Source organism: Labeo rohita, unplaced genomic scaffold (assembly GCF_022985175.1).
Source record: "Labeo rohita strain BAU-BD-2019 unplaced genomic scaffold, IGBB_LRoh.1.0 scaffold_284, whole genome shotgun sequence".
NCBI classification, from domain to species: Eukaryota; Metazoa; Chordata; class Actinopteri; order Cypriniformes; family Cyprinidae; genus Labeo; species Labeo rohita.
In genome coordinates, this window is record NW_026129144.1 from 1 (window position 1) to 72089 (window position 72089).

At 37.3% G+C, this 72089-nt stretch overlaps 3 protein-coding genes and 2 long non-coding RNA genes across 11 annotated transcripts; 3 read left to right on the forward strand and 2 right to left on the reverse strand.

The window, feature by feature from the left end:
- Positions 1-6774: 6774 nt before the first annotated feature.
- On the reverse strand, positions 6775-30364 carry LOC127160056 (SLAM family member 9-like). Of its 6 annotated transcripts, XR_007826635.1 has the most exons (8): positions 30269-30364; positions 29694-30008; positions 29232-29546; positions 26983-29158; positions 26363-26695; positions 25977-26273; positions 25475-25807; positions 24858-25254 (listed from the first exon to the last, which is right to left on the reverse strand). XR_007826635.1 is itself a non-coding variant. In XM_051102733.1 (6 exons), the coding sequence occupies exons 1-5, from the start codon at positions 27023-27025 to the stop codon at positions 13442-13444; spliced, it is 1053 nt and encodes a 350-aa protein (XP_050958690.1). In that variant the 5' UTR covers positions 27026-27142; the 3' UTR covers positions 6775-6799; positions 13440-13441. The 6 variants fall into 6 exon arrangements, 3 of the variants coding, with proteins under 3 accessions (XP_050958690.1, XP_050958689.1, XP_050958691.1); XM_051102733.1 differs by lacking the exons at positions 24858-25254; positions 25475-25807; positions 29232-29546; positions 29694-30008; positions 30269-30364 and adding exons at positions 6775-6799; positions 13440-13537; positions 13681-13964 and having other exon boundaries at positions 26983-27142; XR_007826637.1 differs by lacking the exons at positions 25977-26273; positions 26363-26695.
- On the forward strand, positions 9581-12613 carry LOC127160060 (uncharacterized). The gene is made up of 3 exons (XR_007826639.1): positions 9581-9875; positions 10265-10431; positions 12475-12613. It is a non-coding gene; the product is annotated as an uncharacterized LOC127160060 (long non-coding RNA).
- Positions 29184-39197, forward strand: LOC127160058 (uncharacterized). Its single transcript, XR_007826638.1, has 3 exons — positions 29184-29319; positions 29423-29589; positions 39082-39197. It is a non-coding gene; the product is annotated as an uncharacterized LOC127160058 (long non-coding RNA).
- LOC127160057 (natural killer cell receptor 2B4-like) lies at positions 39032-40619 on the reverse strand. 2 transcript variants are annotated; one of them, XM_051102736.1, is made up of 5 exons: positions 40205-40619; positions 39803-40126; positions 39531-39619; positions 39332-39434; positions 39032-39192 (listed from the first exon to the last, which is right to left on the reverse strand). In XM_051102736.1, exons 1-5 carry the CDS (start codon positions 40245-40247, stop codon positions 39041-39043), a joined length of 711 nt encoding a protein of 236 aa, XP_050958693.1. In that variant the 5' UTR covers positions 40248-40619; the 3' UTR covers positions 39032-39040. The 2 variants fall into 2 exon arrangements, with proteins under 2 accessions (XP_050958693.1, XP_050958692.1); XM_051102735.1 differs by having other exon boundaries at positions 39332-39619.
- A 24420-nt stretch (positions 40620-65039) lies between these two features.
- Positions 65040-68736, forward strand: LOC127160055 (CD48 antigen-like). The gene is made up of 4 exons (XM_051102730.1): positions 65040-65168; positions 65247-65570; positions 67869-68156; positions 68293-68736. The coding sequence occupies exons 1-4, from the start codon at positions 65126-65128 to the stop codon at positions 68442-68444; spliced, it is 807 nt and encodes a 268-aa protein (XP_050958687.1). The 5' UTR covers positions 65040-65125; the 3' UTR covers positions 68445-68736.
- Positions 68737-72089: the final 3353 nt, after the last annotated feature.

Genomic DNA, 72089 nt, shown 5'->3' on the forward strand with positions numbered 1-72089 from the left:
AGGATTCTCCTATTAGTTTTTATTGCGTTGCGATGGGACCGGAAGTGGGGATACACTGCTTCGCTTACCGGATATAGGAAGTGAGATAAAGGTCCATTGGGCTACTTTAAGACTGTTGCCGTGGTTTTAAGCAACCCCAACGAATGCGAATTCTACCAGAGATTTTATCCCAGAATGCAATTTTTTTTTTTTTTTGCCGGGGAACCCCGCCAAAACACGATTTGGCTAGTTTTGAGTAGCAATTGGGTGGGTTTGGTTGTGAAAACCTGGCAACCCTATATAGGGTTTTTGTCATTACATTAGCTGTGTTTGTGAGGCAGAATAAAACTGAAGTGCTCACCGTATGCGCTAACAATAAAAATCTTGTTGGATACTTTGCTGGCACGGGCGATGGTTAGTTCATACAATCCGTGATGTGCCGTTGTGATGTTTGTGATGGTCAGAGACCCGGTTTTATAGTCCATCTTGAGTCTGTCTCTGAATATCTCTCTACCATCAGGAAAAGTGATGACCTGCATGAACATTTCAGCTATGCAGATGTTTGAACTGTTGAGCCTAAGAATCCACAGTATGTGATCATCTGGCAGTGTTTCAGTTTGTCCAGTGTGTAGAGTGACTGAATCTCCCTCCATCACTGATATTGTCTCCGTTCCACCTGTCTGAGAACCAAACACACCTGGAGAACATACAAGAAATGATGATTCCAGTTATTAGTTAGTCCAGTTACTTTAGTCAAAGTTGTGCTAATCAAATGCTGCTTTTTGTTACTTCTTGACACTGATATGCAGAACTGATTTTTAATTGTTTTATTTCTGCTTTTTCACTTAGTAATAACTCGGTGACCATTAAACTACAACATTAAAAGCGCCAAGTTGTTTTGTTATTACGAAATAAAACAGTGAGAATTAAAAACTTACCCACTAACAGCCAAATGTTTAAGATAAAAACATATATGTAAGCCATACTCTTCTGCAGTTGGATGACCAATGTTTTTGTCGTTTTCTATGAAAATTATTTGATTTTTGATGCAATAATTGAGGTATAATTGTGCAGAAGTAGAACTGAGCACCACTGCTGTTAAATCTGAATAAAGGAAAAATAAATTGCTGGGGTTTTTCGTGCCCAGTTTATTGCATATGGAGGATAATGCCGTTGTTAACCAATGAAACGTATTGTAACACTACTTTAAAGACTTCTCTTTTCACTTCATCTAGACTATTTCTGTTGGTCTTTCGCCATAATTTCCTCTTTCAACAGAACCACACACAGTGTTACAGTCATAGTCTTTAAGATGGGTCTGAATGACCAAGGTGATCCACCTTGTCAGTTGTGCACATGCATGTGAAACACGGAGTGACGTCTGACCTGTAAATTCATCCATCTGCAGTCTTCACCACTAAACCTTTTGACTCAATCTGCCCCTTAGTGAGCTGGTGATATTTACAAGCAGGATTGCCAGGTTTTCACAACAAAACTTGCCCAATTGCTACTCAAAACTAGCCTAATCAAAATCAAATTACACATCAAATACAACCTGCGGCAAAGTTATACATGTAGATTTTTATCCTCTAAAATCAACATTCAATCAATTTTGGAAGTTTTGAAAGTCCTATAAAGACAAAAATTTAAATGACTAATTTTAAATCTGTATTTTATTACCCTACAAATGGGTTTAAATATATTAGTCAACTTGGTATATACTTCACCTTATTGGTCATTAAGTATTGCACAGCAAGAAAGAAGGATTTTTTGTAAAAATGCCATGCTTGTTGTACACATATTGTTCTTTTTTTTATTTTATCCATTAGTATCCACATGATATACCAAGACTGATTTCAGTTTGGAATTTATTAATGCATTTGTTAGTTGGAGTTTCAAAGTAATTTTGGGCTTTTTCAATTTCTTTTTTTTTTTTTTTTTAAACAACATTTGATTATTTGACTTATTGTGAAAGATTAATTAATATTTTTGAACAGGGATAATGTGACAGCTAAATAAAAGTTATGTATAAGCTTTTCATTTTTATTTTTGCGCATATTATTCAATAAAAACAGAAGAAATATTTAGCATTATACTTGTTTACCAACCAACATCCTGAAATATAACAATAAAACAACCATGTTCATCAATAACTGAATCATCATTTTTGACCCTTTCTGTTAAAAAATGATTATTAAATCATTTTTAATACTCTCTCTGTTGTGATTAATCTCCACAGGAAGGCAGGAGCAGAATGAACACTGAGGATGTTTCATGCCAAAGTTCAAAAAAGGTTGACACTTTTTCACTTCTCATTTCTCAAACTGATGTTTAGTATGTGTGTTAGCAGTTTCTATTCTGTAGTATTCACATTTATGTCTTGTCTTTTTGTGAAATCACACAAACATCATATTTCCAAGCTTCATTATGAGCAAAAGCTAGATACAGACAGATAATTTTATAAATATAACCAATAATCAAACATTTTTAAAACCAATATCCACACATTTTTAAACTTAATTGGTTGGTTGTTGTTTAGCAGCAGTTAGCATTCATACTGCACTGGTCAAGCACAACTGCTGAAATCTGTTTTCTACCCTTTTAATATTGCACAGTTTTAATGGGAAAAAGAGACCAAAAGACCAAATGTTTTCTGTACACTTTTTATATTTTTAGATGAACTTTAGATGAATTTATTTCTATGGTAAATGAACATGATTTTCCAAAAATGCTTTTTTATTAATTGATTTAAATGGGCACAGCCTTGCTAAATAATATGTAATGTCCCTTTCCTTATGTGCTTAAATGCCTTAAGTGCTTGAACCCTGGTAATCGCTGCTTGCAGCTATATTCATATTTAGGGGCCAAGCACCGAAGATGCAATGGCACCTATTGTATCCGTTAGAATTCTTCTTCTTATTATTCCACTTCTTCTTCTTCTTCTTCTTCTTCTTCTTCTTCCGCTCTGGAAGTCTATGGTAGCCCATAGAACCGCTTGCGGGAAAGTTGTGAAATTTGGCACACTGATAGAGGACAGGCTCATCATTAACCATAGCAAAATTGGAGTCTCTAACTCAAACTTTGTAGCGCCACCACTTGTCCAAAATTGCAGTCATTTTATGCTAATTACTTTTGAACCGTAAGGCACAGAAGGAAAATTCTTTTTCCTCAGAAAAATAAAAAATCGTAAGTTAGTTCGTAAAACTTACGTTTTCGAATGGTCCTAGACGGTTTGTCTGATTTTAACCATAATTGGCTCAGATCATCTTCAGTCCATCTTGGCAAAAATTTATGGAATTCAAGTTGATTAGTCAAACCGTATTCGAATAACGCGTGAACGTTTTCTACGAAAAGCCTGCAAAGATGGATGTGAGCCTATATCTGCGCAAGGGTTTGGCGTATTGAGACCAAACTTGGTGTGTGTTATAACAAGCATGACCTAAGGTTACCTGCAGTGTTTCGGCGCAGTGCCACCTAGTGGTCAGGAAATATGAAAAATGGCTTTTTTTGGTTATAACTTCTGAATGGTTTGGCTAAAAATCAGAATTTAAAAAAAAATGGATTCAGTGCATCATGCCAGGTCGAACCATACCCAAGTTTGGGTGTTGGCCATATTGAATTATGTCAAAAAATGCTAAATTTTATGAACACATTGACTTATCATTACGAAACTCAGTATGTGTCTTCGGCACCATGCCTTCTCAGTACTCAAAACGTTTGGTGGCAGTGCCAAAAGTTATAAAGAAATTTACAAAAATGTTAATAATTTCTGCTTACATTAGCATATTGTAATGAAAGTGATCTCAATTCCTTGGGTCAAGCCGAGAACATTGATACCCATTATTGGCCAAACATCCTGTCCCCCATTTTGATTAACGTACAAAACCTACTTTTTCTAACTCCTAGACCATTAGTTTGATTTTCACCATTTTTGATCAGATCATCTTCAGACCTTGCTGGCAAAAAGTTATGGATTTTGTGTCAATATACACGGTTTTCGTTTAACGCATCAATGAATTTACTGGAAAGATGCCAAACTGCATCTGAGGCTGTATCTCTGCAAAGCTTTCACATATTTGCACCAAGTTTTATATGTGCCATTGTCACCTCACTCTAACCACACCACATCAATCTGGTAACAGCACCACCTATTGGTCAGAAGTAATACACCATTCATTAAACATTCATTATGAAATTTCCAAAAATGCTAATAACTTCTGATTCCGTTAGCCCTTTAAAAATGGTCGCAAAATATTCCTTGGGTCACGCCAACAACGTACATACCAATTATACCCCAGTTGGCTAAACTTCCTTTCCGCCATTTTGATTGATGTACAAAACCTTCTTGTTCTGAGTCCTCCTGCCGTTGGTCCGATTTTCACCAAATTTTACTCAAATCATCTTCAGACTGTGCTTAAACAAAGTTATGGATTTCGTGTCAACAGACATCACATCAATTTGAAAACAGCACAACCAATTGATCAAAAGTGATAAGCCATGAAATTATATTTTTATTGGTTGCATTTATGATTTTTCAGCCATTTCAACTGATAACATCCTAAAATGGCCCCGCAATTGCTGCTTGCAGCTATATTTTCATTTTGCTTCCGTTCAGTTCTTCTTGATCTAATATCATAAACCACTATAATAACAGTAGCCACGCCCACCACGATATTTTTTATTTATATATTATATATATATATATATATATATATATATATATATATATATATATATATATATATATATATATATATATATATATATATATATATATAAATATATAAATGATAGTAAATAAAAAAAAAATCGCTGTTGTTTATATCCGACCGTTCAAAAAAACTTACTCAGTTAATACAACGCAATGGCGCCATCTTGCGTGTCACTAGCGATTTTTGTACAAATTACCTCATAACATAATTAACATACTTAACATCTACATTGACTGTACAGTCACAGTCGGCCTGTGTACGGAATAAGATTTAGACAAAATGATATGCAGATTTAGTAGTTGATAGTATAATAGACTGGTTTTTGATCAAAAGAAATTCAGATTTTTTTGTCTCTTAAACAGATAACAGTTTTCAGAAGTTTTTGTCATCACATAGCTCAAAAGAAATATCATTTAAATGTTACAGCCTAGCCTACATTTAAATTTGGCTATGAAACATTTGAAGGTTGACTGTTCTGATCTAGAGAGGAGCGTGACTAAAACTTAAGTGCTTACCGTAAACGTTAACAATAAAACATTTTGTTGAAAACTTTGTTGGCACGGCCGATGTTTACTTCATACATTCCATCATGTGCAGTTGTGATGTTTTTAATGGTTAGAGATCCGGTATTACAGTCCAAATACAGTCTGTCTCTGAATATCTCATTACCACCAGGAAAAGAGACGACTTGCTTAATCATTTCAGCTATACAAATATTCGAACTGTCAGGCCTAAAAGTCCACCACATGCGATCATCTGTCAGCATTTCAGTTCGTTGGGTGTGTAAAGTGACTGAACCTCCCTCAATCACTAATAACGTCTTCGCTCCACCTGTTTGAGGACCAAACACACCTGGAGAACATTCAAGAAACGATGATGCTAGTTATTAAGGTATTTCAGTCAGTGTTGTGCTTAACAAATGCTGCTCTTTATTACTAAAATAATAATTGTCTTTTTTGTTGAGGATCAGTAAATTATGACAAATTCAATTTCATAGGTTAACTGTTCCTGTATGAACTCTTCAAAAAGACCAAATAATCAAATAAAATTACTATTTAAAAAAATACTTAGAAATTAAAACAGCAAAACTTACCCACTAAAAGCCAAATGTTTAAAACAAATGCACATGTGAAAGCCATAGTCTTCAGCAGTTGTATGAGCAATGTTTTGGTAGTTTTCAGCGAAAATGATTTGGTTCTTGATATAATAATGCACGTGAGAGACGCAAATGCGCAAATGCAGAACTGAGCGTCACTGCTTTTAAATCTGAATACAAGAGCTTCGCTGAGGTTTTCTTATTCTGTATAGGGGTTAACCATTGAAATGTGGGTTATAACACTACTTTCAAGACTTCTCATTTCAGACTGAATTTTCACACTGAACTTTTTTTTTCAGTGTGGAAAAAAAAAACCCTTTTTGCTTGACCATCTTTTCCTCTTTCAGCATTTCCAACAGAAATACCTACAATTTTACAAGAAGTTCAGACTGAACATTGATTGATTGAATTTTAATTAAACATTTTGTGGAGCGAGAATTAAAAAGTTCCAAACTTTCAACTCCTTTTCTTGAAACTTCTGTCCATTTATTCAATAGATTTAACTAGTTAAGTTTCAGATTAATGACAGTCATATCAACATTGTAAAAAAGTAATTGACATTTTAATAATGTACATTTAAATTTAATCTTTGCACAATGTTATTGGAAAAAATGTTCAAGAAAACAGAACTTAAGCACATTCGTTTGGAGGAAGAATTAGTTTAGCAAAGCTTTATAAGATTATATATAAAGCTTATATATTACCAAAAGAACAAAGAAAATAATGGAAAATTAAACATGTTCAGATCTTCTGGATCCAATGTCATACACCACTATGATAACAGTAACCACGCCCACCACAACAGAGATGACCAATTGAATCACTGCTTCTGTGAAACCACAACAGTGGACTCGTTCTGAAGATAGAAAAATAAGCCTGCATTTTACAAACATTTATTACTTTTAAAAATTATATCAATATCCACATTGACATACATGCACATGTCTGGCAGAGTTCACTAATGTCCAAATGTTGAGTTTGGTTGCTGATGGGGTTGTTGATCTCACACACACTGTAAAAAAAACTGTTATTTTACTGTTTTATTTTACAATTTTTTCACGTATTTTTGAAATACAGTTGAAAATTGTAAAATGACAGAATTAGACTGTAAATTTAAAAAACGTCAACATTGCCAAAAAAAAATAATTTCCACATAAACAAGAATACAAGAATAACATAGAATATAATAAAACTATAAAAAAAAAAAAATTGAAAAATAGGACATTGCAGTGCAAGTTTTTAACACAAACGAATAAAATTAATACTCCCTGTTCAACTGCAATTTTTTATTTACAAGTCGGCACATTTACATTACATTATTTATAAGTCAGCACAGATTTTTCTTCTGCCAGCTTATTCTAAGCAGTTTCAGTAACTCGTGAAGTAAGCTGACTTAAATAAAAAAATATTTTTTATATAATTATTAATGATATACTATGTTTTGTATGTAAGTAATTGCGTGTTTCCGTAAAAGAAAATCAGTTTTTGAACCGGTTCGTAAAATGTTCGATGCGAAAGAATCAATTCGAGGAAAAGAATCACTTTCATTACTAATGTCACTGACTGACCACATCTTCTTCCGCTTTTCAAAGTAGTTCAACTCCATTTAGTGTTTTGTTACACGTTTATTTCCACAGTGTCGTTTCATGAAGTGATATAATAATATAATTAATACGCTGATATTTAAATTACAAAAATTAAGATTTTAATATTCGAACTAAAGGAATTCTCGCCCTGGCACAAGGATACATTCTCCACTAAGCACGCAGTGGGTTTGCCGCGCGCGCGTAAGGATTATTTATCACTCGACCTTCAGCTTCGATCTTCGATGTGAGGCGAAAATAAGCAGGTAAAGTACATGTTTTATATTTTGGTCATTACTACTACTTCTTTAATATTTGAGTCCTAGCATAAGGAATATTTTTAAATTGTTAAATCAGTGTTTTAAACGTTGGCTCTGATCAGTAATGTTAACGTTAGACATTTAAAATCTTCAAAAAGTTTAAAATTTAGGTTTCATTTGATGGTACAGTGTATTTTTAATTGTTTTTTTTGCTAGATTTTGTCCGAATAGTACTACATAATTTTGTAGTATTAGGTTTCTTTATCAAGTAAAGTTACGTTAGGCTGAATTTATAACGTTAGGCCCTGCGGGAAAAACCCAAACAGGTTCGTTTTGCTGAAAATTAGGTTGTTAACGTTAGCTGGTTGTTTACGTTACTGTTATTCGAAAGACGTGTAATTTGTGTTTTAAGAAGGTTTAGATACGGAGTTATTGATGCGGTAAGTAAAAAAAGTTTGCCAGCTTTACCCATTTTCGACCCATAGTGCAATATTTTTAGTTAGTTTTTATATACATCGTCGTAGGCGTCGTCTACAAGCTAAAAACTGTTTTCCGAGGCAAGGTTGGATGAAACACTGTAAAAAAAAATCCGTAAAATGTACGGTAAAAAAACTGGCAGCTGTGGTTACCAGAGTTTTACTGTAAAAGTTACGGTAGCAACGTTTAACATTTTACGGTTTTCACTTAAATTTACAGGTAAATACTGTAATTTCATTAACTGATATAATGTTAATTTACCAACTTATTGAAGTACTGAAATCTGTTTTGTACCTTTGTAATACACTGATAACCACCAAAAGCAGGTGGTGATGAGAAAGTCGCATGATGAACGAAAGCTCATGGCAAACAGCTTTTAAATATTAGCATACATAGAAGATGCACAGTGTCATTCACACAATCACTAAACACCATCATGGTAACACACATGAAACTGAAATAATGCAATAAACATTAATTTAACAACATTAGATGTAACATACAACCCTATTATACAAAACTAAGTAAAAACTAAGAAGAAAGAGTTATTTCAACAAAAAAACCATCAAAAAAAAAAAAATGTAACACAGGGAATTCTGGGAATGTCAATTTATGGTTATTCACTGTAAATTTTACAGTCTTTTACTGTTAACCATTTAACATGTTTTTACTGTAGCATTTTTACAGTTTTTTACTGTTAAATTCACCAGCATTTTTTACAGTGAAGTTATTAATTCAGAAACAGATTCATTAGGACTAACGCTTAAAGTGACCCAACCCCCTCGTCGGCACCTTTTCCCTCTAACGTTACAAGCACTGGCTATTACGCCTGTATACTGAAATTGGCTTAAACTGGACAGCAAGTTTTACTTTCAGATATAGTCACAATGATGATCTGAACTATCTGCAGTCAACCCTGTTGAAAAAAAAAAAAAACAGCATATGCTGGTTAGGTAGGTTTTGATGCCGGGATGCTGGTCCTTTGCTGGTTTAAACTGGTCCCGGACCAGCACATCACCAGCTAAGGACCAGTATAAACCAGCATTCCAGCATGAAAATATATGCTGGTTAGGTATTGGATGTAAGTCTAGGGGAAAAAGTTTTACAACTTCTGTTTCTTGATAGTTTTAAGTACCCTTCTAAATTAAACACTGCAAAAATGCTTTTCTTACTTAGATTTTTTTGTCTTGTTACTAGCCAAAATATGTAAAAAATTCTTAAATCAAGAAGGATTAGTAAAAATTATCTTCTTTTTTTTTTTTTTTTTTAGAAAAAACAAGTCAAATTTAAGTGAGTTTTTGCTTAGAACAAGCAAAATAATCTCCCACTGGGGTAAGCAAAAAAATCTTATTTCAATCAGAAAACAAGATTATTTTTCTTACCCCTTTGGCAGATTATGTTGATTAAAACAAGCAAAAATCCACTTTATTTTGACATTTTTTTTAACAAGACAATAATTTTTACTCATCTAGAAAATCCTTCTTGATTTGAGAATTTTTATATATTTTGGTAAGTAAGAAAAGCATTTTTTGCAGTGATGCGTGCTGTTATTGAAGCTGGTAGGGATTATTGATAGGGACTCACTGACATGGATTCACAGGTGACACAGATAGGGTTCAGTACTATGGATATAATATATTTCAAAATATATTTCTTTGTATTTTTGTAGATTTCCCAACATGTCATATATTTACATGCCTTTTTTTTTCTTGTTACAGATTCTGTGAGCAGATTCAGTGAGCAACTTCTGTGAGCGTATAAAGTCAAGGTCAGTGTAAAAGGGTGAGAGTTGCACAAAGATGTGTAAAGATGTTCACAGATTATACCTGTAATAGCTGTGGTTTTTCTGTGAAAACTCTAAAAGGTTACATACAACATCAAGGGCTACACAGAAATGAGGCACATTACCTGTTTGCATGTTGCATAGCAGGTTGCAAGTTACGCGTCAGAAATTACAATGCATTCAAAAGTCATGTTTACCGTCATCATCGACAGTTATCTTCTGAGTCACAGTGCGAATCTCTGCAGGGACCCTTTTCATGTCAGGTTACTAACTGTTAAGAACAGTTGATTGACCTTTCAGATCTTTTGGGTCACCTGAAATTTAAGTTTGTCACAGTGTTACTGATCCCTTCTTTTTCTAATGTATAACAACAGGAAGTTCCCTCTTGACAGCAGAGAACTTTGTTTTCTGTGGACCAAGTCGTAGTAAACAGCCACATCACCATCTTCAGTGATGCTCTGAAGCTGATGTTTGCCTCGTACTACTGCTTCAACATTTCATACCCAGGAGACCAAGGAGCAACGCTAGAGTTTGTGCAAAGGTAAAAAAAACAACACACACAGACTCACACACATACACACACACACACACACACACACATTGTGTTTACATGTTTTATGGGGACATTCCATAGGCGTAATGGTTTTCATACTGTACAAACCGTATTTTCTATGGCTCTACACCTACCCTACACCTAAACCTAGCCCTCACAGGAGATTGAGCACACTTTTACTTCCTCAAAAAAACTCATTGTGCATGATTTATAAGCCTGTTTCCTCATGGGGACCTAAAATATGTCCCCACAAAGTCAAAATTTACTGGTATTACTATCCTTGTGGGGACATTTAGTCCCCATAACGTGATAAATACCAGGTACACTATCACACACGCATCCTCACAGTCACACACGCATCTTCACATTCTCACACTCTCACACACCCACACTTACACTCACACTGCCACACCCATACTCACACACTGTCACACACGCATCCTCACACACTCACACATGCATCCTCACACACTCACACTCTCACACACGCATCCTCGCACACACACACACATCCTCACACACTGTCACACGCATCCTCACAGTCACACATGCATCTTCACATTCTCACACACACCCTCACATAGTCACACTCTCACACACTCATACTCATATACTCACACACATCCTCACATACTCACACTCTCTCAAACACACACACACAACCTCACATCCTCACACTCTCACACACACACACACACACACACACACACACACACACACGCATCCTCACATACTCACACTCTCTCAAACACACACACACAACCTCACATCCTCACACTCTCACACACACACACACACACACACACACGCATCCTCACATACTCACACTCTCTCAAGCACACACACACACACACACACACACCCTCACATACTCTCACTCTCACACACATGCATCCTCACACTCTCTCTCACACACACACACACACACACACTCATACTACTCAAAAATTTCAGGTTTTACTATCATTGTGGGGACATTTGGTCCCCACTATGTAGCAAAAACAAGTACACACACACACACACGCATACTCACTGTCACACACGCATCCTCACACACTCACACTCTCTCAAACACACACACACACACCCTCGCATACTCACACTCTCACACACACACGCATCCTCACATACTCACACTCTCACACACACACACACGCATCCTCACATACTCACACTCTCTCAAACACACACACACCCTCACTCTCACACACGCATACTCATATACTCACACATATCCTCACATACTCACACTCACACATGCATACTCACACATATCCTCGCATACTCACACATATCCTCGCATACTCACACATATCCTCACATACTCACACACACGCATCCTCATATACTCACACATATCCTCACATACTCACACTCTCACACATGCATACTCACATACTCACACATATCCTCACATACTCACACTCTCACACATGCATACTCACATACTCACACATATCCTCACATACTCACACATATCCTCACATACTCACAATCTCACACACACTCATCCTCATATACTCACACATATCCTCACATACTCACACTCTCACACATGCATACTCACATACTCACACATATCCTCACATACTCACACATATCCTCACATACTCACAATCTCACACACACGCATCCTCATATACTCACACATATCCTCACATACTCACAATCTCATACACGCATACTCGTATACTCACACACGCATCCTCACATACTCTCACTCTCACACATGCATACTCATATACTCACACACACGCATCCTCACATACTCACACTCTCTCAAACACACACACACACACCCTCACATACTCACTCTCACACACACGCATCCTCACACACATTGACATAACACACTCTCTTACAATATGTCTGTCTCACACATAACATCCTCTCACATACATGTCTTTATAGCAAACATCCTCCACAAGCATGCCCTATGCAAATTCTAATTACTCTGCTTTTATTATTTCTATATTTGGAGCATATGTTACAGTCTATGTTTTATTACTAATGATTTTTTTCATTGAACAGATGCCTTTTTAAGATGAACCCTGAGAAGGGATCAAAAGTGGAGAAGACCACATCAAGAAAGCTAACAGCAGTCAGTCCGAAGGTTCTTTCATTGATTAGCAAGATTGTGGACTATGAATGGATGGACTAAAAACTTTGAGAGTCAAATCATCCTTCATTGCCTAGCAGGCTTAATATAGTTGGCGATCATTTGCTTTCGTGGTTTCATAATTTCTTTTTTTGTCCATGCCTTATGTGTTGTCAAGATGAATTCATCTGTTCCCAGGTCGTTCGGATTTGTTTATCAAATTGTTACATTTTTACAGATTTGAAAAATTCCTTTTATTGTATATTGCTGCAGCTTTGATTTTTTTAAAATAATTTTATACTGTTGCAGTTATAAATTGTGTTGTTGCAGAAATTTTAACTTTTGGAGTAATTTGTATATTTGAATATTGTTGCAGTTATTATATTGTTGTAGTTTTAAACAAAGAATATAACTAAATTGCAGTTATGCTATATTGATATTCTTGCATTTTAGATGTTATACTCTTGCAGATGAATAAATTATTAAAACACTGTTTTATGGCTGATTATTTGAATTAAAGCAGTGTTCAAAATGGATAATTTCATGTTTTTTTACGTAACTTTCCTCAATATTTAAGTAAAGTTCCATGTTGAATATTAAAAGCTCAAGAAAATACAGAAAATCTTGTGTAAAATTACAGAAATTTGAATTGTTTTTTGAATTACGGAAAAATACTGTTATTTAATGTGCCTGTTATTTTACGGTTTTTTTCCGGCACCCCAGCTGCCGGAATTTTACCGTTTTTTTTACGGGATTTTTTTTTTACAGTGCAGCTGTAGGTGTTTTTATCCTGATATTCCACCTCCAGAGGTAGAGAGAGACTGATGCTGAGATCAGACACACTGATGCTGGACAATAAACTGTTTCCTTTGTACCAGGAGAGAGTCACATCACTCACATTTACCACTGAACACAGTAGTGAACATTTCTGGTTTGATGTTCCTGATGATGAAGAACACGTAGAGTATCTGGTGATGACAGGAATGGAAAGATGAGCTGGAAAACACGAGAGGACAATGTGAAATAAATTACTACTTTACTAAATATTCTGTGATAAAATTCATAAATTCAAAAAAGACACATCAAATTCAACTACTCACCATAGACTGTAACATTGAATGATTCTACCGAGAACGTACCGTACATTTGATAAAGTCCAGAGTCTGTGGTTCTGATGTTCTTGATGATCCAGTTTGATTGTTGATCTGTAGTCTGTCTCTGAATATCTCATCATGATAATATCTAATATCACCTGTCCTCACATCGAACTGAATGACTTTAACATTACGAGGATCTTCAGAACTAAACCAACTCCACTCTATATCAATCATATCATAGTTGTAAAAATTAGTATCGTGTTTGCGTATATCAGTGTGTAGAGTGACAGAATCTCCCTTCATTACTGAAACTATCTTCACAGCATCTGTATCAGAACCAAACACACCAAAACAGCAAGATTTAAGAGACAGTTCATTTAGAAATTACAATCCTGTCATCATTTGGCTGCTCACCTTCATTTTGTTTCAAACCCTTCTTCTAAGGAAGACAAAAGATTACGTTTTAAATACTATTTTAACTATTTTTGTCTATACATTGAAAGTCATTTGGGTCCAAAACAACCCAAATATCTTCTTTTGAGTTGCACAGTAGAAAATAAATCAATTTCATAAATCAATAAATCAATAAATGTCAGGAACGACAAAAGTGAGTAAATGATGACAGGATCTCTTGAAACAACTGTTAATATAAGAAGGTAACTGCGCAAAACATTTTCTCAACCTTATGAGATAATGGAGGAAGTGTAATTAAGGAACTCTTCTGTCAGTATGAAGAACTAGGTAACGGTCATTGCGTTTTTGTGGCTAAATATCTGTTACGTTTTTCTAGGTGTACCAGCAAAACAACGTTTATAGTCAGTTATTCAGTACGTGTGAAAATGTGAACACGATTGCTGACAGGGTGAGTAAACAAACAAAAATCGTTTTCAGTTTTTAGTTTTGGCTAGTTAGCATGGTCCGCTTAGCATAAACCGGCTAACTGCTTCATACATCCCTGACTGAATGACAAACTGATTACACGAAGAAAAATCTTTAAAGTTCAATGATGTAATCTCTCTTAAATAACTGATTAAACCTGTTATTTACTTAAGAAACCAGTAGATGGCACTGCAGATCTTGTGCAAGACATATTCTTTTATTTTCATTATTACAGAGATGCATATTAATATAAAATAACCTCAACGAAACAGTGTACTACAGGGATTCAAACGAACAACCTTTAGTTTCTGACTCCGTTCAGTCCTGACTGAACAACAAGTGGATTAAACAGAAGAATCTTCAAAATCATATTTTAGATCCCCTTCGCATCATGCCTAAAAATCCCGCCAGTCGTGACTTATTTACAGCGCGGCTTCTTGCTTATATATTTGTTAGAATTTGAGCGCATATACAAAGCAATATTTTCTATAAGACAAAATAAATCACACTAATTTCTATGCAAATTAACTTCAGCAGCAGCATCTGGGTGCTGACTTTTCTTTGAACATCTTTAAGCAAAATATATATAGTATATTCAAATTTTCACTTGTCTCCAGAGCTCCAGCATGTAGCTGGCCTGTTGTGTTTAAAGACTATTTGTTAAATGTAACAATTAATGTATGTCTGATTGGTCCAGACGCTACATCAGATATGATTACTTTAATAAAATCTTTTGTCTGCACTTCAGTGCATGGGCAGATATTTGGAAACTAACACAACTTGTTCAAGTACTCACCATTGACAGTGATACTGAATAATGCCGTTTTCTGCAAGAAAGGATTATAATATGTGATGTGTTTTTGAAAGTCCAGAGTCTGTGGTTCTGATGTTGCTGATGGTCAGAGAACCAGTCTGACTGTCCATTTGTAATCTGCCTCCAAATTTCTGATCAAAATGATACGTGACTTCAGTAAACCATTCAGCTATACTAGTACATTCAGGTCCAAACCCCCACAATATATAATGCATATTTCTGTGTATATCAGGAACATCAGTGTTTAGAGTGATTGAGTCTCCTTCCATCACGTATACTCTCTTCACTCCATCTGTATCAGAAAAACACATCAAGGTAACAAGAATAAATACCAGTTAATGTAAATCCTCTGACTGTAAAGATTAAGTCACTAATAATTTAACTTACCAACCAGAAGCCACAAACAGAAGAAAATGTATATCCGAAACATTTCTTCAGATGTAGGCTATGAGATAAAAACACTCGACAAATCTGAGAAAAGTCGTTTTAAGTTCTTGACAGTGTGAATAACAAAATGTTGAGTAATGAAGAAAACGCAGTCTGTAAAAGAACTTTTCGCCCACATCACAGCTATTTGTCGTCACTGGACATTGTGGTCAGTTTTTTTTGGCTTCTCATTTCACATTGTGCAATTACCTCAATGTGTGACTCATATTCAGATGAAACTAAAAATTTGTCAGTTTGTCACACTCCTGTGGACTGTTTGTGTTAGTTTCTCCCTCTTGTGCCCATATTTGTTCGTTCTTGTTTCCTGTCCTCGTTCAGTCATTATGAGTTAACCTTGTATCACCTGTGTCTTAATTCAGTTCATTGTTATCACCTGTCTATATAATTTGCATTCAGTTCTGTGTTTGTTGTCCGGTCTCGTCAACATTAATGTGAATGTGTGTACCCTCCTGCTGTGGATTTACCTGTTGCTTGTGGATTATAATATAGACTTTATCTTGGACCTTCGTCTTCATTCGCCCCCTCCTTACATGTTACGTGACAGAAGACATATACTTGAGGATATACTTGAGAGGATATACTTGTTCAGTTCCTTCACGAACAACCAGTGCTGCTCCAAGTCTCACTTAGTATTGATTCCTCAACTTTAACTTGACATAGACTACAAACCAAATTATTGTGTGCAGTTGGCTAGGAATTCTTGGGAATGACTGCTTTTGACGTTGTGATTGGCTCATTCCCAGACAGAACACGTATGTCTGCAAGATGTCTGTTAAAGATTAATAGATCTGGAAAGCATCTGCTGCGTACAAACATCTGATAGACGTCTGTAAGATGTCAGTTTTACATACATTCTAAATCACAAGCATCTTGTCCTTTAAACAAAAGTAAGCGGCGTGTTTCCCAGTGTTTCTGTTTTCCATTTTTGCCAGTTTTTTTTTTTTTTTTTTTTTTTCATGAACGAAAAAAACAGCAGGAGCTGACAGCTCCTGCTGCTGTCCGGAGAGGGTCCTCGGGAGAGCCTCGCCGCCTTTGTGGAGTGGGTGCTGGTGTCCTGCAAATTGCCTATGACCGTGGACTTCGCGGACGACGACACCAGGATGCTGATGAAGGCCCCGCCCACTGCACCTCCGCTGGGGGTGCGCTAAAGCTGGAACTGGGACTAATGCACCTAAAAAGTTTTGAGTAGGATGTATATGCAGACATGCCCCCTCTTATCCCACCATCATCAGAACTGTCAATTATTCCTGAACCCTCTATCTGCTCTGATCTGTTTGCCTGCCTAAATTTCCCACCCTCCCTCTTTTGCATCATCCACTCATCCCTACCTCAGCCACGCTACCTCTGTCTCCTGGTAGCCCTTTTGTTCACCCTCAGCCCACCATCTGTGCGGTGGGCTCCCTGCGGGTCTGCTATTCTCCATCGGCATCGTGGCTGGAGGATCCCTCGTCTCCGCCTCCAGCCTCCAGAGTCCCAGTCTCTGCCTCGGCCCTCCGACCCTGCGGCTCCGCCCCGGCTCGTGGCTCCCTCATCTCCATCGTCGCCCGTCGGCCCACCAGCTCCACCGGGCTCCCTTGTCCCTCCGGCTCCGCCTTGGTCAGTCAGCGTCCCGCCATCGCCTCCGTCCCACTGGCTCCGTTGGGCTCCTCCCTCCTTCCAGCTTCACCTCAGTTCTCTGTCGCTCCGGCTCCGCCACGGACCTCCAGATCTCCACCTCCGCCTCGGTCGCCTGAGCCTTGGACTCTGCCTTGGCCCTCCAGATCCTCAGTGTCACCTGGACTCGTCGGCTCTCTGTCTCCGCCTCGGACTCCACCTCCACCTCCGTCAGCCCTTCCTCCACCATGGCTCCTCCCTTCGTCGGCTCTGCCGTGGGCCACCATTATTGTTGTGGCCTGGGTCTCACCTGGTTCCTCCTGCTCCGGGTCCCTTCTGTCTCCTCCTTGGCTCCTCCCTCCATTGTCACCACCCTGGACTTTGTTTGTTGTCCTCCTCCCGGGAGTCCATCCTCCGTCAAAGCCTCAGTTCTGTGTTTGTCATCTGGTCTCGTTAATGTGAATGTGTGTACCCTCCTACTGTGGATTTACCTGTTACCTGTGGATTATAATAAATAGAAATTCTTAGGAATGACTGCTTTTGACGTTGTGATTGGCTCCTTCCCAGATAGAACACGTATGTCTGCAAGATGTCTGTTAAAGATTAATAGATCTGGAAAGCATCTGCTGCATACAAACATCTGATAGACGTCTGTAAGATGTCAGTTTTACATATATTCTAAATCACAAGCATCTTGTCTATTTGACATCTGATAGGAAACGTCCTATAGACGTATAGCAAATGAGCAAACACTCTAAAAAAAATACGTCTTCCAGATGTAAATGCAGACGTCAAATAGACATCTCCCAGATGTGTGTGTGCTATCAGGGTGGTATACATTTTCTACATCTCAAACATGATGTTAAACCTCTGTCAAAATCATCCTATATCACTGTTTTACCTTTTTTGTAAAGGGTGTTTAATCTTCTTCGCACGTTCACTTTGTAAACACTGGGTCGGTATTCTGCTGCGACGTAGTACAATTTTGAAGTTGGAGGAGAAAATGAGATGGGAGTTTTTCAACCTACCCTAACTGTCATGTACCAAAATACACAGAGTACACGCAGAGATGAGCATTTGAGGTTAAAAAGTATATAAATCGTAATTTTTTTTAGGTCGTTTAGTTATATAAGACCCTTCTTCCTTGACTGGGATCATGTAGAGCCCTTTGAAGCTGCATTTAAACTCGCAGGCACCATAGAAGTCCACTATATGGAGAGAAATCCTGAAATGTTTTCCTCAAAAGACTGAAGAAAGAAAGACATGAACATCTTGGATGACAAGGGGGTGAGTACATTATCTGTAAATTAAAAAAAAAAAAAAAAAAGGAAGTCGACTGATTTAAATTGGTTTGTTTTATTTATTTATTTTTGGTAACGCATAACTAATACAGATTCTTTACATGTAGTTCATGTGTTAGCATTTTAGAAACACTTTAGCAATCTACAAACTTCAAACTCCATCCGGATCTGACTGAGCAACAAGCATATTCAACAAAGAAGAATCTATGAACTCATGCTTTATAGCTTTTAATTGTCTTTGAAGAAGTGAAATATGCAAAGCAATATCTTTTATGTGAAAAAACCCCTATGCTCCTCTATGCATAAGTTGGCTGAGACTTCATTATGGACATCTAGCAGGGTTCCCGTTCTTTTTCGACCAGTAGATTTCCATGACATATAACATTATCTGACTCAAAATATCATTTCATTCATGGCTTATCATCAGCAACTGATTGTGATGTTCTCTGTTTCTTTTCAGCTCTTCTTGATCTGATGTCATAAACCAGTATTGCAACAGCAGCCACAGCCACAACAGCAGAGATGACCAATCGAATCACAGCTTTAGTGAAACTGCAACAGTGAACGGAGTCTGAGGACAGAAAAAAGATACTTGGATTATGACAAAGTTTCTCAACATAAAGATGCACCTTTAATGCATCTAAAAGCACCTTTATTTGTGCTATGGTTTCCATAAATATTTGTTATTATCACCACTGTTCGGAAAGGACACATTAAATTCAAGTACTCACTGTAGACCGTAACATTGAACAATTTTTTAAAGGACTTTATCTGCATTTGATAAAGTCCAGAGTCTGTGGTTCTGATGTTCCTGATGGTCAGAGATCCAGTTTGATTGTCAGTCTGTAGTCTGTCTCTGAATACCTCATTCTCATAATATGAAATCATACATTTCTCCTCATTAATCCAAACAACTCTAACTATACGAGTATCTTCAGGTCCAAGCCACAACTGTACACAAGGTATTTGATGTCTGTGTGTCTCAGTAACATTGGTTTGTAGAGTGACAGAATCTCCTTCCATAACTGACACTATATTTTTTCCATCTGTATCAGAACCAAACATAAATAGATAGCAAGATTAAACACCAGTTCTTGTAAATCCTCTGACTGAACTAAACCTGAAGTCATAAAAAAGTCAACTTACCAACCAGATGCCACAAACATAAGAAAATGAATGCGTAAAACATTTTTCTATACCATTAGATGCAAGCATTCCACAAATACGAACAAAATAACGTAATGTGTCATGTCCTCAAACAAAGTCTGCTGATCATTTCAGTATCTTAAAACTGTGAAGATGGCCAGTATAAAGGAGGAACTTTTCCTTCAGCAACTTCCGCTTCAATTTTCACATCTCTGTCTGTTTCTCACAATCTTACTAGTCATGTTTTTTGTTGTTGTTGTTGTTTTTAGGTCTGTTGTTATCCAGGTTTATTTAAACAAGTTTATTTAAACATTTGCACATCTGCATAATAAATTTCAGTTCTGTTTGGCTACAGAATGATTAGCCAGTTGATTGGCTATAAAACCTGACAGTTACAGTTGAGTTCAAAAGTTTACATTCACCTTGTAGAATCTGCAAAATGTTAATTATTTTACCAAAATAAGTGGGATCATGCAAAATGCATGTTATTTTTTATTTAGTACTGACCTGAATAAAATACTTTACATAAAAGACATTTACATATAGTCCACAAGAGAAAAAAAGTAGCTGAATTTATAAAAAATTACTCAAAATTCTAAAGTTTACATAAGCTTGATTCTTAATACTGTGTTGTTACCTACATGATCCACAGCGTGTTTTTTTTTGTTTTGTTTTGTTTTGTTTTTTGTTTTTTTTTTTTTTTTTTTTTTTGGTTTAGTGATGCTTGTTCATTAGTCCTTTGTTTGTCCTGAACAGTTAAATTACCTGCTATTCTTCAGAAAAATCCTCAAAAATTTTTTTCAGCATTATATATCACAATTCAGTGTTTTCCAACCACATAAAAATAATGTTTCAGACATTTAAATTAATCACTAGCAAAAAAAGACATTTGTTAAATAGCCTACATACTGATGCTTGTGAGTTTGTTAAATGCACTGGTGTGTATGGAAAGAGGCAATAATCACAATAACCCCCAACACCAGAGAATCATACAAGCCCCCCCGGCTCACATGTCTAGGCGTCGGGACTGACTCATATGCAACTGTTACAGAAGGAAGTGTTTCAGGAAGTACTGGGTTGTGGCTAGAAGGGATACAGCTCCGACCGGAAACTAACAATGAAATTATTTTGTTTTAAAGTCTACACCTACCCCAACCCTAAACGTAGACCTTACTATAATTTAAAAAAAAAACAGTTTTATTGTTGTACAGTGTGACAAAAATAATGTTAGACTGATGTGTGCCCAGTAGGTAGAGCTGTATCCGTATCCCTTCTAGCCTTAACCGAAGTTTAAGTACTTTGTGCCCTCTTATATCATTCACTACCTACTGCCCTCTAGTGGTATCAGCAACAATAACAATCACATATTAAATAGTACATCCCTTTCTCTTAAAACAATACATAACCCAAATGGGACTAAATACATATGTCAGTTCAATCATCAATTAGTCATTGAACAATAAATACCATCAAAGTTACACAGAATGAAACAAATGCAACATCACAATACATTCAAGAAAGGCTTCGTTTATCACAGATCAAGTCTATCTGGTTTCTTCACAACGGGACTTGATAGCCACAACACAGGCAAGTCGGATTGTTCATTCTGTGACAATTTAGGTAAAGGTAGTGATAGCAGGGTTCCCACGCTTCTTGAAAGTGCTCGAAAGTACTTGAATATCAGACACATGGATTCAAGGCCTGGAAAGTACTTGAAAACAAATATAGGTCCTTGAAAGTGCTTGAAATAAATTCGAAATAAATTTTGTTTAGTAGAGTGGTGCTATTTCAAAAATGTTCCTATATGCGCAGTCAAAGACTAAATGAAACAGCTTTAATGATTGGGGTGGAGATGGGGTAGTGCGAGAAAAAAATCTTAGCATGCAAGCTGATGCGCAGCCCTTCATGAACCTATGGAGAAGTAGTGCATTTGTGACTGAAAACTACTGCGCGCGACTATTAAAAATATTTAAAGTGCTCCTATTATGCCATTTAAAGGTTGCTAATATTGTTTTATGAAACTCTTAAAACAGGTTTACATCTATGCAAGGTCAAAAAACACTTTAGTTTTCTCCAAAAATAGATTTAATTTTACCTCACTTCTAAATGATTCGTAAACGACTCGTGCGAAGCAGTTCGAAGAGTCGGTCTCTCTAAACCCCTCCTTTCCGTGAGCCCTCACTGCTGTGATTGGTCCGATGGCGCAGTCCTTTATGATTGGTCTACAGCTTCAAAGGTTTCTAATGTACTTACAACGTGTTTTGCAGTGGTGAGCAATGTCACAGACATATGTTGATTCCTTGAACACAGCTACGTTTACATGCACAATTTTTGGTTCAGTCTGACGGAATCAATTCCGATTGATGAATCTGAACGTATTGTTTACATGATCGCTAAATAAAGTGATCGGGTTGATATGCGCGTTTGTCACAAGCTTCAAATTAGAATTGATTTTTTTTGCATGCACACTGGATAAATATTATATATAAACTGCTGTGTCGTGCTGCTTATATTAATCACGCAGTAAAAATGCCCCTCCCGCGCCTATAACCAGTCCTCTGTGGATGAGCTGCATTGATTATAATAAAGAGAGAGAGATATTTATTGATTAAGGGAGTTTGCAAATGATATTGATTTACAACACTTCACTAAACAAATAAGTTAATATTAAGTGACTTGCATTGTCTGAACACTATTACCTGATTTCGTCAACAAAAATTGTTTCAAACAAAGTAACAGCTGAGCTGCTGCGCATCTCCATTCAAACACAGCGTTGTTTCGTTTATGCATGATTGGGCGTTTTTAAACAAATCTGATTCAATTACCCATTCATAAAGACAGTCACTTGCTTTGTTCCTGAATGAATCGAGGAACGAATCAATTCATTGAAGGATTCAGTGATGAAATCAGTGACTTGCCGCCACCTACTGGCAGTTTTACTTTCATTTTAAAGTATCTTTTCTATTATTTAAATCATTTAATATTTCTATATTCAAAATGTTATATATAAAACATGAACCTCAACATGAAGTTATGAATTTCATTGAACTCATGCAACCTCAGAGCCTCATTAAACCATCTGAAAATACACCTACCACTAAGCCACTAAAATACTAAGCCACTTTTGTGTACTTATGTGCGACCTCTGCGACCTCTGACATTTTTTATACTGAGTTTATTTGATTGGTAACTTATTCTTATTCTACTTGTTTTTATTCTGTTTTTTTTTTCATTAGAATTTTTTTTAAAAGCTTATAAATATAATTTTTTGAATTTGACAAAAGATGGCATACTTTTAATAAAGTTAGAAGAATGCCATTACAAAGGTAAAAAACAAAATATATTGTGTATCACTTTAAGGAGTCAAATATCGTCTCATAATGGGAAGGCTAATATTTAATCAGAATTTGATTATTGATTAGAAGGTGCTACTGCACAAGTGCTCCTAAAAAGAAAAGTGCAGAGACCTGTTTAACCATTTTTTATTAATTAAAAAAAATTGAATTTGAATTTCTTTCACATTTAAATCTTTTACAAGAATTACAGCAAAAACAGTTTGATGCAAGAATATATATTTTTACCAACATTTGAGAATTTCAAAATTCCTTTGAACACGACTGCTCAATATTTATGAAACCTACACATTCAAAACCTCATTACTCTGAAATATTTATTGTAAATGTTAAGTGTAAGTAAAATGTTAAGTACTGTAAGAGGTCTTTCATGACGCTACATATGCTGGCGTGTGAATTTGATAGGTGCTTGATATAAAATAAATGGTGCTTTAAAAAATCCTTGAATCTGGTGTTCATGAAAGAATGAACACCAGAACCCTGTGATAGTTTAGCTTCAGACATGCATTTACTCACTGGATACAGATCTTCTTGTTGCTCATTAAATGTCTCTAAAGTCTATAGACTACGTTGATTTCTCCTGAGCACTTGACCAGTTTCTGTTTGCACTCTGTAAGATCTTGGTTTAATTTCTTCCAGACAAAATAAGAAAAATGTACACATAGAGCATCAGTGAGCGTTTGTACCTTCTGTAATAGTTGCATATGAGTCCCTCAGTTGTCCTCATTGTGAAAAGATGGATCTTAAAATCATACAGTAATTTAGGAATGGGTTCAAATACGCAAAAGTGCTGAAAAACCAAAGAATTTGTGGGACCTGAAGGATTTTCACTGGGGAACTGTTCAGGACAAACATGAACAACTCTCACTAAACAAAAAAACACAGCTGTGGATCATTCCGGTAACAACACAGTATTCAGAATCAAGTGTATGTAATCTTTTGAACAGAGTCATTTTTATAAATTCAACTTATTTTCTCTTGTGGACTATATGTAAAAATCTTTTATGCGAAAAATCTTATTCGGGTCAATACTAAATAAAAAAATAACATGCATTTTGCATGATCCCTCTTATTTTGGTAAAATAATTAACATTTTGCTCTGCAAGGTGTATGCTAACTTTTGACCTCAGCTTTATAAAACCGAAAGGCCCCTTATTTCAGTTTTTTTTTTTTGTATCATATATGACAATGTTTTTGACTTTATTTAAATTTTACTATTGATAAAAAATATATGTATAAAATTACTATAAATCATAAAAATATATAAATACTATAAAAAGCAAGTGTAAGGCATATTCTTCAGTGACTGGATAATGTTTTGGCAGTTTTCAGTGAAAATGATTTGATTATGGATATAATAATTGTGGTTTGTCGCTGTGGTTTCTGAGGCCCAGTTTATTCCGTTTGTGGGGTAATGTTGGTGTTTACCAACTTCTCATTTCACACCAACCGGACTATTCATGTTGATCTTTCATAATTTCCTTTTTCAGCATTGACAGCAAAACCACCCACATTGTATTGAAAGTCAAGATCTTTATTTTAGACATTAGACAATTTATACAGCGTGGATTAAGAGTAATAAACTTCGACCTATAACTTGCTTAAAAGCAATATTTCTCACAAACAGGAAACTTCTATTTATCCACCGTTCAGCTGCTGTGATTGATTGATTGAGTTCCAGATTAATTAATATTATTTACATTTTATTTTAGTATCATAGAGAACAGAAATTTGCAGTCCATCTTTATAAACTTCTAATATTGCCCAATTTTAAATGGGGAAAAAAGACCAAGAAAGCAGAACTTAAACATTTGTTTGGTGGTAGAAATTATAGCGCAAGAATTATAAAGTTTATATAAGCGTAATCACAAGGAAATGTTTTCTGTGTTTTTCAGAGATTTTCAAAATAACATAAAGAAAAGAATGGAAAAGAGTCTATATTCTCATGTTTTCTCTTTGCTTAGCTGCTCAGCTCTTCTGGATCTGATGTCATAAATCACTATTGCAACAGCAGTCACTCCCACCACAGCAGAGATGACCAGTCGAATCACAGCTTCAGTGAAACTGTAACACTAAACAGAGTCTGAAGACAAAAAAAGGAGAACCTAAATGATGACAAAATCACCAACAGAATCACAACAGAAGGACGAAACACTGATTTGCTTTGTTTTCTATTAATAATTATATTAAAAAATATATAATTATAATTATGAGCTGGAAAACATGATAAAAAGGTGAAATAAATGTCTACTCAATTTCACTTAATTAAACTATAGACTTAATTTCACAAAACCATAGCTCACCATAGACTGTAACATTGAATGATTCTACTGATAGGTGATTGTTGATCATTTGATAAAGTCCAGAGTCTGTGGTTCTGATGTTCTTGATGGTCAGAGATCCAGTTTGGTTGTCTATCTGTAGTCTGTCTCTGAATATCTCATCATGATCATATCTAATATGACCTCTCTGCACATCAAACCAAATGACTCTAACGCGTTGAGAATCTTCAGGTCTAAACCAACTCCACTGAAGAGAATATATATAAAATCTATGTAAACCATCTTCATGTCTTGGTATATTGGTGTGTAGAGTGACAGACTCTCCCTCTGTCACTGACACTATCTTCACAGCATCTAAATAAGAACCAAACACACCAAAATAGCAAGATTTAAGGGAGAGTTAATTCAGAAATTACAATCCTGTGATTATTTAGCTGCTCACCTTCACAAAAGAAAATGTTTTGATTAATCTTTTAACTGTTTTTGTCTATTAATAATTATATTTAAAAAAATCCCAATATACCTGCACATGTCTGGCAGAGTTCACTAATATTCAGATGTTTGGTCTGGTTGCTGATGGGATTGTTTACTATACAACTGTAAGTGTTTTTATCCTGATACTCCACGTCCAGAGGTAGAGATGTACTGTTTTTGAGATCAGACACACTGATGTTGGACAATAAACTGTTTCCTTTGTACCAGGAGAGAGTCACATGACTCACATTCAACACAGAACACACCAATGAACATTTCTGGTTTGATGATCCTGATGATGAAGAACATGTAGAGTATCTGGTGATGACAGGAATGGGAAGATGAGCTGGAAAACATGATAAAAAGGTGAAATAAATGTCTACTCAATTTCACTTAATTAAACTATAGACTTAATTTCACAAAACCATAGCTCACCATAGACTGTAACATTGAATGATTCTACTGATAGGTGATTGTTGATCATTTGATAAAGTCCAGAGTCTGTGGTTCTGATGTTCTTGATGGTCAGAGATCCAGTTTGGTTGTCTATCTGTAGTCTGTCTCTGAATATCTCATCATGATCATATCTAATATGACTTCTCCGCACATCAAACCAAATGACTCTAACGCGTTGAGAATCTTCAGGTCTAAACCAACTCCACTGAAGAGAATATATATAAAATCTATGTAAACCATCTTCATGTCTCGGTATATTGGTGTGTAGAGTGACAGACTCTCCCTCTGTCACTGACACTATCTTCACAGCATCTAAATAAGAACCAAACACACCAAAATAGCAAGATTTAAGGGAGAGTTAATTCAGAAATTACAATCCTGTGATCATTTAGCTGCTCACCTTCACAAAAGAAAATGTTTTGATTAATCTTTTAACTGTTTTTGTCTATACATTGAAAGTCAGTTGGGTCCAACAACCCAAACATCTTTTGAGCTCCACGGAAGAAAATAAGTCATAGAGGTTGGGAACGACAGAAAGGAAATAAAGAAAGTAAGTTAATATAAATCATCTGACTATAATGAATATGAAGCCAACTTACCAACCAGATGCAAGAAACATAAGAAAATTAAAGCACAAAACATTTTTTCAACCGCATGAGATAATGGAGGAAGTCAATAAGAAGAACAGCTTGTCCCGTTGCTCAATATCTCTTAGGTCTTACTCAAGTGGCAACCTCCCGCTCTCCCTCTTGAAGCCAACACGGAAGTGACTAAAACTGCAATTCATCGACTGGCCGCTTGAGGCTGGCTGCAAAAGGGAGTCAATCCCATAGACTCCCCATGTTAAAATGCCCAACTTCACAGCAGAAAAGAATATGTTTACAGCCTGGTTCAAAAAGTGGTTTTGGTCTATATAGCTAATTTTGCCCTTCATGTCAACTCTGAGGGGAGTGAATTTTTTTATAACTCATCCGTTTAATTTATATTAAGCCTTAAAGTTCTGCATAATTTAGGGCGTGGTCACTTGAGTGACAGGTGGATTGCCGCTGCTGTCACCACCGTCGCGCTCGGCGGGCGTGGTTTCAGCAACCAGCTCCACCCACGTCCCGCCTATGTGCCCATTTTCGATTATCCGGGAGTGACGTACAGTGACGCGATTCCAAGATGGCGACGGCCGACTCCCGCCCACTAAGAGCTTCAAAAATGCTCTTCGGAAACCTACGGGTGACGTCACGGACACTACGTCCATGTTTTTTACAGTCTATAGTCTTACTAGATCGGCTAATACAAACAGCAAAAAAACAACATTTTTGTCAGTTTTTAAGTACGTGTGAATAACTTGGTGCACAACACGATTGATGAGAGGCTCAGTAAGTAAACGAGAAAATAAAAACAATATAATAGCGCTCATCAACGTCAGAATAACTGAGATGACCAATCAAATCATAGTGGGCGGGGTTTACTGTTCAGGGAAAAGAGCGCGAATCCCAGGACAAATCGTCGAAAGAGCGATGTAAGATGTTAGTTGAAAATCTTTGAATATTAGTCAGCTGTTTTACAGTAGAAACGTAAAATGATTGACAGATATATCCAGTGATGCAATTTTGAGAGAGAGAGGGTTGAAAGTTGCGTGTTTGAATATAGTTTTCTCAATGCGTTATCAGTGGGCCTCACTGAATGTAAACAACGCCACTGAAGCAAAGTAAACTCGCTTATTTTGCTGATTATTGCTGCTGAAAATGGTTAATTATTATCATGTTTTAGACTGTACTAATCGGTCAGACCAGAAAAAAAAACATTTGGAGTACTATAGACTGCCAAAAGTTATAACAAATCAAGGAAGAGTGCAAAACAAAAAAAAAAACAAAAAAAAGTCTGAGAAACAAAAGGAGTTTGTGGTTGGCCAAACTGAACCAGGATTTCAAGGGCAGTAAACTTGACAACATTTGTATTAGTTTTCATCATCAGGTAGGTGATATCTTAATTAATACTGCTCATACATATCTTTACCACCTATTAACTTTAGTTAAAATATTGCACCTCTTCCTGCTTACTAAGTCCTTCTCTCTATATGATTTAGCAGCCTCAACACGTTTTTTTCTGTGGTTCAGACAGCATAAATTAGCAGAACAATGCCTTTCAGTAGTACATTAACCATGAAATCCTGTTATCTAAGAAGAAACCAGTAGATGGCACAGCTGTACAAGACAACCAGAATCGTCATATCCTTTGATTTCCATTATCACAGGGATACAGATTCTTTAATATTATTTAATATGTTAGCATTTGAGCATATACAATTATCTCCAGGAAACCCTTCAACAATCTGCTGGCTTTTCCAATAGTTTGGCTATAGGGTAAGAATAATTTTAATTCAGACTAATTAAGGAATCGTCATGAGCGCTTTGTGAACCATTTGACTGATTCATTAAAAAAAACCGACTCAAAAGAACAGCTTAGTCACCAGTTGAACTGTATGACTTGCAAGTACGTTTTACTCCATGAAAGATCAATAATGAAACATTTTTACAGCAGAAAATATTTATATTTAAATTTCATCAAGACTGAATTAATTTCTAGTCCAGTGATTGTTAAATTCTTTATCTCCAGGATTTTCATAACCATCATTTAGGGACTGATTGTGATGTTCTGCACTTCTCTCAGCTTTTCTGGATTTGATGTCATAAACCACTATGGCAACAGTAGCCACGCCCACCACAGCAGAGATGACCAGTCGAATCACAGCCTCAATGAAACCGCAACAGTGAACAGAGTCTGAGGAAAGAAAAAAAGTGTTTGTTTTTTTTTGAGAACCTGCACCAAAATAATGACGACACTCACCACTTACATCTTGACGCACCTCCACGTGTCTGACAAAACCGACTAATGTCCAGATGTTGAGTCTGGTTGCTGATGGGATTGTTCAGCACACAACTGTAAGTGTTTTTATCCTGATATTCCACCTCCAGAGGTAGAGAAATGCTGCTGATGAGATCAGACACACTAATGCTGGTCAATAAACTGTTTCCTTTGTACCAGGAGAGAGTCACATGACTCACATTCAACACTGAACACAGCAAAGAACAATTCTGACTTGACGATCCTGAAGATGAGGATGAGCAGTTTGAAGAGTTTCTGATGATAACAGGAACGGGCAGACAAGCTGGAAAATATAAAAAAAATAAGACAAAATAAGAATACTTAAGGTGAGTATTATTCTCACTTATTTTAAAACTTTTTAAGACCTTCGGTTTGAGTTTATCACAAGATTTCAAAGAAATGCATATGCACATTACATTCAAATACTCACCATAGACAGTAACATTGAAAAAAAACGATATGTATTTTATCATCTGTAGCTCATAAAGTCCAGAGTCTGTGGTTCTGATGTTCCTGATAGCCAGAGATCCAGTTTGGTGGTCGATCTTAAGTCTGTCTCTAAATCTCTCAGCATTGAAATAATTAATTACAGGTACCCCCTTATTAAATTGTATGGCTATTAATGTTTTTTCAGGTCCAAACGTCCACTGTATGTAACTTATATTTTGTGTGCGTATACCAGTAACACTAGTGTGTAGAGTAACAGAATCTCCCTCCATCACTGACATCTTCATTTCATCTGAATCTGAACCAAACACACCAAAATAGCAAGATTAAAAGAACAGTTCACCCCAAAATGAATTATTTGCTTCTGTGGAACACAAAATATATTTTGAAGACAATACAACATTGCACCGTACTGACATGCATTGGTTTCGCACACAAACATTTTTTGCGTTCCACAGAAGAAAGTCCAACAGGGTTGGAACAACCTGAGGATGATTAAATGAACAGAATTTGAGTTACTCTTATTTAACTTGAAGCAATAAAAAACTTTTAACTCACCAACCAGATGCCATAAACAGAAGAAAATAAGTACGTAAAACATTGTTTTTCAACCGTATGAGAAAATGGAGGAAGTCTAATGAAGGAACTCTTCGGTCTGTAAGTAAAAAAAACTACTCCAGCTGTCCTTCATGTGGCTAGATGTCTGTTCCTCAGTAGTCACGTGTTACATTGTGTACTTACAGAGTTGGGAAGTAACATAATATATGTAAATTAGTCATGAACATAAATATGTAAGGACTTGGCACACTTAACTTTGGTGTCAGTATTTTTATCAGGTTTCTCACTTACCAACTTACCAACCAAATGCAAATGACCAGTTTTCTCCAAGCATTAAAGACGCTTTGGATGCTACAGTCTGTATTTTACAGGAAAACTGTTTTGTAAGTTAAATGTGAGGTAAAAGTTAAAAAAAAAAAAAAACTACACACTCACTCATATTGAGGTCATGCGATTAAGGAAGTGAGTTTTATTTGACATTTATTAAAAAAGTGGACTTCTCCCAGAATGATTCATATATATTTTTTTTTTATCAAACTGATACACATTGTTTACATATAGTTAATGTGTTAGTATTTGAGTGCATTTGTTAGTATCTCCAGCAAACCCTTCAGCAACATGGATTTAAACCTAACAACTTTCAGTTGACGATCAGTTCAAACTGACTCCATTGAGTCCAGACTGAATGACATATTAAACAAAGAAGAATCTCTAATATTCAACAACATGCTCTAGATTTCAGTTTGTGAAGAAGCAAAGCAATCATTTTTAAATGATGAAAGAAAGCACATAAATTAATGCAGTGTTCCTGCTCTTTATGACCAAGGAATTTTAATGACTTTTGGCAACTACTGACTCCTGACTTCATTTAACAACTGACTGTGATGTCCTCTTCTTCTTTTCAACTTTTCTGGATCTGATGTCATAAACCACTATGGCCACAGTAGCCACGCCCACCACAGCAGAGATGACCAATCGAATCATAGCTTCAGTGAAACCGAAACAGTGAATTCGATCTGAAGACAGAAAAAGGGGCTTCACTGAGAAGCAGTGTTTGGACATGCAATTTTCTTACAGTTAGTCCACAAGTTCTGACGCGTATCTTTCTTATTGAACTCGTTTACTCACGACTCGGAAGTCCATGAATTCCTTATGTTTCTTCGTTTATTTTCAACATCAAACTTTCAACAGTTCTTACAGTCTTTTTGTATAAATCCACTCGGTTTACAACAACTTATCTGCTGTATCTTGACAAACTGTTATTCCAGTTATGACTGTTTTAGATTACGGTCAAAAGCTTGTGTCCTCCAAAACTTGCGCATCTTACAAACTTCTCCCTTGTGTCATTAATCATGCAACTACGCAATTACGGAATGACATCACTAGACATGCACAGTAAAAAACTAATATGAACTGAAAAATATACAGCATAATACAACACAAATTATGATCATCATAAATGAATGTTTAAATAATAAATTACGAAATATGGCTCTTACAAGCAGCATTATGACAAACAACTTCTCAACAGAAAAAAACAATGTATTTGTGGTACATTTTTCTATAAATATATCACCGCTCCATACCTGGACAGAGAAGTGAAGAAAGAACACGTTAAAATGACACACAAAATGGTGAGGAAAGGAAGAACATGTTTAATTCATCCACTCACCGTTGACAGTAACATTGAATAATTCTTTTATGGATTGAATGTGCATTCGATAAAGTCCAGAGTCTGTGGTTCTGATGTTTCTGATGGTCAGAGATCCAGTTTGACTATCAATCCACAGTCTGTCTTTGAATATCTCATTATCATAATATACAATATCCAGTTTCTTCACATCAAACCAAATGACTCCTACTATACGAGTATCTTCAGGTCCAATCCACAACTGTACACAAGGCATTTCATGTCTGTGTTTCTCAGTAATATTAGTGTGTAGAGTGACTGAATCTCCCTCCATCACTGACACTGATTTTTCTCCATCTGTATCAGAAGCAAACACACCTAGATAATAAAATTAAAGACCAGTTCATGTAAATCCTCAGATTGAACTGAACCTGGAGTCATGAAAACATGTTTAACTTACCAAGATGATGGCACAATCAGAAGAAAATAAACATGTAAAACATTTTCTTACAACATGTCGATAATCTCAAATAAAATATGCTGATTGTTTTAGTATCTTAGATCTGTAGATTATGAGTCTAATGCAGGAATTTATCTTTGAGTAAGAACTTCCTCAGTCTTCACTGCTCTATTTATAGTTAGTTCTCTGTTCCTCAAACTCTTTTAAATCATGATACAGTATATGAAGAGTTCAGATGCAAAACCAGCTGACGTCTTTCTTTAAAAAATGCATTTTTTTATCAGGCTCAGATGTATAGGTTTCTATGTAAGTAACGGTACTTCTGATTGGACTGAGGCTGGAATTTAGCGAGTTTGAAGAAAAAATTATTTGATGGACGTATAATATGTGTCGAGAGCATTCACTCAGTATCATTATCTCATTTTTGACCGAGATGGCTTTTAGGTGGTTTTGCATCTCAACTCTTCATATACCATTGTCTATTTTTAACCAGTATTATTCGATTTTTTTTTTTTAACGTCTACAACTACACCAACCCTAAACTTAGCCCTTACTGTAATACAAAAACAGTATTATTGTTGTACAGTGTGACAAAAATAACGTTAGATTGATGTGCACGTGCCCAGTAGCTAGAGCTGTATCCCTTGTAGCCTTAACTGCGGGAAAGCTGCCCTCTCTTAACTCTCAAATACGGTATTACCTACAACCTGAATGGATAGTTTTTTTTTATAAATTTTCACAACCAGGTAACATGCATTTACATGAGAAAGGCATAACTAGCAAACTGTAGGCTAACTAATGGTGAGCGGGCAAACCGCTAGTCATCGAGACATTATTTCAGCCCCGCCCAAAAAATCATGGACAAAAATGGTGAAAAACGATTTAACGGTCCAACTCTTTAATTCAGTACTACATAGTTCATGGTCTTTGTAACATGTTTTCAGCACTACATTTCTATTTCTATACATTTCTATTTTCAAAACTAGCACATTTATAGTGGGTTTAGAATCAATTCTCTGAAGTGCCTTTACACAGACTTTAATTATGACTGTTTAGTTAATAGACCAATTTGGAGTAGATGTCACAGTTACGTCACTTGCAGCTGCGCGTGCATAGTGGTTGCAGGAAAAACACTGGTTGGAGGTAAACGGGTAAAATCCATGGAATAAGAGGGAAAAAATATTTGTTTGCCTTTTGATGTCAAAATCGGAATGCAAATAATTTTTTATAGAACACTGTCGTCAGAGACGCCATTTGAAGGTAAACGCAGACGTTTAAATTGACATATTATGGATGAAACTGCTATGATTACTTTTAAAATATAAATTTGATTTATACAATAGGTATACATAATATTCACATATGCTGTTCATAGGGGACGTACTGTATTAGCCCTACGGTTACAACATGAAATATTATTTATTATTATAAACATTTCATACAACATTTATTTATTTTATCTTACAATTCTGGCTTTTTTTCTCGCAACTGCAAGTTTATATCTCCTAATTCGGACTTTATAACTCGATTTAACTCAAAACTAAGTTTCTTAATGCTGATGGGGGAAAAGCCAGAAGTGTGGGATATAAACGAGGGCAAAACAGAGAATGACAAATTGTTTTTCCCTTATTGGAATTGTGAGATATAATCTCAGTAAAGTCAGAATTTTGAAATATAAAATCAATGTAACTTTTTTTTATTCTTTTATTTCACGGCTCCATAGACTGCAACTTAAACCGTCCACAAAAACGTCATCCCTATTTCAGATCTGTAAGACTATCCCACTATCTAACGTCAGTTTCGTTGAATAACAGTGCTTATCGCTGGAAAATGACATCTATAATTTTTTTTTAAAACTAACTATTTTGTACCGTATCCGTGTAATTCTCTAGCCGTAAAGGCTATCTCTCCCGGGTTTTCTGCAACCATGATGCGCGCACATCCCGAATGTTTACAAACAAATAATTGATTGTATCTGTTATTAATAAAGAAACCAACAGATAGCACTATGTTAACTTAAATGTTATAGATGCTGTGCAAGATACTCTACTGAGATTCTAAAATACTCTTCTTGTGCCCAAATGTAAAAACATATGACACATTACTCGGGGACTGAGTGTGATATTCTCCACTTGTGTCCAGCTCTTCGGGATCTGATGTCATAAACCTCTAAACAAAGACTTCCTAGTAGAGTTTTCAGAGTTTGTAGGGGATTTGATCACTAAACACTACCGAATCCGTATTTTAGGTGATTTAATGTCCATGTATGTTGCCCCTCTATGCAGCTAGCTTCTGAGTTTTTAAACATCACTGACTCTTTTAACCTGCTGCAGTGGGTTAATTATCCCACACACATTCATGGACACATTCTGGATCTAATTTTTCAGTCGGGGTTTAAATCATTGCGCAGCACAGAAACTGCACTTGTAAAAGTTCTTAATGATATTTATATGGCAACAGATTTAGGAGACTAGATTTGTCCTCTGCATTTGATACTGTTGATCATGCGATCCTTAGCTCGTGGTTGGCATCTTGTGTTGGGCTGGGGGGGCTGTTTTAAGTTGGCCTAAATATTTTTTAGCCAATAGAGGTTTCTCTGTAAAAATAGGACATTTTTGTTCCTCCCTTTGCAATCTATCCTGTGGTGTGGCGCAAGGTTCTGTTTTAGCTCCTGTCCTTTTTTCTCTCTATCTTCTCCCTTTGGGTTGCATTTTTAGGAAACATAATGTTTCATTGCACTGCTATGCTGATGATAGGCAAATTTATATGCCTTTGTCTATAAAAAAAAAAAAGAAAAAAAAGAGTTCTCTTGGCAATCTAACAGCATGCCTTGATGATGTGAAAGCAAGGCTTGCCAAGAATTTTCTTTTCCTGAACTTAGACAATCATTGTTTTTAACCCTTGTTTTTACCTTGACCTTGAATCTTTAAATCAATTCATCTCTCCCAAAGTACAGAATCTAGGCGTGATGGTTGATAATTGCCATTGCCAAGATAATTTGACAAGCAGATTAGCACAGTCATTGGGTCCAGTTTTTTCTTTCTCCGTTCTCTATCGAAAATCAAATCTTGTCTCCCAAAGCGTTCCTTGGAGATTGCTATCCATGCTCTCATTACCTCACGCTTGGATTACTAAAATTCCCTCTATTTTGGTATAGCTAAGTCCCAAACGGCACGCTTACAGGTCGTTCAAAATGCTGCGGCGAGATTCCAGAAGGGAAGGAGGAAATTGAGTCATGCTACCCCCCTTCTAAGATCTCTTCACTGGCTTCCGATTCATTTTAGAATTGAATTTAAAATGTTATTATTGGTATATAAATCATTAAAGGATTTAGCACCTTCTTACTTATCCGATCTTCTTCACCGGTACTCTTACACTAGAGGCCTTAGATCTGAATTTAAACTCCTCCTTCAGATACCCAGAACCCGGCTACAATTGAGGGGCAACTGAGCTTTTGAAGTGGCTGGCCCCACACTGTGGTTCATGGTCCCACTCTACAGGTGCATCTCAGTAAATTAGAATGTCATGGAAAAGTTTATTTCAGTAATTCAACTCAAATTGTGAAACTTGTGTATTAAATAAATTCAATGCACACAAGTAGTTTGTAGTTGGTTCTTTTAATTGTGAGGGTTTTGGCTCTTATTTAACAAAAACCCACCAATTCACAAATCTCAAGAAATTAGAATACTTCAAAAGACCAAAAAAAAAAAAAAAAAAAACATTTTTAGTGAATTGTTGGCCTTTCTCGAAATTATGTTCATTTACTGTATATGTACTCAATACTTGGTAGATTCTCTATGGGGTTCAGGTCTGGTGAGTTTGCTGGCCAGCCAAGCACACCAACATCATGATCATTTAACCAACTTTTGTTGCTTTTGGCAGTGTGGGCAGGTGCCAAATCCTGCTGGAAAATGAAATCAGCATCTTTAAAAAGCTGGTCGGCAGAAGGAAACATGAAGTGCTTTAAAATTTCTTGGTAAACGGGTGCAGTGACTTTGGTTTTCAAAAAACACAGTGGACCAACACCAGCAGATGACATTGCACCTCAAATCATCACGGACTGTGGAAACTTAACACTGGACTTCTCCAACCTTCCTCCAGACTCTAGGACCTTGGTTTTTTCTAAATGAAATACAAAACTTGCTCTCATCTGAAAAGAGGACTTTGGACCACTTGGTCCATTTCTTCTTCTCCTTAGCCCAGGTAAGACGCCTCTGACGTTGTCTGTGGTTCAGGAGTGGCTTAACAAGAGGAAAACGTCAACTGTAGCCAAATTCCTTGACACGTCTGTGTGTGGTGGCTCTTGATGCCTTGACCCCAGCCTCAGTCCATTCCTTGTGAAGTTCACCCAAATTCTTGAATCGATTTTGCTTGACTAGCCTCTCAAGGCTGCGGTTCTCTCGGTTGGTTGTGGATCTTTTTCTTCCACACTTTTTCCTTCCACTCAACTTTCTGTTAACATGCTTGGATGCAGCACTCTGTGAACAGCCAGCTTCTTTGGTAAAGAATGTTTGTGGCTTATCCTCCTTGTAAAGGGTGTCAATGATTGTCTTCTGGACAACTGTCAGATCAGCAGTCTTCCCCTTGATTGTGTAGCCTAGTGAACCAAACTGAAAGACCATTTTAAAGACTCAGGAAACCTTTGCAGGTGTTTTGAGTTGATCAGCTGATCAACCTTATTCTAATTTGTTGAGATAGTGAATGGGTGGGTTTTTGTTAAATGTGAGGCAAAATCATCACAATTAAAAGAACCAAAGACTTAAACCACTTCAGTCTGTGTGCACTGAATTTATTTAATACACAAGTTTCACAGTTTGAGTTGAATTACTGAAATAAATGAACGTTTCCACGACATTCAAATTTTTTGAGATGCACCTGTATATTTTATAAAGTCCAGAGTCTGTGGTTCTGCTGTTCTTGATGGTCAGAGATCCAGTTTGATTGTCCATCTGAAGTCTGTCTCCACTTTTCTATAAGTAAGAACTTCTGCTCCAGTCTTCACATGTTTATAAATAGTTGATGTCTGTTCCTCAAACTTTGGTCACACGAGTCCATACCAGCACAACTTATTTTTTTCATCTATCAATTTTTGGTCTATTATCACTGTTTGTTTGTTTGCATATCTGGATACTAAATTTCAATTCTGTTCAGTTCCTAAATGATAAGTAGGTGAATTCACCTATAAACTGCACACTCACATAGGCTATACTGAGCTCATGCAATTAAAGGAAGTAACTTAATTTGACACATTTATTTTTGCTGATTTTTGCAACAACCCTTCTACAATTTACAGCCATTTAAACAAACAACTTTCAGTTCATGATGATCAGTTCAAACTGACTCCGTTCAGCCCTGACTGAACGAGAAGCAGTTTGCTTTAGATTTCAGACATCTTTAAAGAAGTGAAATATGCAAAGCAAAATTCTTGATTTGAAAAAATGAACCACACAAATTCTCAAGCAAAAGTTGATTCAGACTGCAACATTAGCATCTAGCAGAGTTCTCGCTCTTTTTTTTGACCAGTTCATTTCCAGGACTTTTGACAAGAAATTACTCAGAAGATTAATTAATTCATGGCCCGTCATCAGCGACTGACCATGTTCTCAGCGTCCTTTCTTTTTTTGAATCTGATGTCATAAACCACTACAACAGTAGCCACGCCCACCAAAGCAGAGATGACCAACTGAATCATAGCATCAGTGAAACCACAACAGTGGATGTGGTTTGAAGACAGGAACATGTCTTATTGAGAAAGTGCATCGTGATATACAAAAACTAAAAATACAAAAAAGTGAAGAAAGGACACATTAAAATGCACAGGCGAAATATACATGTGGGACGGGTGGGACATGTCCCCACCACTTAAAAAAACAAAAAAAAACAAAAACAAAATACACACAGATGTGTCCCTCTTCTTGATACGGATCACTGAAAAACATATTTGATTTTTATTAAGGTGGAAAAAAACATGCATTAGAACCTAAAACCCCTAATTTGCCTGACGAAAATTCTACCACTAGACTATTTAAGACTGCAAATAATTAGTGTGTATCTATGTATTTATTTAATGACATGAATTATCTTGAGGATAATAATACATATATATAGTGATGTAAGAAAAAATTATCAGGGTAAAAAATAGTTCCATGTCAATACATTAACCCCCCCCCCCCACCCCTGTACAGATGTAGATTCACACCATATCCATACTGTAATAAGTCAAATGTTACAGACTCTGTGCAAGACACAGACAACCAGAATCTTATTCTTTTATTTTTATTAATCACACTGATAAAGGTTCTTTACATATAGTTTGCATTTGAGCATGTAAAATGAAACCCCTCAACAATCTACTGGGATTCAAACAAACAACCCTCAGTTCTTCACGATCACTTCAAACTGACTGTTTAGTCCTGACTGAACAACAAGCAGATTCAACAAAGAAGAATCTTTTATATGCCACTTTAGATTTCAATGATCTTTGAAGAAGCGAAATGTCCAAAGCAATATTCTTTATATGAAAACAGAAATCACACAAATATCTGTGCAAAAGCTGATTAAGACTTTGCTCTTTTGGCCAGTGATGGTGTTAATTCAGATCAGTTTGCCAAGGGATCATTTTGATTATAGTCTAAAAAATAAATAGTAAAAAAAAAAAAAAGTGCCCAGAACATATGGCTTATTATTCAGGGACTGACTGTGATGTTCTCCACTTGTGTTCAGCTCTTCTGGATCTGATGTCATAAACCACTATGATAACAGTAATCACACCCACCACAGCAGAGATGACCAATCGAATCACAGCTTCAGTGAAACCGCAACACTGAACAGAATCTGAGGAGAGAAAAAGAGGTTTTATTGAGAACCTGCTCCAAAATTATGACAAACTCACCAGCAACATCTTAACTGAAAGAAAAAAAAAAACATTTATATGTTGCGTTTTCTATGAATATTAATATCACCACTGACATACCTGCACATGTCTGACAGACTTCACTGATGTCCAGATGTTGAGTTTGGTTGCTGATGGGATTGTTGATCACACAACTGTAAGTGTTTTTATCCTGATATTCCACCTCCAGATTTAGAGAGAGACTGATGCTGAAATCAGACACATTGATGCTGGAAAATAAACTGTTTTCTTTGTACCAGGAGAGATTCACATCACTCACATTCAACACTGAACACAACAAGACACATTTGGACTCTGATGATGAAGAACATGTAGAGTATCTGGTGATGACAGGAATGGGAAGACGAGCTGTAAAACATGAGAGAATAAGGTGAAATAAATTACTACATACTACAGGAATATTGAGGGAATAATAAACAAAAGCACTATCAACAGTATCTGTGGCTTCTTAATATCCTTTGAACATATTGAAATATATGAGGTTTTTAAAAATGTATTGTTCGTACATGTACATAAATTTCAACTACTCACCATAGACTGTAACATTGAATAATTCTTCACATAAAAATCGACTAATCAGTTGATAAAGTCCAGAGTCTGTGGTTCTGATGTTCCTGATGGTCAGAGATCCAGTCTGTTTGTCTACCTGTACTCTGTCTCTGAATCTCTTATCATAATATTTAATATGATATGCCTCCTCATGACGCCAAAAACCTTTAGCTATGTGAGTTTTTTCAGGTCCTAACCACCTCCACTTTATAAGACGTATAAGACGTCTTGGTATCTCAGTATCAATAACATCAGTGTGTAGAGTGACAGAGTCTCCCTCTGTCACTGACACTATCTTTACTCCATCTGCATAAAATACAACAAGACAACAAGATGAAACAACAATGAACTAAACCTGAAGCCATAAAAACATGTTTAACTTACCAATCAGATGCCACAAACAGAAGAAAATGAATGTGTGAAACATTTTTCCCAAGTAGGAGATCCAAGATTCACAGATCCAAAATGTGTCATTAATCTTCTAAAAATCTCCTGATGCTTTCAGTATCTTTAAACTGTAGGTACTGAGTCTAATGGATGAACTTCTCTGATCACGATAACATTTCCTTAAGTCTTCACACTGCTATAAATGGCTGAATGTCAGTTCCTCAAAGTCACATGTTACAGTCTATGAGAATATCAGCAACTACATTTTATAGTAACCACCCAGCCGGCACATGACCGACCTTCAACGTTGAAATTTGGTTGAAATAAGGTCAGTTGTTGTTTCAACGTTGAAACAACGTTGATATTATGTTGAATGCTAAATGGTTGAAGCCCAGTCAACACAAGACCGAAATTCAACATTAAAATATGGTTGAAGTAACATCAGTTGATGTTTTAGTGCAGGGGTGCCCAAACCTGTTCCTGGAGATCGACTTTCCTGCAGAGTTTAGTTCCAACCCTAATCAAACACACCTGTCTGTAATTAGCAAGGGCTCCTTGAGATCCTAATTAGCTGGTTCAGGTGTATTTGGTCAGGGTTGGAGCTGAACTCTGCAGGAAAGTCGATCTCCAGGACCAGGGTTGAGCACTCCTGTTTTAGTGAAACAATACCTTTTGGGCTCGTTGAAAACCAGTCGTGCTGCTGCATTCTGAATCATTTGTAGAGGTTTGATTGTGCATGAAGGAAGACCGGCTAAAGGAGCATTGCAGTAGTCCAGCCTAGAGATGACCAGGGCCTGGACAAGAAGTTGTGTGGCCTGCTCTGTTAGAAAGGACCTGATCTTTCTGTTGTGTAAGGCAAACCTGCAAGATCAAGCAGTTTTAGCTATATGGTCTTTGAAAGTCAGCTGGCCATCAAAGATGACACCAAGATTTCTGGCAGAACTTGATGGGGTAATTGTTAATGTACCTAAATGGGTGGTGAAATCTTGCTGTAGAGTCGGAGTGGCAGGGAAGACAAGGAGCTCAGTCTTTGCCAGGTTGAGCTGTAGGTGATGTTCTTTCATCCGTTCCGAGATGTCCGCCAAGCAGCTAGAGATCCATGCAGCTACCGTTGGATCATCTGGTTGAAACAAAAGATAGAGCTTTGTGTCATCAGCACAGCAGTGGCAGGAGAAGCTATTTGCCTGTATGATGGGCCCCAGTGATGTAGTGTATATGGAGAAGAGGAAGGGTCCAAGAACTGATCCTTGAGGAACCCCAGTGACCAGATGATGTGCTTTGGATACCTCTCCTCCCCAGGCTACCCTGAAGGTCCTACCTGTGAGATAGGATTCAAACCAGCAAAGTTGAATCCCTGTGATGCCCAGCGATGAGAGGGTGGACAGGAGGATCTGATGATTCACTGTGTCAAAAGCAGCAGAAAGATCCAGCAAAATGAGAACTGATGATCTGGAATCAGCTTTTGCAATCCGCAAGGCTTCAGTGACTGACAGTAGTGCAGTTTCAGTTGAGTGGCCACTCCTGAACCCTGACTGGTTAGCATCCAATGAACTGTTCTGTGCGAGAAATAGTGATACCTGGTTAAAAACGACTCGTTCAAGTGTTTTTGCTTTGAATGGAAGGAGAGAGATCGGTATATAGTTATCTGTAAGTGAAGTGTTTAGTGTAGGTTTTTTGAGCAGTGGGGTTACCCGAGCCTGCTTGAATGCAGTGGGGAAAGTGCCTGTGAGGAGAGATGTGTTGATGATGTGTGTAAGTGCTGGTAAGAGTGTAGGAGAGATTGCTTGGAGAAGGTGAGAGGGGATAGGATCTAGTGGGCATGTTGTAGGATGGCTGGAGAGGAGAAGTTTGGATACTTCTGCCTCAGAGAGGGGACAGAAGGAGAAGAGTGGGGTGTTAGCTGTGGATGTTGTCTGTATTAGTTCCTATACGTGTGGAGCCGAGAACTGGCTGCTGATAGTTGTTTTGTCAGTAAAGAATGTGGCGAAATCATTGGCTGTTATAGAAGTGGTGGGGGGTGGTGTGGGAGGGCAGAGGAGCGAATTGAAGAGTGTTACGTGTTTTGTTTTGAAGAGTTTACGTGTGTCTGGAGCATTGTTGATCTTGTTGTGGAAGTATGAGGATTTGGCAGTGTGGACTTGAGCAGAGAAGGATGAAAGCAAAGACTGGTACATACTCAAGTCAGATGGATCTTTAGATTTGCGCCATTTTCTCTCTGCTGCCCTGAGTTTGGACCGATGTTTGCGGAGAATATCGGATAACCAGGGGTTAGGAGGGGTGGCCCGTGCTGGCTTGGAAGAGAGAGGACATATATCATCTAGGCAAGAAGTTAAAGTAGAGCATAAGGTGTCAGTAGCTGCATTAACCTCTAGAGATTAGAAAAACTAAATACATTTCACTACCATGCTGAAACAATTCCTGTTGGTTGTTTTACCTTACTGCTTTGACCATGATTGGTTAAGGTGGCTGTCATCCAGGACGAGAAGTGTGTTCCTGCACAACCGGAGGCTGCGGTTTCAGGACCGCATTTCTAGGACCGCATTTCTCGGACCCTATAGTTTTTTTTTATTATTTTATTTATTTATTGTATATATGTATGTATTAGCGTCTCATACTATTTAATAGCGCTTGCTATTCAATTCTGTATATTATTATTTTATAAAGAAATATGTAGTTGTTTAATTGTATACACTTAATTATTTTCCAAACCAGCTCCTAACCCTTAACATACCCATTGGTAACCTGTTTTAAATATTTAACCTAATTTATTTCAATATATTCTATATATATTCTGGGGTTAAATTCCATTTTCTTGTAAAGAAAGACATTCATTAGCCGCAGCACAGCGATTCACGTCTGATGTGTGACACGCATAAAGTGCAATAAACGGTAAAACAATTGAGCTACAAATTGCTTGTTCATTAGTACATTAATAAATGTAATTTTATTTGAATACAAATGTTAGTTTAACATTCAGCAGAACAATTATCTGTTTTGCACAGCTAAATAGGCTAAATGGAGATTGCTGACAAGCCTCAAACACAAGTTCACACCAGCGCTTTCATTAAAAATAAGATGGAAGGATTAAAAATGAATAGTTTTTGTTTTATGCTTGAATCAAATCTCCTCTAGATGGCGCTGTCACAAAAAATAGGGTCCTAGAAATGCGGTCTTGGAACTGCGGTCCTGAAAGTGCAGCCTCCGGCTGTGCAGGAACATATTATTGTCCAGGACACTGGCCAGTGAAACTGTGCGCGCTTTTTCAAGTTTGAAAATACGACCATTACGTCGTCTTTGTGAGTGAGGCTGTGAGCTGCTCATAGACTGTATGGGAGCTGCCGCTCACTGAAATTATTTGGTCCGTCCAATTATTTTATATTTGCATGTTTAATTTTTATTTTGAGCGAATCGGAGTTGTGAAATGTCAACGCAGAGAACAAAAACCGCAACACAGAGGAAGTAGATGTGATCTGCGAGGTCCTGCAAACATACAGTACTTGCTAAATCAGGTAAGAAAATAAATGTTTATTATTACCTTTCAAAAATAGTACAAGAGTTTACAAATGGGTAAAGGACATGTAACCTGCAGAAGTTAAATACCTGTGTGTGTATGTGTGCGCGTGCATATGTGTACTGCTTAATCACAGACATTAAAAGTTAGATGCTAATCGCAATTAGCATATTAACAGGCTAGGGATATTGGCTCATTTGGTGTTATGTGTTGCTGGTATTTGTTAATGTCTGTTTTTCAGAGGTTCACTTTGATTCACATGTGAATGCTATGCATTACTGTAGGCGTGTTTAAATTTTTAATCGTATAATAACAGTCTCAAAGATGACATTCTGTTTTTTTTTTTTTTAAAGGAATGGTATAAAACGAAATACAGATTTTTAAGAACTTTTCAGTAAACCATTTATTCTTTCCCCTTGTAGAGTCAAAGGATCCAGCTTATTATTGGCAGTATATATATATATATATATATATATATATGTGTGTGTGTGTGTGGCCCTGGACCACAAAACCAGTCTTAAGTCGCTGGGGTATGTTTGTAGCAATAGCCAAAAATACATTGTATGGGTTAAAATGATTGATGAGAAATGATTTTCTTTTATGGTAAAAATCATGTTTCATGAAGATATTTTGTAAAATTCCTACTATAAATGTATGAAAACTTAATTTTTGATTAGTCATATACATTGTTAAGAACATTATTTGAAGAACTTTAAAGGCAATTTTCTCAATATTTAGATTTTTTGCACCCTCAGATTCCTGATTTTTAAGTAGTTGTATCTCGGCCAAATATTGTCCTATCTTAACAAACCATACATCAACGGCTTTTTTATTCAACTTTCATATGATGTATAAATCTCAATTTTGAAAAAAATGACCCTTATGACTGGTTTTGTGATCCAGGGTCACACACACACATTATATATATATATATATATATATATATATATATACATATATATCAACAGCAATATCAATCTCAGCACTGCGCCACCGACGGTAGTTGGTCCATTATCACCAGATTTTTTGGTCCATAGTTGGTCGATCAAAAAATCTGCCACTGTCACAGCCCTAGTAACCAGGGTTAATTTACTCCTGGTCACAACTATTTCTGCATATATGTGTGCTTTTGCAACTACTCACCATATACAGTAACAGTGAATGATTCTCTTGTGAATGGACTCTGCATTCGATAAAGTCCAGAGTCTGTGGTTCTGATGTTCCTGATGGTCAGAGATCCAGTCTGACTGTCTACCTGTACTCAGCCTCTGAATCTCTCATCATAATATGTAATATGATACGTCACACTATTACGCCAAAAGACTGTAGCTATGTGAGTATGTTCAGGTTGTAACCACCTCCATTCTATTTGATATAAAAAACTTCTTGGCATCTCAGTATCAACAACATCAGTGTGTAGAGTAACAGAATCTCCCTCTGTCACTGACACTATCTTTACTCCATCTGCATAAAACACAAGACAACAAGATGAAACAACAGTGAACTAAACCCGAAGCCCTAAAAACTTGTTTAACCTACCAATTAGATGCCACAAACAGAGGAAAATGAATGTGTGAAACATTTTTCACCAGTAGGAGATAAAAACACTCCACAGATCCAAAAAGCCACAGCAGAAATGTGTCATTAATCTACTAAAAATCTCCTAATGCTTTCAGTGTCTTAGAACTGTAGATACTGAGTCTAATGGATGAACCACGATAACATTTCAATCTTCAAACTGCTATAAAAGGGCTGAATGTCAGTTCCTCAAACTCTCACAAGTCACATGTTGCAGACAATGAGAATATCAGCACAGTTAATTTTTTTAGTAAACATTTACTCCTGGTCACAACTATTTATGCATGCTTTTTGCATATTACATTTAAATGCTTGGGTCCAGAATGATCAGTCACATTGTGTTTACGTTCTTCATCTGAGATGAGTTTTATTCATGTATTATAGATATATTCTCTAATTTGTTTTACTGAAAAGTTTTGTATGCACAAGTCAAATTTGCTGTTCACATTAGCTGAAAAGCAGTCCTACACCCATAAACTACACACTCACACATACTGAGCTCATGCAGATCAGAAAGTGACTTTCACACATTATTTGTGCTGATTATCTGTTTTGTCACAGTCAGTGGTTTTTTTTGCGTTCGCACATTCACACTTACTTTGGGTTCTAATATGCCATTCTCTATAGCCTTTGTCTGACGGTAATTTTCAGAAGAAATGAGAGTCAATGTTTTAAAGATGCATCATAAATCAGCCATGTTGGTGGCACTGAACGTAAACAACGCCACTGAACCGAATGAAACTAGCTTGTTTTGCGGATTACTGCTGCTAAAAATGGTCAATTATTGTCTTGTTTTGGGCTCTACTAATCAATCAGACCAGGAAAAAACATTTGGAGTACTATAGACTGCCAAATGTTATAACAAATCAAGGAGAAGAGTGCAAAAAACTGTCTGAGGAACAAAAGGTACTTTAGGTAGGTACTTTAATGTCATCCACCGATCGGTGTGCGCAGCGCAACTTAAAGCCGCACGCACCGTACATAACTAAGATAACGCGCACCAGTGCTGTACAGTGTGGCATATGTGTCGAACGTATGAAAATAAAAATCAGTCCGTGCGTTCAAATTTACCTCAGTAGAACGCGTGCATGGATTTTGCATGGGTTTGAGTCTGTTTACAAACCTGTTGTCTATTGAGAACATTTTAATGACATGATTTTGCTCCAAATTCATTTAATAACATCAGTCAAGTTTTTGAAATAACTTCCTTTTTGTTCTGATGTGGTTTCACATCACAGAATGAGGCAAATCATTATTTTACATAGTATTCTATAATGTGATAAAGCCTGTTGATTAGCATCGTATTACATATTCATATAAAAATTCCCGATATGGCTCGAAGAACAGAGATAAACCGCAATCGTAATTTAGTCGCAATCGTACAGATATGTTTCTATGTTTCATGAGTTAAAACTCATGAGTTTTATTCAGATACGCGAAAGCGTATGCCTTTGTCCATATTAGGGATTTCCTGTATGAATGAAACATTCTGTTACATGTATTACATATATTAACGCCTTAATTTGGGTAATAGGAATAATAATACTTCTCTCTAAGTTTTTTTCTCCAGTGTAGAGGATTTTTTCTCTCAGTGAATGCATAAGATTTTTATACCTTTATAAACATTTTAGGGGCGGTTTCCCGGACAGAGATTAAGCCTAGTCCTAGACTAAAGTGGCCCTTTAAACCAGATTAACAGTAATCTGCTTTCTTTGTCATGGTTTTAAATAGTCTTAGACTTAGTCTAGTCAGGAATTTAACAGGCTGATTTCCTGAAGGAAGACTAGAGCTACTTCAGGACTAAATTGAAGCTTAAATTAAACCTACCAGGAGGCAGGTTTAACTTCAGATTAACATTGTGTTTCCAGTCTTCATATATCAAAATGATTGGTATCCTTGGTGGATGTAAACAAAGAAGCCTGTGAAAATAAATCTGCACTGGTAATTTTACTTTAAGTATAATGAAAAGGAATGGAAATGTCACTATGAAAGTTTTTTTTTCTCTCACACACTGGCCACAATTAATAGCACCCTTTTATTCAATACTTTTTGCAACCTCCTTTGGCCAGTTTAACAGCTATGGTCTATCCTATAATGCCTGATGACTCTGAAAAACACTTGACAAGAGATCATATACCATTCCTTCATACAGATTCACTCCAGACCCTTCAGATTCCCAACTCCATGATAAACTCTCTTGTCTTCAGTTTTCTATAGGGTTTAGGTCAGGGAACTGGGACATCCATGGCAGAACCTTCATTTAGTGCTCAGAGTCCCATTTTTTTTTTTTTTTTTTTTTGTTTTTTGTTTTTTGTTTTTTGTTAATTTTGATGGTCTTCATTGTTCTGCTGGAAGATCCAACCATAGCTCATTATGACTCCAAGACTATTTTCTGCAATTCTCCAACTTTCTTCCTCACATTGCATTAAGACAGTTTAGACACAGACAAATCACTGTAGGCAGATTGTTAACATTTCCTGTTGATTGGAACTATCTGCAGAACTCTATTTTTTTGTGTCATTATGATGGATGATAAAGGGAATTGACCTTTGTGTTCCCTCATATTTATATTCCTGTATATATTTATTCACCCTGGTGTTCTAAAATGTAAATGTAAATGGGAATGTGCAGTAGATCTTCAAAGATTTTACTCATAATAATTTCTAGACCAATGTGTATTAGAGAAAAAAATATTTTCATAATGTGATTTTGTTAAAAAAGAAAAGATTTTTGTGATATATATATATATATTTTTTATTTGAATTTATCTGCCATTTGAAGGTAAACGCAGATGTTTAAATTGACATATGGATGAAAACTGCTATGATTACTTTTAAAGTATAAATTTGATTTATACAGTAGGTATATATAATATTCACATATGCTGTTTATAGGGGACGTACTGTATTAGCCCTACAGTTAAAACATGAAATATTATTTATTACTATTAACATTTTACACAACATTTATTTATTTTATCTTACAATTCTGGCTTTTTTTTTCTCGCAAATGCAAGTTTATATCTCCTAGTTCGGACTTTATAACTCGATTTAACTCAAAACTAGTGAGTTTCTTAATGCTGATGGGGAAAAAGCCAGAAGTGTGGGATATAAACGAGGGGAAAACTTTTATTCTTTTATTTCACTGCTCCATAGACTGCAACTTGAATCACCCACAGAAACGTCATCCCTATTTCGGATGTGTAAGACTATCCCGCAATCTAACGTCAATTTCGTTGAATAACAGTGCTTATCGCTGGGTGACAAGTGTGGTGCACCCAAATTGGTGCAACCACATTTGGTGATATATACTAATTAAAAAAAAAAATTAGTAATTCAACCTCTTTTGCAATTCAGCAAATAAGTACTTGTAATTTAATGAGACAGTGTAGGGGGACCGGAACCTTTAATGCGATTGTTATTTGTTCCCGGGTGCGCATACTGATGAAACCTCTGGTTTCCGGTTAGACGTAATCTGGAGAAAGAAAGGTGTGGCCCTGTGTTCCTTGCGTCTCAGTCTTTCATTTATTTTACAGATCACAGTTCTTTTTGTCATTGTGACCACCGCGCCTGGGGTCCGTAACAAACTGTGGGGGCTCGTCCGGGATCTCTCCTCTTCAGTCGTCGAGGGGCAGATCCAGAGATACTAGGACAGTGACAGCGATTGAGCCACTATTTCAGCTGTGCCAGCCAGTGGGTGTCCAAGGAGGGATGACGATCAAAAGTGAAAAAAAAGTGATCTTCGCCTCAAAAGGGAGCTGGACTGCTGTAAAGACAGAATAGTGCGCACTCATCACTATAGGGCTGCAGTAAATGGTAGAATTAACTGAAATTACACAAGCATAATGTCAACAGAGCGGAAGAAGCTGGCATGGAGCATCAGGAGGCGTTTGTTTTCACTATCTAACATACAGCTCTTCGAGCTAGCCACGAATATTGCTACAGACAATGGAGACCCAGTCCGGTTTAAACAGACTGACGAAGAGAGCTGTATGGACTATGTCACTGCCTACATTCAGTCTGACACTGCGCAAAGTTCTCAAGGCCTTACAACGCCATGGAGTCAAACTGAAACCAGAGAAGTGTGAGTTGTTCCGCAAAGAGGTTCGGTATGTTGGCCGTCTAGTGTCTGCTGAGGGAGTGAAAGTGGACCCTAAGGATATTGAGGCTGTGCAGGCACTCAAACACAGGAGACCCCAGACAGTAGGAGATGTCAGACAGCTCTTAGGATTCCTGAGCTATTATCGGACATATGTGCAGGACTTCTCACGCATTGCAAAACCTCTGTACGACTTGCTCCAAGTCAAGACTGACACAACCCACACCAAACCAGCCAGAGGCAGAACAAAACATCCCCAACAGTCATCCCGAGCTCCGATACAATGGGAAATAGAGCACCAAGATATTCTCGAGCGCTTAGTTGACATGTTGACCCAGCCACCAGTGTTAGCCTATCCAGACTTCACTCGCCCCTTTATACTTCACACCGACGCTTCGCAAAAAGGCCTGGGAGCGGTTCTGTATCAGAATCAGGACAATAAAATGAGGGTAATAGGCTATGGGTCACGCACTCTAACACCAGCCGAACAAAACTACCACTTGCACAGCGGAAAGTTAGAGTTTTTAGCCCTCAAGTGGGCAGTTTGCGACAAATTTAAAGATTATCTGTTCTATGCACCCCATTTCACCATCTTTACAGATAATAATCCCCTGACGTATGTCCTAAGCACAGCTAAGCTAAATGCTGTTGGACACCGCTGGGTCGGACAACTCGCAGATTTCCACTTTGATGTAAAGTATCGCCCAGGGAAAGTCAACATCGATGCAGATGTGCTGTCTCGCTGTCCACTTGACATTGACACCTTCATAAAAGAGTGTTCGGAAGAACTGTCACAGGATGCAGTCAGTGCAGTTTGGGAAGGGAACAGGAGGGCTAAGCAAGGAGATGTACCATGGGTTGCGGCCCTCAGCCTGGCCTCCGCAGATCAGCCACTCAGAGAGCCAATGCAGACTATCAGTCGAGACGAATTAGTCCAAAAGCAAAGGGCGGATCCGGCGATTGGGAAAGTCCTAGAAATGAAGGAAAACAACATCACGCTATCAGAAGAGGACCGAGCTAAAGCTGATATTAGCACCAAAAGACTTTTAAGAGAATGGAGTCGATTATACATAGAGAATGGCCTCCTGTACAGGAAGACCACAGAACGGAAACAGCTGGTCTTGCCTTCTGTATATAAACAGGTAGCTCTCACACACCTCCATAACAACATGGGCCACGTTGGCGTGGAGAAAGTTTTGAGTCTGGCCAGGGAGCGTTTCTATTGGCCTTTCATGAAGCGAGAGATCGAGGAATATGTAACAAGGAAATGCTCCTGTATTAAGAAAAAGAAACCGGCAACACATGAAAGAGCACCCATGGGCAGTATCACATCTAATGCCCCGCTTGAACTAGTTTGTATCGACTTCCTCCACTTAGAGTCTTGCAAAGGTGGCTTTGAGTACATTCTAGTTTTGGTGGACCATTTCACCAAGTTCGCCCAGGCTTATCCCACCAAAAATAAGACAGCTAAAACAGCAGCTGATCGCCTCTTTAACGATTTCATTCCAAAGTTTGGATACCCATCTAAACTCCACCACGATCAGGGTCGGGAATTTGAAAATGAATTGTTCAAATCACTCAGACAACTCAGCGGTGTGGGTCACTCGAGGACCTCTCCATATCATCCTCAAGGCAACCCCGTTGAGCGAATGAATCGGACTGTGTTGCAGATGCTTCGTACCCTGGGAGAAAAAGAGAAACAAAATTGGAAGGATCATTTGCCCCATGTCATTCACGCTTACAATTGTACTAAGCATGAGACCACAGGGTTTTCACCACATTACCTGATGTACGGCAGGCATCCTCGTCTTCCAGTAGATCTTCTTTTTGGCCTTTCGACGGAAGATGCTGAAACGCCACATGGATATGCTGATAAGTGGAAAGGGAAGATGGTGGAGGCATACCGTATAGCAAACACAAACAGTCGACAGTCAAGCTCTAAAGGTAAAATATACTATGACAAAAGATGCAAGGGAGTAACACTACAGCCTGGGGACAGAGTACTGGTGCGCAATCTAAGTGAGAGAGGTGGGCCTGGCAAATTAAGGTCTTACTGGGAACAAACCATCTATGTTGTGAGAGAGCAGGTTGGAGACAATCCAGTATACAAAGTAAGTCCAGAGACAGGAGGACGTCCATTCCGTACACTACACAGGAACTTGTTGCTGCAGGTAAATGATTTGCCAGTAGACATAGTCCAGAACCCCACTGCCAGGCCACAAAAGAGAGATAAAAGACCCAAAGAAAGATCAAAGACTCCTGACCAATTACAAAGCCCAGAAATCAGCGACTCAGAAGATGATGTACCCCTCTATTGGTTTCGTGCTCCCGTTAACCATCCTCAGACTGAGCGCCCGCACGCCACTGAGCAAACTCGCATTGTGTCACATCGCAGACCCGAATCAGACAAGAATTGTCAAGTGGAGCAGGAAAGATACGTTGATGCTGAAAAGGAACAAGTGACAAGCATGGATAATGTAGAAGGCACAGACTTACCTCTGTCAGATGATGGGCAGGAAGAGCCCCAGTTTCATGAGGAAACGGAGAGTCAAGAGTCCAACTCCCAACCCGTACCATGTCTTGAACCAGAACAGGATCTAAACGTAGAGGCATCACCCCGCTTGAGGCAATCCACCAGGCAGAGACGACCAAAGAGGATATTCACTTATCCATCCCTGGGCCAGCCAGACTATCGGTCTTGTCCAACTGTGAACGCAGTCAACGTCCAGCCGACGATGTATCCTTTATTGTATTACCATGCCTTTTACCCACAACCCCCTCCCCTTACCACAAACCCTTTTTTGCAGGTACCATATGCAGTTCCTTGCTTTTGAAGTAAAAGACACTAAATAACTATTCAAAGACACTGCATAAGAGACTTTTTGAGACTTTTGAAAGGTTACAAAAGTTAATTGTTATTATGTGTATTGTTATCTATCAGCTGTTTAACTGAAGTGTCAGGAGCCACTTTTATTGCTGGGGAGTGTGTGGTGCACCCAAATTGGTGCAACCACATTTGGTGATATCTAATTAAAAAAAAAAAATTAAGTTTTATTCCTTTAAAATTAGTAATTCAACCTCTTTTGCAATTTAGCAAATAAGTGTTTTGTTATTGTTACCACCGCGCCTGGGGTCCGTAACACAAGCACATGTAATTTGCGGAGAACATTTTTTAAATGACGTCTAATATAATATAATTTTTTTTTTTAACTAACTATTTTGTACTGTCTCCATGTAATTCTCTAGCCATAAAGGTTATCTCTCCCGAGTTTTCTGCAACCATGATGCGCGCACATCCCGAATGTTTACAAACAAATAATTGATTGTATCTGTTATTCATAAAGAAACCAACAGATGGCACTATGTTAACTTAAATGTTATAGATGCTGTGCAAGATAAAATCAGAAGTCACACAGACATAATCACTGAACAAACCAACTCTAATCTCGACACCATAGTATTTACGTCCAGCTTTTTGTTTTCTCTTTTGTCAGCGGTGAACTTCAAATTACCAGCTGCCACTGTATTTCACACAGACTGAATTTTTTAGCTGTTAAAAAGTGTGCACCACTCAGATTCATTGATACACTTTTATTTTGCATTATCACATGGATACAGATTCTTTACATATAGCTGATATGTTAGTATTTGAGTGCATGAAATATTCTCAAGAAACCCTTCAACCCTACTGAGATTAATGGGTTAATTATCCCACACATATTCATGGACACGTTCTGGATCTAATTTTGTCATATGGTCTATCAATCACTGACGTTGAAGTCATTGATTCTGCTATCTCTGATCACTTTCCTGTAAATGTTTCTTCCACTGCTTTCTCTTACACCTGCCTCTGGTACTACACAAGCTAGTGCATATTTACCTCATTTTTGTGAGGATTATGTGAAGCTCTATAATAAGGTCTACCCCCCTTTATTAATAGAGTCTCTTTTATCTGATCTGGATACTGAACACCATTTTGCTGTTTTAAATACTGTCTGGACAGATATTTTAAACCTTACCTCCTTTAAGCTCTTGAAGCAAAAATCTGTATCTAAATTAGAGCCATGGGTTGATCATAGTATTTGCTCCTTGAGACAGACATGCAGCAAAGCAGAAAGGAAGTGGGAAAATGACAAATTACAGATCTCTAATGAGATCTTAAAGAACTGCCTTTCATCATATCAGAATGCTGTCAAGAAAGCTAAGGCTTCATATTTTTTTTAAATTGATTGAAAAACATCATCATGCCCCAAAAGCTCTTTTTTTTCTGTCATTAACTCTGTTTTAAACCCCCCTGCAAGTTTTCTACTCTGTCCATCTTTGGCACTTAGATAATGTTACTGTTTTTGTGAGGATTTCTCTAGTTATTTTGGCAATAAAGTTTCAAGCTTGAGGGCACACGTGTGTGTGTGTGTGTGTACTTGTTTTTGCTACATTGTGGGGACCAAATGTCCCCACAAGGATAGTAAAACCTGAAATTTTTGACACAATGTTAAAAAATGATTAAAAATAGTAAATGATGTTTATCTGAAAGTGTAACTATGCAAACATGTTTTCTGTGAGGGCTAGGTTTAGGGTTAGGGTTGGGTTAGGGGATAGACAATTTCGTTTAGTCAGTATAAAATCTATAGAAGTCTATGGAAAGTCCCCACAATTCACAAAAACAAACGTGTGTGTCACGGACACAAACGGGCAAGACAGGTATTTCAACAAAGGTATGTTTATTTAATCACAGCAGAGCAAAACGTGAAGCAGAGGAGATTCCGGCAGAAGTGAGTGGATCTGGTAGGACTTGACTTTGACTTGAATGATGATAGAATGATGATACTTGATACTTTGTTGCAGGATGACTGGACTGGATCCGATGGCTGATCGAACACACACACACTGCTGACTGGACTGGAGAGGCAAGGATGACAGGACTAGAACACAAGAGAAAACAGGTAAGTATTCGCAGGTAGGTATAGTTGGTGACTTCTTGACAATAGGCACAATGAGTCCACTTCATATCAACGAGCCCGGACAGAGACTAAACTGTGGTGTGTGCTTAATTAGGTTGACTGGTGATTAGGTGCAGGTGCTGTGAGTTAGAATTCCGGTGATTGAGATCGCTGGGTGTGAGTGGTGGAAGAGCCTGTCCAATCCGTGACTGTGTGTGTGTGTGTGTGTGTGTGTGTGTGTGTGTGTGTGTGTGTGTGTATATATATATATATATATATATATATATATATATTTTTTTTTTTTTTTTTTTTTTTCACAAAAAGCAATTCACGTGCACAAAATAAGAATATATATTTATAAAACATGTTTCACAAATGCAGAACAACACAGATGTACATATGTACAAAAATGTTTGAATGCTTAAAATTCATGTTTATCAATGACTGAATATGAGTTTGAGACTTCTGGTTCATTAGCCGCTATAGGGAAATAACGAGAAGAATAACAACCCACAGGCTGTGTAGTTCTTCACCTACCACTGGGATGAATGACCAGCTTTCTCCCGGTATGACAGATGTTTTATATCTGTGTTTCTCTGTAATAGCGTGTAGAGTAAAAGAATCTCCCCCCCATCACTGACACTATATTTACTCCATCTGTATCAGAATCAAACACACCTCGAGAACAAGATTAAATACCAGTTCATGTACATCCTCTGACTGAACTAAACCTGGACACATGAAAACATGTTTAACTTACCAGGTTGTCTGTTCCTCAAACTCTTATTAGTCACATGTAGGCTTGTGCCGGTATTCGGTAATGCGATAAATCGCGGTAATGAATATGCACGATATTGTTATCGCGGGCACTTCAAAATACCGTGAAAAATAATAGATCCGAATTTATATTTTTAGAACGCGCATTAGCTTATTTTCCATCAACCGCTTGAAGAAACACTGCGTATATGCTGCGCAGAACTGATGCGCACTCTGATGTAAACAATCCCCACATGTAGAAGCACTGTGTGCACGCAGTGCGCGCCGCCGCTGCCACCGCACTCTAATCCTCACACGAAGAAGAAGCATGGCGGAAGGAGGAACGCTGCCGACAATTTATCCCCCTTCAAAAAGGGTAAAGTCAGAGGTTTGGAAATATTTTGGGTTCCAAAAAAATGCAGAGGGATTGCTGATCGAAGACGGTTTCCCTTTGTGTAAAACATGTGGACGGAAAGTGGCTGCTAAACACGGGAACACGTCTAACATGTTCGCTCATATTCGCGACAACCATCCACTGCAATTCGGGGAGATAAAGGTAAGACACTTCATTTCTCATGCTGAATACCACATAAAACAACTATTTGAAAGACAGGATGGCAAAATTACATTAACTTATTTCCATTTGCTGCATGTTGCTTGCTTCCATGTAACGTTAGTTTAAGAGTTAGCATGAACTCCACTTGCTACACTTAAGTTTGCGTCTCGTATTTTAACAACAAAATACAATACTCAGCTAAAAGTAAGTTCTGTAATTAATAATGGAAGTTAGGCAGAATAATTTGATTTTAAGTTAAAAAAGGAATGCAACACAATCATACATTTTCACACAGTGCGAGTAAACTTGATGTTTACATGTTTACAAGAGAGTACAAGTGAAGTGCAAAACTTAAGCTCATCATCGTGTGTTTTCTATTACTAAAATATAGTATGAAATGACAGATGCATTTAGTTGAAAGTTGGAACTTGGGTTATTTTTAATCTAAAAACAAAAAAACGAAAATTTACTTTGCTTGTATTCTCTGTCTGAACAGCATCTTTTATTTAAATTATCAGAGGTATGAAGTAATATTTTTCATTCCTATTTTACAGAGTGGCCATGCATCTAGCAGTGCTGGTTCATCTTCAGCTGAAGCCATCGTTCAGCCAACAGTTCAAGAGGCATTCCAGCGTCAGGCTTCATATGGACCTTCATCTCATCGGGCCAAGGAAATCAATCATGCCATAGCATACTGTATTGCTAAAGACATGATCCCCATTTACACAGTAGCAAAACCAGGATTTCTGAAACTGATGAAGACAACAGTTCCACTTTACAAAGTTCCCTCACAGAAGTTTTCTCTAAGACAGAATTACCCAAAATGTATAACAGTCTAAAAGAGGATGTTGGCAAGCGTATAGCCCAGGGAAAATGGTATGCAGCAACTACTGACCTATGGACCAGCAGTGGAGGAAGTGGTCATCCATACATCAGCTTCACCATCCACTACCTCACAGATTGGAAACTTCAATCAAACTGCCTGGAAACACAGTTTTTTCCAGAAGACCACACTGCTGACAATATCAGTGAATTTTTTGATAACATGTTGCAGGAGTGGGGCATCAACAAAGAGTTTTTTGTCAGTATTACAACTGATAATGCTACAAACATGAAAAAGGCATTCGAGACGAGTGACACCACCACCTTTCCCGGCCAGTGGTTTGGGTGTTTTGGCCACAACTTGAATCTGGCCATTTCTAAAGCTCTGAAAATCCAGAGGGTGGACACAGCTGTCCGAAGCTGTCGACATTTGGTGCAGGGATTTTCAAGAAGCTGGAAGAGAAGAAGAGAGCTCAGAAATAAACAAGAGGCCTTAAATGTCCCTCAGAGGTCACTCATCCATGACGTAGTCACTAGATGGGGATCGACACAGAAAATGCTGCAGAGGTTTATTGAACAACAGCAGGCAGTCTGTGCTGTACTGGCAACGGAGAGAGGCGCATGGCATTTGATGCCAAAGGATGCAGATATTGCAGTCATTGAACAAGTCTTGCAAATCCTTCAACCACTCAGTGCTTTTACTGATGCTTTGGCTTCAGAGAGCAGAGTAAGTCTGTCAGCCCTGAGGCCGGTGCTAAGTCACATCATCTCAGACATTCTTGAGGTAAAAAATGAAGACAGTGCCCTCACCATAGACCTGAAGAGGGTAATGAAGTCAGATCTTGAATCCAGGTACAGTGTTGATGCAAAGAAGGTGATGGACTTGACAAGCTTCGTTGATCCCCGGTTTAAAGGAAGCTTTTCTGATGACCTTGATGCCACGGTCAACTGCTGTATTGAGGAAGCCTCAAAACTGGCAGAGATGACAACACTGAGTGAGGGAGCTGCCCAGACAGAGCAAAGCAGCACAACCCCCCCCCCACACACACACACACACCCACACCCACCTCTGAAAAACAGCAGCAAAGCTTGGCCACCCTGCTCAACAAAATCACCTCCACAAGGCAGCAGAGAGCAGAGGAGCAGGAGGGTGAAGGCAGCATGAAGTCAAAGACTGAAGCTGAGATCAAACTGTATCTTTCTCTGCCACTAATAAAATCAGAGGCAGATCCATTGCAGTGGTGGAGTTTGCATGCTGAAGAACTTTCTCATCTTGCTACCTTGGCTGAGAAGTTTCTCTGCATTCCTGCAACAAGTGTTCCTTCAGAGAGGGTATTTAGTGCCAGTGGACATATCCTCTCACCTCAGCGTTCAAAGCTCAAGCCAGAAAAAGTGAACATGCTCACATTTTTGCACTTTAATCTCGAGGACTAAAATATGCCAGGCAGCCCAGAAGAGATACCAGGAATTGGTTGAAAATGTTTATTGTTGATTCTTTAAAAATTGTTTTTTGCTCTTAAATCTATTTAAAAACATATAACAAATGTTGTTCTTTTGCAGTTTGCACATTCACTTTGATATAATTGCTCAAGTTTACTTTTATATTGTGTATTGTTTTATTTATATTTATTTGTATTTAAATGTTTGAAGTACTTTTAGTTAATTAAAAAGTTATTAAAGTTACTAAGTTGACGAAACTGAAGTTTTTTGTGTTTTTTTACCTGTTTCTCTTGTAAAATTACAATATCGTGATAATACCGTATACCGTGATAAAAGCTCAATCAATTAATCGCAGCATGAAAATGTGATACCGGCACATGCCTAATACATATATGCATAAATACTTGTATTTAGTAAATTAACCCTGGTTACTATAAAATGTAGTTGCTGATATTCTCATAGACTGTAACACGTGACTTGTGAGAGTTTGAGGAACTGACATTCAGCCATTTATAGCAGTTTGAAGACTGAAGGAAATGTTATCGCTGTCAGAGAAGTTCATCCATTAGACTCAGTATCTACAGTGTAAAGATACTGAAAGCATCAGGAGATTTTTAGAAGATTAATGACACATTTTGGATCTGTGAAGTGTTTTTATCTCCTACTGGTGAAAAATGTTTCACACGTTCATTTTCTTCTGTTTGTGGCATCTGATTGGTAAGTTAAACATGTTTTTATGGCTTCAAGTTTAGTTCACTGTTGTTTCATCTGTTGTCTTGTTGTGTTTTATGCAGATGGAGTAAAGATAGTGTCAGTGACAGAGGGAGACTCTGTCACTCTACACATTGATGTTATTGATACCGAGATACCAAGACGTTTTATACATTATATAGAGTGATGGTTAGGACCTAAAAATATTATGATGATGAGAGATTCAAAGACAGACTACAGATGGACAATCAGACTGGATCTCTGACCATCAGGAACATCAGAACCACAGACTCTGGACTTTATCAACTGATTAGTCGATTTTTAGGAGAAGAATTATTCAATGTTACAGTCTATGGTGAGTAGTTGAAACGTATGTACCCTGTCAAGTCATGTTTGAACAATACATTTTATAAAACCTCGTATATTTCAATATGTTCAAAGGATATTAAGAGGCCACAGATACTGTTGATAGGGCTTTTGTTTATTATTCCCTCAATATTCCTGTAGTATGTAGTAATTTATTTCATTTTATTCTCTTATGTCTTCCAGCTCGTCTTCCCATTCCGGTCATCACCAGATACTCTACATGTTCTTCATCATCAGAGTCCAGATGTGTCTTGCTGTGTTCAGTGTTGAATGTGAGTGATGTGACTCTCTCCTGGTACAAAGGAAACAGTTTATTGTCCAACATCAGTGTGTTGTGGTTAATGTATTGACATGGAACTCATTTTTACCCTGATAGTTTTATTCTTACATCACTATAATAATATGTATTAATAACATAATAATATCAGTGAATAAATACATAGATACGCATTACTTATTCACAGTCCTAAATAGTCTAGTGGTAGAATTTTTGTCAGGTGAATTAGGGGTTTTTGGTTCTAATCCACCCTTGCATGTTTTTTTTCCCTGTTATTAAAATCAAATACGTTCATCAGTGATCCTCTATCAAGAGGATCACTGATGAACTTTTTATCCTTTATCGCACGTGAATTAGGTTTTTGAGGCATGGGATTTGGGCTACGTGTGTTTTTCATTGTGTCTTTTGCGTGAATTATTATTGAGACTAATCTTGCTCCATAGACAAAAAGACTACAACAATATAACAAAAAAGGTTAGGGGTGCACGACTGCTTATCAACTAATGTGAACAGCTGATTTGATTTGCGCATAAATGCATAAACTACAACTATAACATTTTACTAAAAAATGTAGTATTGCTGATATTCTCATAGACTGTAACGTGACTTGTCAGAGTAGGAAGAACTGACGTTCAGCCATTTATAGCAGTGTGAAGACTGAAGGAAATGTTATCATGATCAGAGAAGTTCATCCATTAGACTCAGTATCTACAGTTTTAAGATACTAAAAGCATCAGGAGATTTGTTACTAGATTAATGACACATTTCTGTTGTGGCTTTTTGGATCTGTGAAGTGTTTTTATCTCCTACTGGTGAAAAATGTTTCACGCACTCATTTTCTTCTGTTTGTGGCATCTGATTGGTAAGTTAAACAAGATTTTATGGCTTCAAGTTTAGTTCACTGTTGTTTCATCTTGTTGTCTTGTTGTGTTTTATGCAGATGGAGTAAAGATAGTGTCAGTGACAGAGGGAGATTCTGTCACTCTACACGCTGATGTTAATGATACTGAGATACCAAGACGTTTTACAAATCATATAGAGTGGAGGTGGTTACAACCTGAAAATACTCACATAACCCTTTGGCGTAAGAAGGAGACATATCATATTAGATATCATTATGATAAGAGATTCAAAGGCAGACTTCAGATCAACAATCAGACTGGATCTTTGACCATCAGGAACATCAGAACCACAGACTCTGGGCTTTATCAAATGTACAGTCCACCCAGAAGAGAATCATTCAGTGTTACTGTATATGGTGAGTAGTTAAATTTAATGTATCCTTTCTTCACAGTGTTTTCACAACATATCGTTTAAAATCTCATATATATTGCAATATATTCAAAGGATATTAGCAGGCCACAGATACTATTGATAGGACATTAAATTAATGTATTTATCCCTCAATATTTCTATAGTATATAGTATTTATTTTACCTTATTATTTTGTTTTCCAGCTCATCTTCCCATTCCTGTCATCACCAGACACTCTACATGTTTTTCATCATCAGGATCATTACAGCAGAAATGTTCACTGCTGTGTTCAGTGTTGAATGTGAGTGATGTGACTCTCTCCTGGTACAAAGGAAACAAAGGAAAGTTTATTGTCCAACATCAGTGTGTCTGATCTCAACATCAGTCTCTCTCTACCTCTGGAGGTGGAATATCAGGATAAAAACACTTACAGTTGTGTGCTCAACAATCCCATCAGCAACCGGACGCAACATCTGAACATCAGTGAAGTCTGTCAGACATGTGCAGGTATATCAGGTATGGTGATATTAATATTTATTCATAGAAAACGCAACATATAAATGTTTTTTTTTTTTTTTTAGTTAAGATGTTGTTGGTGTGTTTGTCACAACTTTAGTTATGGTTCTCAATAAAACCTTTTTTTTCTGTCCTCAGACTCTGCTCAGTGTTGCGGTTTCACTGAAGCTGTGATTCGATTGGTCATCTCTGCTGTGGTGGGCGTGGCTACTGTTATCATAGTGGTTTATGACATCAGCTCCAGAAGAGCTGAACACAAGCGGAAAACAACACAGTCAGTCCCTGAATAATGAGCACTAGTATTACCCTCTTTCCCTTACATAAATCTGGAAGTATCAGGGACTTTTTTTTTTTTTTTACAATTTCCTATTTATTTTTGAGACAATGATCAAAAGAATCTTGAAATCTAAAGTGACGTTTAACATTACAGATTCTTCTTTGCTTGTTGAATCTGCTTGTTGTTTAGTCAGGACAAAACAGTCAGTTTGAACTGATCATCAGGAACTGATTCCCAGTAGATTGTCAAAGGGTTTCCTGAGATCATTTCATGCACTCATGCACTCAAGATGAAGACCTTTGGTACAAAGTCCAGGAAGGACAGAACTTCCTATTGGTCAAAATGCAATTTCTGCCCTCCACCCACCTTGAGACTGATTCCTTAGGACCTCCAGATGCAGCAGCAGTGTGTGAAACAGAGAGAGATCACAAAGATCCATCCAAATCCATTCATAACTATGCTTTCAAACCTTAAAATGGATGCACACTGCAACACACACATTATACTTACTCAGAGAAATAAGTATTCCTATTGAGAGCAATGTGCAGTGCAACATCTTACATAAACTCAGCTGTTAATGGACAAATTAATGCATGCATGACAGTTCAATCTTTTCCCATCATGTTTGGACTTAATGTCTTCGTAACATTGCCAAATGTGTTCTGGTCAAGGTTTGGAAAGTGAGAAATGCACCGGTAAAACTTAAGTGACACTTTCCTAACTTTGTATTTGTACTATGCAAATAAATTCCACAGGAGGAAAGAAGGGTGGGCTGAGTCTCAGTCCGGTAAGGGAAGAGACAGAAACAGATCACCTCCATTTTGTCTGCTACCTGTGAAGGAAAAGACACAAACAGTTCACCTTCACATCTGCGTGTTCCAGATCTTAGGACCCTTTGGTGCTCCAGGAGATCAGCATCCTACAGCGCTTCATGTTCAAGGCTGTCGAAACGGATTCCTGCTCCTTTCCCCACTGTACGGCCACCAGCGCAACCAGTGGAAGAAGTCGCCGCCACCGGACTGTGCACTCAACTACAGCAAATGTAAATATCACTTCCAAACCTCTTCCAGAGACCTTGCTATTGTTGTATGTTATCAGTATATAATGTTTCAGTAGATATTATATAGCTGATTGCAGTTGATAACAAATCTTACACGTATTTGTTTGATGCATAATAAGGTTCTTCACCTTATTTGTTTCAGAGTAGCAACAGTTTATCTTTCTAGATAATGTAGCTCTGACATAGCAACACCCAACATAATCACTTGCATTTTATGCATCTTATGCATTTTATTCCTTTTTCATTCATGGTATTCATTTAGCATTTGTTGATTACTCTTGTCTATCTTTTGTAAATAAAACCTATTTTATTACATCTTATGTCTTCCTTGTGTGGATAATACAGTAAGAGATTCTACAAGTTAGAGATCCCACCAATCTTTCTTATGTGATGTACTCATAATCACAGTTACACGTGATCCAAGAATCTGTCAGACATGAGTACCCATCACTACACTATTTCACCGCCCTAGCTTGGCGAAAGCAAAATTCACTACACTGGTATTTAAAAGGGATTCTATTATGCTCTTTTACAATGTCTTGGTTTTGTCCTAGAACACTTCATTGTGGGAAACAGGCATTATTTTGACATTTACATTATTACCGTTTCTCCCAGCCACTGGCTTGAATAGTTATGGATGGAAAAACTGAATGTTTATATGGTTAGTTGTTCCAGTTCTGATGGCAAACACAGACTGTTACTTGTCAAAAAAGCAAGTTCTGTGTACAACTGTTACAGATTAAAGTGATTCTTACATTTTAAATATGGATATTTTTCTTACAAAAATGTATTGATTCACTACAGGAGGCCTTTATTAACCCACCGGAGCCGTGTGAGGCACTTTTTTTATATGGATGCATGGATGGATGCACTATGAAGTTTAGCTTGGAGTGCCAGTAATTTGGATCTGAAGAAGAAGTCATATACACCGTCTACGCTACAGTAGTGTTGGGATGTTCAGATCGCCAATACATGATATTATTGTGCTAATTTATTTATTTATTTTATTTAGTTTCATTGCCTAAGTTTCATTGCCCAAAACCAGCATAAGGCTAAAAGCAGCCTAACATTATCAAAGAACATCATCACTGATCAGCCTATTCTAGTGCAAGTTTATGCATTTTAAAAAACACTCGTGTTACAAGTGAAGCTGTCTACACTGTATGATGAATAAATCTCTTACCACACACTGCACACGTCTGCGGCGCTTTACGGCTCCGACACGGCAACCGGAGTAATTTGTGGCTGCGGCATGTGTTTTGACACCCTGTACTGCACACGTCTGCAGCGTGTTACTCTCTGAAGTGGCCACTCTAGTCAATGCTTGTGTTTATACCCGCTGCGCTGCATTGCTAAAGTTAGGCTAATCCCCCACCTCGTCCCTGCCCACCCCCCAATCATTCAAATTTCCATAGCTGGGATTTATTATAATGATATATTTTAATGTGCCACGTTGTGACATCATTGCATGCGAAAAAAAAAAAAACACTGTTGTCCAAAGGAGCCGTTCATTGTAGTTCTTGAAAAAACAATTTTTTTAAAAACAAAATATCTCAGTTTGGAGTGGACTTTGAGATTTGTATCTTTGTAGATCTTTTTTCTGCCCAAAGATACACTGACAAAAATTCAAAAAGTGAGAAAGCGTAATAGCACCTCTTTAATCTTGTTCTCAAGGTGTGTTTGATTCTGATACAGATGGAGTAAATATAGTGTCAGTGATGGAGAGATTCTTTCACTCTACACACTAATATTACAGAGAAACACAGACATGAAACATCTATCATACCTGGAGAAGCTGGCCATTTGTTCATCCCAGCAGCAGCTGAAGAACGGCCTGTGTGTTGTCATCTTCCAGTCGTATTACTCAGATTTTCTCTCAGGTTTTAATACCTCAGACATAAACTGCTGACTAATCATTCTGGAAGCAAACAGAACTGAAATTTAACATGCTGGCGCACAAATGAATAAATCAATGGCTGTTTAAATAAACCTGGTTAATAATAGACAAAAAATTGTGCTGGGTAAGACTTACAAATGACTAATAAGAGTTTAAGGAACATTTATCCACCTTATTTTTCTCTTAAGAGCACATGAATTTGTAAATTGAATGTGTCTGGCTTTTGGTGTCATTTGCTTCCAGTCATTTTTAGCTGTACAAAACAGCTCGTTTTGATGCTTCATATTGCAAACTGGTGTGTTTTACCATATTGTTTTAATGTATTATCTTAATTATGAACACACTGGTTTGTAGTGCAGTTTTACAGTTTACTGCACTTTGTAGTTCTTCTCGTAAAAAAAAAAAAAACTGACAGCAGCAACACAGATAATCAGCAGAAATAATCTGGCAAAAGTCACTTTCTTAACTGCTTGAGCTCAGTATGTGTGAGTGTGTCAACAAAGTAGGATAAAGCGTAAACACAATGTGACTGATCATTCTGGACCCAAGCATTTAAATGTAATACGCAAAAGCACACATCTATGCATAAATAGTTGTGACCAGGAGTAAATTAACCCTGGTTACTATAAAATGTAGTTGCTGATATTCTCATAGACTGTAACATGTGACTGAGAGTTTGAGGAACTGACATTCAGCCATTTATAGCAGTGTGAAGACTGAAGGAAATGTTATCACGATCAGAGAAGTTCATCCATTAGACTCAGTATCTACAGTTTAAAGACACTGAAAGCATCAGGAGATTTTTAGAAGATTAATGACACATTTGGATCTGTGGGTTTTTATCTCCTACTGTTGAAAAATGTTTCACACGTTCATTTTCTTCTGTTTGTGGCATCTGATTGGTAAGTTAAACATGTTTTTATGGCTTCAGGTTTAGTTCACTGTTGTTTCATCTTGTTGTCTTGTTGTGTTTTATGCAGATGGAGTAAAGATAGTGTCAGTGACAGAGGGAGACTCTGTCACTCTACACACTGATGTTACTGTTACTGAGATACCAAGACGTTTTATGCGTTATATAGAGTGGATGTGGTTAGGACCTAAAAATACTCGCATAGTCCTTCTGCGTGATGAGGAGACATATCATATTGTGGATTATGTGAATGAGATATTCGGAGACAGACTACAGATCAACAATCAGACTGGATCTCTGACCATCAGGAACATCAGAACCACAGACTCTGGACTTTATCAACTGATTAGTCGATTTTCTAGAAAAGAAGAATTATACAATGTTACAGTCTATGGTGAGTAGTTGAAATTTATGTACCCTGTCAAGTCATGTTTGAACAATACATTTTTTAAAACCTCATATATTTCAATATGTTCAAAGGATATTAACAGGCCACAGATACAGTGCCCTCCACTAATATTGGCACCCTTGGTAAATATGAGCAAAGGTGGCTGTGAGAATAAATCTGTCTTGTTTATTCTTTTAATCTTTCATTCAAAAAATTCACAATATTCTAACCTATCATTTAAGTAAAACCATGGAAAGCAGGGGGAAAATCTCATTATGAAATAAATGTTTTTCTGCAGTTCATGTTGACCACAATTATTGGCACCCAATTATTGCAACGTCCTTTATTCAAGATAACAGCTCTGAGTTTTCTCCTTTAATGCCTGAAGAGTTTGGAGAACACCTGACAAGAGATCAGAGACCATTCCTTCATACAGAAACTCTTCAGATCCTTTAGTTTCCCAGCTCCATGCTGGTGCTTCTTCTCTTCAGTTCACCTCACGCATTTTCTATAGGGTTCAGGTCAGGCAACTGGGACGGCCATGGCAGAAGCTTCATTTTATGCTCAGTGACACATTTTTGTGTTGATTTTGATATTTGATTTGGATCACTGTCCTGATGGAAGATCCAACCACAGCTCATTATAGAACTTCTAACAGATTTACATTTTTACATTTTTTATCTGTTGGTATTTGCTAGAATCCATGATGCCATGTATCTGAACAAGATGTCCAGGACCTCTGGCAGGAAAATAAGCCCACAACATTAAAGATCCAGCAGTATATTTAACCGTGGGCATGGGGTACTTTTTGTACCAAACCTATCTTGAGTGTTTGCTGCCAGAAAGATCTTTTTTTTAGTTTCATCTGACCACGGAAGCCATTCTCGTTTGAAATTCAAGTTGTGTCTGAAGGATTACAAATTTAAGAATCTGTTTAAAATATGCTGATCCTATGCATATTTGTTATAGGTTCCAACATAACAACTGAACTGAAAAAGTTATGTATATTGTGACAGTCTAAGAGCAGGCAGCCCAGGCCCTGAGACAGTAACCTTTTGTCTTTATGCAGTTCCTGAGCATCTGGCAGGTTTTCCCAAGTTAAGTGTGAATTCTAAGCTCAAGGTACAACTGTGCCTTTTGTTTAAGCACCTATGCATTTGAATGACACTTGTATGCTAAATAGATCAAGGCTGGGAAAAATCTTTAACTGAGCTGTTTTCCTGTACCACATTTGCATGCTTTGTTTAGATTGATTCCACCTCTATGTACTCCTCCCCCTTCAAACCTATATACTCTGCTGTGCTGAGCTTTAAAAAGACGACTTTTGAAGACTGCAGTGCAGAGCAGTGAGTATCTGAATAAAGAGAAACTTCTGCTTCAAGATATCCAAAAACGTCTCTTGGTCTCTAAGAAAAAAATTCACAACATGTCTGACAACTGAATATGCTAGAATTTGTTTTTGGATGAGCAAGGAGGATTTTTCTTAAAACCCTCCTAAACAACATGTGGTGACGTAGGGGCTGTTTGAATTTTTTTTTAGTCTTTTGACCCCAAGACTCAACTTATCTCTGCAATTCTCCTACTGTGATCCTTGGAGAGTCTTCGGACACTTAAACTCTCCTCCTCACCATGCATTAGGACGATATAGACACACATCCTTTTCCAGGCAGATTTGTAACATCTTTAGTTGATTGGAATTCTTAATTATTGTCCTAATGATGGAAATTGGGATGGAAATTTCAATGCTTTAGCTCTTTTCCTACAGCCACTTTCTATTTTGTGAAGCTCAACAATCTTGTTCTGCACATCAGAACTATATTATTTGGTTTTATTCCTTGTGATGGATGATTAAGGGAATTTGGCCTTTGTGCTCCTCATATTTATAATCCTGTGAAACAGGAAGTCATGGCTAGACAATATCATACTCCTAGTCATTCTAGTGTGCTAAATAAATGCAAATATTAATGGGAATATACTTCAGAGATATTTTACTCATTATAATTTCTAAGGATGCCAATAATTGTGCCCAACATGCATATGAGAAAAACATTTATTTCATAACGTAAGTTTCCCTCCACTTTCAATTGTTTTACTTCAATGAAAGGTTAGCATTTTGTGAATTTTTTGATTGTAAGATCATAAAGATAAACAAAGCAGATTTATTTTCATAGCTGTCTTTGCTCATATTTACCAAGGGTGCCAATATTAGAGGAGGGCACTGTACTGGCTTTTGTTTATTATTCCCTCAATATTCCTGTAGTATATGTAGTAATTTATTTCACCTTATTCTCTCATGTTTTGCAGCTCGTCTTCCCATTCCTGTCATCACCAGATACTCTACATGTTCTTCATCATCAGAGTCCAAATGTGCCTTCTTGTGTTCAGTGTTGAATGTGAGTCATGTGACTCTCTCCTGGTACAAAGGAAACAGTTTATTTTCCAGCATCAGTGTGTCTGATCTCAACAACAGTTTCTCTCTAAATCTGGAGGTGGAATATCAGGATAAAAACACCTACAGCTGTGTGATCAACAATCCCATCAGCAACCAGACTCAACATCTAAACATTAGTGAATTCTGTCAGACATGTGCAGGTATATCAGTGGTCATATTAATATTCAAAGAAAACACAACATATAAATGTGTTTTTTTTTCTTTCAGTTAAGCTGTTGGTCAGTTTGTCATAATTTTGGCGCAGGTTCTCAATAAAACCTCGTTTTCTCTCCTCAGATTCTGTTCAGTGTTGCAGTTTCACTGAAGCTGTGATTCGATTGGTCATCTCTGCTGTGGTGGGCGTGGCTACTGTTATCATAGTGGTTTATGACATCAGATCCAGAAGAGCTGAACACAACTGGAGAACGTCACAGTCAGTCCCTGAATAATGAGCCATATGTTCTGGGCACTTTTTATAAAGAATATTGCTTTGGACATTTCGCTATTTCGAAGTTCATTCAAGTCTAAAGTGGCGTTTAATATTAAAGATTCTTCTTTGTTGAATCTGCTTGTTGTTCAGTCAGGACTAAACAGTCAGTTTGAAGTGATCGTGAAGAACTGAGGGTTGTTTGTTTGAATCCCAGTAGATTGTTGAGGGGTTTCATTTTACATGCTCAAATGCAAACTATATGTAAAGAACCTGTATCAGTGTGAAAATAGAAATAAAAGAATATGATTCTGGTTGTCTGAGTCTTGCACCGTATTACAGTACGGATATCTGAACTAACCTGGGGTGTGAATCTACATCTGTACATCCTCACAATTTTTTGTGTCTTTTTCACAGTGGCGTTAAAAACTTAAAAAACTTAGTTTTAAAAAGCGGGTGACACAGGAATGTGTGTTTGGGGGGTGCGGTTAATGTATTGACATTGAACTCATTTTTACCTTGATAGTTTTATTCTTGCATCACTATAATAATATGTATTATTATCCTCAAGATAACTAATGTCAAGGAAAAAATACATAGATACTTATTCATTATCTGCAGTCCTAAATAGTCTAGTGGTAGAATTTTTGTCAGGTGAATTAGGGGTTTTAGGTTCTAATCCACCCTTGCATGTTTTTTTTCCCTGTTATTAAAATCAAATACGTTCTTCAGTGATCCTATATCAAGAAGAGGGACACATTTGTGTGTACTTTGGACATGTCCCACCTGTCCCACCTGTAAATTTCGCCTGTGCATTTTGATGTGTCCTTTCTTCATTTTTTTGTATTTTTAGTTTGTGTATGTCACAATGCGTGTTCTCAATAAGACGTGTTTCTGTCTTCAAACTGCTTCCACTGTTGCGGTTTCACTGATGCTATGATTCGATTGGTCATCTCTGCTTTGGTGGGCGTGGCTACTGTTGCCATAGTGGTTTATGACATCAGATTCAAAAAAACAAAGGAAGCTGAGAACATCACAGTCAGTCGCTGATGACCATGAATTAGTTGATCTTCTGAGTCATTTCTTGTCAAAAGTCCTGGAAATCACCTGGTCGAAAAAGAGCAAGAACCCCACTAGACGCTAATGTTGCAGTATGAATCAACTTTTGCTTGAGAATTTGTGTGATTTCTTTTTTTCAGATCAAGAATTTTGCTTTGCATATTTCACTTCTTTAAAGATGTCTGAAATCTAAAGCATGACATTGAATATTAAAGATTTTTCTTTGTTGAAACTGCTTGTTGTTCAGTCAAGGCTGAACGGAGTCAGTTTGAACTGATCATCAGGAACTGAAAGTTGTTTGTTTAAATCACTGTAGATTGTTGAAGGGTTGTTGCAGATGCAGACAAAAACAGCAACAATAAATGTGTCAAATTAAGTCACTTCCTTTTCTTGCATGAGCTCAGTATAGCCTATGTGAGTGTGTAGTTTATAGGTGAATTCACCTACTTATCATTTAGGAACCAAACAGAATTGAAATTTAGTATCCAGATACACAAACAAACAAACAAACAGTGATGATAGACCAAAAATTGACAGATGAAAAAATAAGTTGTGCTGGTATGGACTCACGTGACCAAAGTTTGAGGAACAGACATCAACTATTTATAAATGTGTGATGACTGGAGCAGAAGTTCTTATAGAAAAATTCCTTCATTACACATTATTTACAGTTTTGAGATACTGAAACATCAGTAGATTTTATTTGTGATTAGACTTTGGTTTTGTGGAGTCAGATGATTTACATTAACTGTAATCTTGCTCTTTTGGTGTTTTTGTTTCAGATACGGACGGAGTGAAGACAGTATCAGTGATAGAGGGAGATTCTGTCACTCTACACACTGTTATTACTGATATACGCAAACATTACGTACTAGAGTGGTGGTCTGGACCTAAAGATACTCTTATAGTTAGAGTCATTCAGCGTAATGAGGATAAATATCATATTAGATATTATGAGAATGAGATATTCGGAGACAGACTACAGATGGACAATCAAACTGGATCTTTGACCATCAAGAACAGCAGAACCACAGACTCTGGACGTTATCAGATATACAGTCCATTCAGAAGAGAATCATTTAATGTTAACGTCTACGGTGAGTAGCTGAAGTTAATGTTTCTTTCTCCACCACTTCTTAACAAGAAATCATTTGAAATCTCTTTTAGAAATACGCTAAAAGAATATTAATTAACAGCAGGCCATGGAATACTAAAAAGAAATATATTCATCTCAGAATATTTATATAGTATAGACACTGTAAAAAACAAAAAAACACAATTTCTTGAGTCAACTTAAAACAATTTGTTACCCTGCTGCCTGTCACAATGTCGGTGTGTGCGGGGAATGATGAGGAGGAGCGAGGAGATCCAAAACATGTAAATTTATTAAATAATCCACAAGGAACAGGAACGGACAGGAAACAGCAGGGAACCAGCAAACACAAAGTAGGAGACGTGATAACTGAATGACAATACAGAATGACTTACAAGAACCGACGATCTAACAGTGGACACAACAAACTTAAATACACGGACTAATTTATCAGACAGGTGTTAGACGATTAGACAGTGACGTAATGAATTAGAAACGGAAACAGAAGACCAAATTTGGTTTTGTTGAGGGAAAAACATACAAAACAGTCCAAAGGGTGTGACACTGCCCTAACATTTTAAGTTCAGTCAACTCAAATAAGTTTAGTCAACTTGAAATGTTAAGTTGTACTAAGTGACAACTTAGGTATTTGAGTTGAATTAACAAAACAATTGATTTGTTAAAGTTAAAAGCTGGTTGACTAAACTATTTTGAGTCGACTGAACTTAAAATTTTAAGGCAGTCGGGAAACAAATTATTTTAGGTTGAACAAGCAGTTTTTTACAGTGGAGTAATTTAAAGACTTATATTGTTTTCCAGAATATTTCCAATCCTGTCAAAAGACTCTACATGTTCTTCATCTGTGTCCAAATGTGGCTTATTGTGTTCAGCGTTGAAAACATGTGACTCTCTCCTGGTACAAAGGAAACAGTTTATTGTCCAGCATCAGTGTGTCTGATTTCAGCATCAGTCTCTCTCTAAATCTGGAGGTGGAATATCAGGATAAAAACACCTACAGCTGTGTAGATAAACAATCCCATCAGCAACCAGACCAAACATCTCAACGTCACTGAACTTTGTCAGACATGTCCAGGTATATCAGTGGTGATATTAATAGATTTCAGTTATTAGTGAGTTCGTCATAATCTCTGTGCAGGTTCTCAATAAAACCTCTTTTTCTCTCCTCAGAATCTGTTCAGTGTTGCAGTTTCACTGAAGCTGTGATTCGATTGGTCATCTCTGCTGTGGTGGGCGTGGCTACTGTTATCATAGTGGTTTATGACATCAGATCCAGAAGAGCTGAACACAAGCGGAGAACAACACAGTCAGTCCCCAAATAATGTGTCATATGGTCTCACATTTGGGCACAAGATCAGGATTTCAGCACTCACAGAAAACCTGGAAATCTGAAGGTTGTTTGAATCTCAGTAGATTGTTGAAGGGTTTCCTGAGATAATTTCACACACTTAAATACTAACTTATTAACTACATGTAAAGAATCTGTATCCGTGTGAT

Excerpts from the sequence above, each read along its gene's own strand:
- LOC127160057 (XM_051102735.1), bottom strand. The coding sequence starts at position 40,247 with ATGTTTCACACATTCATTTTCTTCTGTTTGTGGCATCTGATTG. Across the intron at positions 40,127-40,204 it reads CTGTTTGTGGCATCTGATTG|ATGGAGTAAAGATAGTGTCA; the intron begins GTAAGTTAAACA and ends TATTTTATGCAG. Across the intron at positions 39,620-39,802 it reads ATTCAATGTTACAGTCTATG|CTCGTCTTCCCATTCCTGTC; the intron begins GTGAGTAGTTGA and ends CATGTTTTACAG.
- LOC127160055 (XM_051102730.1), top strand. The coding sequence starts at position 65,126 with ATGTTTCACACGTTCATTTTCTTCTGTTTGTGGCATCTGATTG. Across the intron at positions 65,169-65,246 it reads CTGTTTGTGGCATCTGATTG|ATGGAGTAAAGATAGTGTCA; the intron begins GTAAGTTAAACA and ends TGTTTTATGCAG. Across the intron at positions 65,571-67,868 it reads ATACAATGTTACAGTCTATG|CTCGTCTTCCCATTCCTGTC; the intron begins GTGAGTAGTTGA and ends CATGTTTTGCAG.
- LOC127160056 (XM_051102733.1), bottom strand. The coding sequence starts at position 27,025 with ATGTTTTGTGCTTTAATTTTCTTATGTTTCTTGCATCTGGTTG. Across the intron at positions 26,696-26,982 it reads ATGTTTCTTGCATCTGGTTG|ATGCTGTGAAGATAGTGTCA; the intron begins GTAAGTTGGCTT and ends GTTCTTATTTAG. Across the intron at positions 13,965-25,976 it reads ACTCTGCCAGACATGTGCAG|ATGCTGTGAAGATAGTTTCA; the intron begins GTATATTGGGAT and ends GTTCTGATACAG.